The sequence below is a fragment of the Moschus berezovskii genome, chromosome 24, assembly GCF_049115385.1.
Source record: "Moschus berezovskii isolate FMDL1 chromosome 24, NW_MosBer_1.0, whole genome shotgun sequence".
Classification (NCBI taxonomy): domain Eukaryota; kingdom Metazoa; phylum Chordata; class Mammalia; order Artiodactyla; family Moschidae; genus Moschus; species Moschus berezovskii.
This window is the reverse complement of record NC_142483.1, coordinates 8981192-9034067: the sequence shown is the minus strand read 5'-3', so window position 1 is coordinate 9034067 and position 52876 is coordinate 8981192. Positions and strand designations below refer to the sequence as shown.

Sequence of the window (52876 nt, the reverse complement as noted above, 5' to 3'; positions counted from 1 at the left end):
CTCCTGAAATTGCCCCTGACCAATTCTCCCTGGCTGTGCCCTCCTGGGTCCCCTCCTCCCTGGTGTCTCCTGCTGACTCTCCTCCAAGGACTCTCCTCTTAGGAGGCAGGGCTGGCTCAGGAGAATTCGGGCTGCTTCTCCTCCCAGTCCTCAAATGTTCCTGGGACGGCCCTTCTGAAGAAACCAGTTCTCATGCACACACATCACTGCTCTGTGTCTCTGGGTTCACGGCTCCCATGAACGCCCTGGTTGTCCGCACTGGGCTGTTGGCTGGGTGCTGCCGCAGGAGCCCTGAGCTGGAAGCCTGGGAGCCCCACCTGCTCCTTCTTCCTCCTGAGGACACTGCCCTGACCTCCCACCACCCCTGCCCTGAGCCTGCCCCATCTTCTCTCCTCTCAGTGAAGCCACAACCTCCAGACTCTACCTTCCCCAAAAGCCAGCTTCTCCCTGACCACTGTCCACCCTCCACGCTATTTTCTATGGCTCTAACACACCGCCCATTTGACCATTTCACCCCCTGCTTCCTGAGCCTACAATCCCCCGCCCTGGCATCAGGGCCTAGACAGTTGCTATTCTTAGTTTTCCTCACCCCAGACTTGCAGGCCTCGGGTGTCAGGCTGCCCGGTCCACCCAAATCCCTCAGGCCACTCAGAGCCTCCTGCTCCTCCCCCATCTCTGCCCCTGATATCTCTGCTTGCCCTGCTTTTTTTCCTTGGGAAGCCTTCAGGGATCTTCAGCACAGAAGGCACCTCCCCTTCTTTTCTGACATAGGACATCAGTCTTCAGGACATCCTTTCTAATTTGACCCCTAAGTTACTCCATGTCCAGTCATCTGGATGAGTCACCAAGCAGAGTGGCCATTGCTGGGGTGTGGAGGGAGTGCAACTGGGAAAGATAAATATTAAAGCCAAAATATTAAAGGGGCCCAGAGGCCATGAGGCAAATTCTCATCCAGTTTCTCTTGGGACGGCCACGTGACTGCAATCCGGAGGTAACTCTTGGCCTCTGTTGGCCTGTGAGACCCGGTACAATTGTCTGGGACACCACAGGAGTTGATAACTGGATGGATGGTGGTGGTTACACACTCAGCCTTGGAGAGGAACGAAAGGTGGGCTTCTGTGCACTCTGGTTTCCTTGTCCAGGTTTGACACTGGACTATGGTCAAGTTGTATGCTTTTCCCAAATCAAAGGCTGAAAGCGACTTGATTACAATAGAGCATAATTAGCAATACACGTAGTGACTGGTTCTGGTAACCCTGAAATCCTCTCTGTGCTTTCCTGCCTCTGGGCCTTTCACTCTTATACTCTTCAGACTGAAGTCCTCTTCCCCCATCCTTCCCTGATCCTTAGGAGGGTCCATATCTGGGTCCTCAGGCTACACTTCCCGTGATGCGAAAGGTGAAAGCATCCAGCTTTCCTAGTTTAGTCCTCACAGCCTGTTGGAACTGAGGTCTGCTCAGGAAAGACATCACAGTCCTCATCTTAGAGTGTTTGCCCCCGCCTCCACACCTGGTCGTTGGAAGTCTGCATGCACCTTTTCCCCAATCAAACTCAGGTATGAGCCCTGATCCTGCATCACCCCCTCCTCTGCTCCTCCCAGCCAGCATCACGTCCATGAGACTCATGGGCATTGCAACTGCTGGCTCAGCCCTGAGACTCAACTGCGTCTCCCTGAGTACTTCACAAGGTGAGAAGCATGGCCCCTCGTGGACTGTCAGTTCCATGTGAGCAGGAGCAGCATTCCCATCAGCACTGCACCCATGGCAGTTCTCCTTAGGTCCCACTGCGTGTTGGAGGAGGCGAGCAGAGGCAGGTGAAGGGCTTGGGAGGGGCCTGAGCCGGGAGACGCAGTCCTGGAGCTCCTGGGGCTGCTGCCTCCCCTGTGCCCTCCTGGAAGGAACAGGGGCCTCACCCTTCTCTGTGTTCACAGGAGTGATCACACACACATACACTCATGGGACACACACAGACACATAGACACACACATACACACACGGATACACACACATGAGACATGGAATAGTTAAAAGATTCTTTCTTGGTAACTGTGAGGAGAGGAGACATTGAAATTGAGGCCTGGAGGATATTCAGATCACAAGAATTTATTTTTCAGATCCAGTATCTTGAGGCAGAGTAAGAAAACCCTTGGGACTCTTTTCTGGCTATGATGGAAATCTATGAGAGCTGATTATCTACAAACCCTTATCACTACAATGTGACATAATCGGGCTGCCTGTGGTGGTGCCCATGGTTGCTTAGTAATCCTGATGCTCTGGTGGTGTGAAACAGAAAAAAAAACAGGTTGCTTGTTGGTACTGCATCACCATCAAACCAAGATCCCTCCCCACCTGGCCCTTCCGTTTCCAGGGTCATACCAGGCTCCTCGGGGAACCAGTTCAACTCTGGCTGTGATATTTGGAGCATGAAGTGGAATCCCCACACTCACAGATAGATGAAGAAACTGAGGAAAGACAAGGGCTTCCCAGAGGCACAAGCCCATCCCAGCAAAGCTGGAAGGGAGCAGGGGTTGAGGGCTCGTGACTCTCAAAACTTTAGCATGGTCAGAATCCCTGGAAGTCCAGGGAAAAGACAAATGGTCAGACCCCACCCCAGAGTCCAACTCAGGTGGTCTGAGTGGGACTGAGAATCTGCCTCTCTGACAGGTTCTCTGGGTGGGGACCCCAGTAGAGAACCACTGCTCTAAGGGACACAGAGCCAGGACTGGAGACCTGGGGCTCAGGGAGGGAGGGGGCAGGGTAGGACGGCCTTTCTCTGCCCTGATTGGAACAGCGAGTCATTAGCCCAAAGGAAGTTCCACCACCCACCCCCACAGCAGTTCCCACAGTACAGAAGGGGCCACTTACATTATTACAGGTGATGTCGAAGTTACCCCTGACCTGGTCCAGGGTGACTGTCCCCTCACACTGTTTCAGGCTCTGGAAGGGGAGGCTCAAGGTCAAAGTGGAACCACCCACCCCCAGGCCATAAGCTCCCAGCCTCACACCAGGGGCTGGGAATCTTGCTCGAAGCGCCCTGTTCAGCAGTCTGGGAAGCATCCTCCTGTGGCCCCAACCCCAGGCTCACCCCATCCTCCTTGAAGTCACACTGCTATGGGGGCTGCTGGGTGGTCCTGGAGCACACGGTCTCCTTCACCTGAAACTCACCCACTTCGGGCTTTCTGGGTCTTCATCCTGGTCGAGGATCAGAGTGGGGAGACTGGGCTCGGGCTCAGGCTTCCTTCTCTGCTCTATGTCCCTGCTCCCCCACCTAGAGGGTCCCTTCCCTAGCCCCCTCCCTGACTCAAATCATGAGGAGGCTGGTCCAGTTCAAGAAGACAGTAAATATTAGATTCTGAGGACCGCTCATTGAGCTGATCCACAGCACGAAGCACGGCGTCCCTGTAGCTGAGGGCCTGGGCACTGGCTGAGGGCAGCACTAGTCCCAGCAGCAGTAGCCACAGTGACCACCCTCCCAGCGAGAGGCTGGCCCTCTGGGTCTCCATGGTCCCCAATCTGCCCCTCCAAGCCCAAGGGACCCTCCTTTTATGCTCGGCCTGGGCCTGATGCAAAGGCTCAACCTGTCCCGCCCATCCCTGCCCTCCTCCCATGGCGTGAGGTGGACTTGCCTCAGCCCCTGCTGTTGCTTCATGGGATTTCTGTGCAGTGGGCGGGGAGGCCCCTGTGCAAGGTGAAGAAAGGGTTTCTCCATCTCCCTGACACTATCTCGGCCTCTCCTGGGGTCCATGGGAAGTGTCACAGGCAGGATTGCTCAAAGGGGTTGAGTCCTCCAGGAGAGGGTTGGGCCAGGCACTGTCTACATCCCCTCTGAGTGCACACCATGGCCTCCTCAGGATGCGGGTTAAAGGAATATATTCATCAGTCAGACCCCACCTCTTGGCACTGCCTGGCACCAAGTGGAGAGTCACTTAACATTTGGTGAGTGGATGACAGTACCGCATCTAAAGATGTACACACCAGCCAGTCCCTAGGTAGACACAAGGCCCACACCAGCCTCTAGTGCCCATGCCTAGACAGTGAGCTCCATTTGTCTCCTCTCCTGGATTCCTCTGCACTGCTTTTCTCAGTCTAAAAATGGCCTGTCCCCAGAACCCACCGAACCTGGCCTGTTACTTTGGCTGCCTCTCATCTGGCCTGAGAAACGGTCATCTGCACCCTTCTTTGCTCTGTTTCACACTCAGGCCATCACAGGTTGGACAGCCCTCCCTAAGGACAGGGGCCGCACTCAAGCCTTATCTTTATCTTCACAGGCTGCAGAGTCCATCTGTCCTCCAAAGACCTATTCTCCCCTGTCGCTGCTCTCCTGGGCCCCTCCTTTTCCATGGGTTCTCCTGCTGAGTCTCCTCCAGGGAGTCTCCTCTTAGGAGGCAGGGCTGGCTCGGGTGCATCTGGGCTGCTTTTCTTCCCAGTCCTCACATGTTCCAGGGGCTGTCTCTTCCCTTTTCAAGACACCAGTTCTCATGCACACACGTCACTGCTCTGTCTCTGGGTTCAAGAGTCCCATGAACACCCTGGCTTTCCGCACTGGACTGTTGGCTGGGTGCTGCTGCAGGAGTCCTGAGCTGGAAGCCTGGGATCCCACCTGCTCCTTCTTCTTCCTGAGGACACTCCCCTGACCTCCCACCACCCTTACCCTGGCCCTACCCCGTCTTCTCTCCTCTAACGGGGAGCCGGAATGCACAAAGTCCTCCTCTGTGTTCCTGGCTCTGCCCTGACCACTGTCTGCCCTCCACACCATTGTCTAGGGGGCTCCTGCAAATCACTGATTTGGGCATTTCAGCCGCTTCCTTGAGCCAGGGGCATTAGGACCTGGATGGTTGGGTTTCCTTATTCTCCTCACTACCCACCCTATAGGCCTCAGGTATCAGGACCCAGGCCACCCCAATCACTCAGGCCCATAGGACCCTCCAGCTCATCTCTCATCTCTGCCACGATCCCTCAGCTTGCCCTGGCCTTCCTCCTTGGAAAGGCGTCCCTGACATCTAAGAATACCCAGCATCTCCTCCTCTTGGCTCTCACAGCCCTCAGAAAGTTTCTTCTTATTTGATTCCATGTCCAGACCTGTGGGTGGGACAACAGGCTTGAGGGCGGGTGCTGGGTGGTAGAGAGAGCACAGATGGGAGACATAAGCAGCCAAAGTGTTAGAGGGGCTCAGAGACCATGAAGCTCATTCCAATACGGCATCCGTTGGGATGGCCATGTGACTGGAGGCCAGGGGTAGCTCTTGGCTTGTGTTGGCCTGTGGGACTCTGGGCAGTTGGCTGGGGCCCCTCGGAAAGGGGCAGCTGGATGGATGGTGCTGGTTACACATCAGCCTTGGAGAGAGAAGGAGAGGTGGGCCCCTGTGCAACCTGGTTTCACAGCCCAGGTCTTGCCCTAGTGGCCTCTTGGTCAAGCTGTCTCCTTTTCCCAAGACAAAGAAGGAAAGGGAGGTGATTACAATAGAAAATAACTAGCAATACACTTGGTTACTGGCTATTAGGTAAGCCTGAACCCTTCCCTGTTCTTTCTTGCCTCTGGGCCTTTGCATTGGCTCACACTTCAGACTGAAGTCCCCTCCCCCTTCCTCCAAATTCTGTGTAGGTCCTCAGCGAGGTCCTTGATGGCACCTCCCATGGTAAGGGGCATGCCTTCCATGCCCTGAGCAACCAGCTTTTCTGGTTTAGTCCTCACAGCCTGTTAGGGCTGAGGTCTTCTCAGGAAAGACAGCACAGCCCTTGTCCCCAGCTAGCGTGTCCCCAACTCTGCATCTGATCCTTGAGAAACCCGCGTGCACCTTTCACACCAACAAACTCAGGTAGGAGCCCTGATCCCGCACAGCTCCCTCCTTTGCTCCTCCCAGCCATCCTTCCTGTCCCTGAGACACGGGGGTAAGGAGAACCAGAATCCAGTCCCAAACAGTGCCCCCCAGACATCTGGGAACACCCACCAGCGCTCTCTGTGGGTCAGCTGATGAGGAAAATGAGACCCACAGGTCAACCATTCAATCAAGGACCCCCTCACTAGGAAATGGCAGACTCAGATGGGTGACCCAAACTCTCCCTCAGGGAGGTGCTCTACTCTGAGACGAGCTTAAACCTCACCCACAAAAGCCCTGGAACTGGCGTTGCACCCCTGCTTTAAGACTCACTGAGGAGGGAGCTGGGCTTTCAAGTCCCTTCACAGGCAGTCACTTACACAGGCCAAGCGCAGAGGAGACATGATACCCCAGCCATCTCCTGGGGAGGGGGAGGCTGTGAAGGCAGCTGTGAAGGGGGACCTGTGAGCCATTACCATCCACCTCCCACAGTCCCAACAGCTGGGGGTCCTAACGGTAGCCGCCCAGTGACAGGTTCTGAGCAGGACACTAAGAATGCCTACTGCCCAGCACCCCGCCCAGAGACCAGCATCCGTCTGGCCCCCCCAAACTAAAGGGGTCAAACCTGAACTGTCTTCTCCCCCTACACACATCTCATACCTACAGCCAGACGCCTAGCAGCCCGGGACCCTGCTCTTGCAACCATGGGGCACGGTCCAGCCTGTCAGGGAACCAACCGGCCTCATTTGGTCTTCAGGACCTCATCCCAGGCAGCCCCACACTCTCTCAGCCTCTCGAGAGGCTCTTCCCTCCTCTCGTGGCCACTGCCCTGGCCTGATGCTCAAAGACATTAATGGAGGGATCTGGCATTTGTTCTTCGGGATTAAGAGGTCCAGGGATCGAACAGCAGACACTCAGAAGCCAATCCCCTTAGAAGGCATGGGAAGGCCTGCAGACCTCCCTGCCAGGGACCACTTCAGCTCCCTGCTCTAGGGTTCAGAGGGAACCAACGTAAGCATCTACCCCTTTCTGCAATCAGCGCTTACCTGCGCATGCTGAAGCCTCCTCCACACAAGGACCGCCTGGTCAACGCCAGTGTAGAATGTGAAGGACGAGACTGGCCTGAGGCAATAGGTGGGTGGCCATGGAAGCAGGATGGGCACTCACGGGGAACAACTGAAAACAGATGTGGCCTGCACAGATGCCATGTCATCCTGATGAGTGGTCCCTCTCTCCGGTGGGGCTGGGATGTGCCAGCAGTGACGGGCCTAATGTGGAGCATTTGCCAATTTCCATGGTATAAATATTTCCACCATGGCTGATTTCAAGCTACCAAGAGTGTAACAGCCAGCTCAAAAAGGAAAAAAACCTGACCACTTAACACTTGGCTCTGCCAAGCCTGGGTCCTCGGGCACAGTCACATCACAGCTCTGAGTCCCCGTTGTAGGGTTTCCCCCCACAGCAGACGACGGTGTAGAGAAGGTTCCTCCAGCCTGTCTGCTATGAACCCACCTGCTCACCAAGACGAGACAAGCCTGACAGGTAACAAGCAAGTGCTCTGAGAGATCCTACCCTCTGTTCTTCTCAGCAGGGGAATATGTCTTGGTTCACATTGGCCAGAAAGAGACTGAAGGCAAGCGTTTAGGGGAAGGAGTTTGTTTGCGAGGTAATTCCAGAAAAAGCCAGCAAAAGTATAGACAGAGGAGTCAGGGCAGGACTTGAGTGAGAAGAAGAGGTGTCAATAACAGGTACTAAAGTGGATGACAGGAGCTCAGCCCAGCTGGGGACCTCAGGCAGAGGTGTGATGGTCTGGAGGTGGGCCCCCGAGGCAGTGAGGAAGAGATGTTTTTACAGCAAGTTCCCCCAATGGTCAGTTGAAGCTGCTCCCTGATACAAACTCCCTAGTGCTTCCTGTCTGCCTCAGAGCAAAGGTCAGCTAGAGAATGGGGAAAGGGCAGGACTTGGACCGTGTCTGAAGCACACAGGCAAATAGACGTGTGACCTCTGTGCCACTCTGCCTCTCACACCCTCGTGGAGAAATCTTCCCCCCGATGAGCAGGATACTTCTTTAAATGGTGCAAATTTTTATACTATGTGGTCGCTAAGCACACACCCACCACTGACATCTGAGACCCAGCTGAAGAAAGTGTTGAGTCTCAGTGCCACAGGGAAAGCCAGGAGGCATGGGCTATTCCAGAATTAACCCTGTCGAGGGCAAGAGGCATGTCCTGGGCGTTGCACCTGCAGGCTTATCCCTGAGACTGAACTTCGTCTCTGTGAGAGTTTCACAAGGTGGGAAGCCGGGCCCCTCACGGACTGTCAGCCCCACGTGAACAGGAGCAGCATTCCCACCAGCACTGCACCCACGGCAGGTCTCCTTACACCCTACTGGGTGTTGGAGGAGGAGGGCAGGGGCGGGACAAGGGCTCGGGAGGGACCCGAGGCAGGAGACGCTGTCCTGGAGCTCCTGGGGCTGCTGCCTCCCCTGTGCCCTCCTGGAAGGAACAGAGGCCTCAAGCTTCTCTGTGTTCACAGGAGTCATCTCACACACACACATAGACACATACACACAGACGCACACACACATACACACACACACACATAGACACACACACTCATACAAACACACAGACACACACACACACATAGATACACACACACACATAGACACACACACATATAGACACACACACATAGGCTCACACATAGACATACACACACACAGAGACACACACACTCATAGACACACACACTCATAGACACACACACTCATAGACACACACATAGACACACACACATATAGAAACACACACTCATAGACACACACACTCATAGACACACACATAGACACACACACATGGAAGCACACATACATGCACACACACACACATACGTGGGAGGCCTCCCAGAGTTAGGGATATGGCCCTGATAAGTGGGACAAGGGGAGACAAGTGAAGTTAAAGCCTGGAGGAAGCTGTTTTCACAAGATTTTATTTTCACTGTCATGAAGCCTGAATCAGAACAAATCAGACACTTAGGACTCTTCCCCCAGGCTCAAGATCCGACAGTCCTTCTGCATCAACCTCGGAATCTGGGCCAGAAAGGCCAAAATCGCCGTGGCCAGCGTATCCTGACACTCTGGAGCTGTGAAACAAGAAGACACAGGCTTCTTGTGGGGCTGACTCAAGATTAACACTTGACACCCACCCAGAACACATACCTCGGCCTTCCCAGGTTGCCCAAGGAGCCTTGGCACCCCAGGTCACACTCTGGCTGTGACCCGTGGAGCATGTGGTTGAATCTCCACACCACAGACAGAGAAGAAACTGAGGCCCACAGATGGCATGGGGCTTCCCAGGGTCACAAGCACATTCCAGCGAAGCTGGATGAGAGCAGAGGCTGAAAACCCATGACTGCGGTCAGTGTGTCAAAGCTGAGCTCAGTCACAATTCCCTGGAGGTCTTGTGAAAATCCAAATGGCTGGGCCCTACCCCAGTGTCAGATTCAGGAAGTCTGAGTGGGACCTGAGAATTCATCTCATGTCAAATCCCAGATGGGAAGCTCATTAGAGAAGCACTGCTCTAAGGGAGGCAGCCCCAGGGCTGGAGACCTGGGGCTTAGGGAACGAGGGGTGAGGGCAGGAGGGCCTCTCTCTGCCCTGGATGGGGCAGCGGGTCATTGGTACAAAGGATGTTCCACACACTACCTTCCCTAGAAACCCCCCAGTCCAGAAGGAACCACTCACCTCATTACAGTTTAGGTCAAACTGGTCATTGGACGGGTTCAGGGTGACTGTCCCCACACACTGTTTCACCAGCTGGAAGGAGAGCCTCAAGGTCAAACTGGAATCCCCTTGGCCATACCCTCCCAGCCACACCCCAGGCACAGGAAACCTTCCCAGCACCCCCCTGTTCAGCTTCCTGGGAAACATTGCCCCAAACCCCAGCCTCACCCCTTTCTCCTTGAAGTCACACTGCTCCGGGGACTGCTGAGTCGTCCTGGGGCACACAGTCTCCTTCACCGTGAAGCTCACAGGCTTTCGAGTCCCCAGACCTTCATCCTGGTGACGGATTAAAGTGGGGAGGGAAACTGGGTTCAGGCTCATTCTTCCTTCTCTGATCTCTCTCCCTGCCCCTCACCTAGAAAACCTCCTCCCCAACTCACATCCTTGGGAGGCGGGTCTAGCTCCAGGAGGCGGTAGAGATAAGCTTCTGAGGACCGCTCATTGAGCTGATCCACAGCACGAAGCACGGCGTCCCTGTAGCTGAGGGCCTGGGCGCTGGCCGAGGGCAGCACTAGTCCCAGCAGCAGTAGCCACAGTGACCACCGCCCCAGCGAGAGGCTGGCCCTCTGGGTCTCCATGGTCCCCAGTCTGCTCCTCACAGCCCAAGGGACCCTCCTTTTATGCTCGGCCTGGGCCCTGATGCAAAGGCTCAACCTGGAGTCTTCCTGACCCGCCCCATCCCTGCCCTCCTCCCATGGCGTGAGGTGGACTTGCCTCAGCCCCTGCTGTTGCTTCATGGGATTTCTGCATAGTGGCCAGGGAGGCCCCTGTGCAAGGTGAAGAAAGGGTTTCTCCATCTCCCTGACACTATCTCGGCCTCTCCTGGGGTCCATTGGGAAGTGTCACAGGCAGGATTGCTCAAAGGGGTTGAGTCCTCCAGGAGAGGGTTGGGCCAGGCACTGTCTACATCCCCTCTGAGTCCACACCATGGCCTCCTCAGGATGCGGGTTAAAGGAATATATTCATCAGTCAGACCCCACCTCTTGGCACTGCCTGGAACCAAGTGGAGAGTCACTTAACATTTGGTGAGTGGATGACAGTACCGCATCTAAAGATGTACACACCAGCCAGTCCCTAGGTAGACACAAGGCCCACACCAGCCTCTAGTGCCCATGCCTAGACAGTGAGCTCCATTTGTCTCCTCTCCTGGATTCCTCTGCACTGCTTTTCTCAGTCTAAAAATGGCCTGTCCCCAGAACCCACCGAACCTGGCCTGTTACTTTGGCTGAAACGGTCATCTGCACACTTCTTTGCTGTGTTTCACACTCAGGCCATCGCAGGTTGCACAGCCCTCCCTAAGGACAGGGGCCGCACTCAAGCCTTATCTTTATCTTCACAGGCTGCAGAGTCCATCTGTCCTCCAAAGACCGATTCTCCCCTGTCGCTGCTCTCCTGGGTCCCTGCTCCTCCATCAGTTCTCCTGCTGAGTCTCCTCCAGGGAGTCTCCTCTTAGGAGGCAGGGCTGGCTCGGGTGCATCTGGGCTGCTTTTCTTCCCAGTCCTCACATGTTCCAGGGGCTGTCCCTTCTCTTTTCAAGACACTGCTTCTCATGCACACACGTCACTGCTCTGTCTCTGGGTTCAAGAGTTCCATGAACACCCTGGTTGTCCACATTGGACTGTTGGCTGGCTGCTGCCACAGGAGCCCTGAGCTGGAAGCCTGGGAACTCCACCTGCTCCTTCTTCTTCCTGAGGACACTCTGACTTCCCACCGCCCCTGCCCTGGCCCTACCCCGTCTTCTCTCCTCTAACAGGGAGCAGGAATGCACAAAGTCCTCCTCTGTGTTCCTGGCTCTGCCCTGACCACTGTCTGCCCTCCACACCATTGTCTAGGGGGCTCCTGCAAATCACTGATTTGGGCATTTCAGCCGCTTCCTTGAGCCAGGGGCATTAGGGCCTGGATGGTTGGGTCTCCTTATTCTCCTCACTCCCCACCCTATAGGCCTCAGGTATCAGGACCCAGGCCACCCCAATCACTCAGGCCCATAGGACCCTCCAGCTCGTCTCCCATCTCTGCCCCTGATCCCTCAGCTTGCCCTGGCCTTTCTCCTTGGAAAGGCATCCCTGACATCTAAGAATACTCAGCATCTCCTCCTCTTGGCTCTCATAGCCCTCAGAATGTTTCTTCTTATTTGACTCCATGTCCAGTCCTGTGGGTGAGACTCCACGCTTGAGGGCTGGTGCTGGGTGGCAGAGAGAGCACAGATGGGAGACATAAGCAGCCAAAGTGTTAGAGGGGCTCAGAGACCATGAAGCTTATTCTAATACGGCTTCCGTTGGGATGGCCATGTGACTGGAGGCCAGGGGTAGCTCTTGGCTTGTGTTGGCCTGTGGGACTCTGGGCAGTTGGCTGGGGCCCCTCGGAAAGTGGCAGCTGGATGGATGGTGCTGGTTACACATCAGCCTTGGAGAGAGAAGGAGAGGTGGGCCCAGGTGCAACCTGGTTTCACAGCCCGGGTCTTGCCCTAGTGGCCTCTTGGTCAAGCTGTCTCCTTTTCCCAAGTCAAAGAAGGAAAGGGAGGTGATTACAATAGAAAATTACCAGCAATATACATGGTTACTGGCTATTGGGTAAGCCTGAAACCCTCCCTGTGCTTTCTTGCCTCTGGGCCTTTGCATTGGCTCACACTTCAGACTGAAGTCCCCTCCCCCATCCTCCAGAATTCTGTGTAGGGTCCTCAGCGAGGTCCTTGATGGCACCTCCCATGGTAAGAAGCATGCTTTCTATGCCCTGAGCAACCAGCTTTTCTGGTTTAGTCCTCACAGCCTGTTAGGGCTGAGGTCTTCTCAGGAAAGACAACACAGCCCTTGTCCACAGCCAGCATGTCCCCGACTCTGCATCTGATCCTTGAGAAACCCGCGTGCACCTTTCACACCAACAAACTCAGATAGGAGCCCTGATCCCGCACAGCTCCCTCCTTTGCTCCTCCCAGCCATCCTTCCTGTCCCTGAGACACGGGGGTAAGGAGAACCAGAATCCAGTCCCAAACAGTGCCCCCCAGACATCTGGGAACACCCACCAGCGCTCTCTGTGGGTCAGCTGATGAGGAAAATGAGACCCACAGGTCAACCATTCAACCAAGGACCCCCTCACTAGGAAATGGCAGACTCAGCTGGGTGACCCAAACTCTCCCTCAGGGAGGCGCTCTACCCTGAGACGAGCTTAAACCTCACCCACAAAAGCCCTGGAACTGGCGTTGCACCCCTGCTTTAGGGCTCACTGAGGAGGGAGCTGGGCTTTCAAGTCCCTTCACAGGCAATCACTTACACAGGCGAAGCGCAGAGGAGACATAATACCCCAGCCATCTCCTGGGGAGGGGGAGGCTGTGAAGACAGCTGTGAAGGGGGACCTGTGAGCCATTACCATCCACCTCCCACAGTCCCAACAGCTGGGGGTCCTCACGGCAGCAGCCCAGTGACAGGATCTGAGCAGGACACTAAGAATGCCTACTGCCCAGCACCCCGCCCAGAGACCAGCATCCGTCTGGCCCCCCCAAACTAAAGGGGTCAAACCTGAACTGTCTTCTCCCCCTACACACATCTCATACCTACAGCCAGACGCTTAGCAGCCCGGGACCTTGCTCTCATAACCACGGTGCACGGTCCAGCCTGTCAGGGAACCAACCGGCCTCATTTGGTCTTCAGGACCTCATCCCAGGCAGCCCCACACTCTCTCAGCCTCTCGAGAGGCTCTTCCCTCCTCTCGTGGCCACTGCCCTGGCCTGATGCTCAAAGACATTAATGGAGGGATCTGGCATTTGTTCTTCGGGATTAAGAGGTCCAGGGATCGAACAGCAGACACTCAGAAGCCAATCCCCTTAGAAGGCATGGGAAGGCCTGCAGACCTCCCTGCCAGGGACCACTTCAGCTCCCTGCTCTAGGGTTCAGAGGGAACCAACGTAAGCATCTACCCCTTTCTGCAATCAGCGCTTACCTGCGCACGCTGAAGCCTCCTCCACAGCAAGGAACATCTGGTCAACGCCAGTGTAGAATGTGAAGGACGAGAGTGGCCCGAGGAGATAGGTGGGTGGCCATGGAAGCAGGATGGGCACTCACGGGGAACAACTGAAAACAGATGTGGCCTGCACAGATGCCATGTCATCCTGATGAGTGGTCCCTCTCTCCGGTGGGGCTGGGATGTGCCAGCAGTGACGGGCCTAATGTGGAGCATTTGCCAATTTCCATGGTATAAATATTTCCACCATGGCTGATTTCAAGCTACCAAGAGTGTAACAGCCAGCTCAAAAAGGAAAAAAACCTGACCACTTAACACTTGGCTCTGCCAAGCCTGGGTCCTCGGGCACAGTCACATCACAGCTCTGAGTCCCCGTTGTAGGGTTTCCCCCCACAGCAGACGACGGTGTAGAGAAGGTTCCTCCAGCCTGTCTGCTATGAACCCACCTGCTCACCAAGACGAGACAAGCCTGACAGGTAACAAGCAAGTGCTCTGAGAGATCCTACCCTCTGTTCTTCTCAGCAGGGGAATATGTCTTGGTTCACATTGGCCAGAAGGAGACTGAAGGCAAGCGTTTAGGGGAAGGAGTTTGTTTGCGAGGTAATTCCAGAAAAAGCCAGCAAAAGTATAGACAGAGGAGTCAGGGCAGGACTTGAGTGAGAAGAAGAGGTGTCAATAACAGGTACTAAAGTGGATGACAGGAGCTCAGCCCAGCTGGGGACCTCAGGCAGAGGTGTGATGGTCTGGAGGTGGGCCCCCGAGGCAGTGAGGAAGAGGAGATGTTTTTACAGCAAGTTCCCCCAATGGTCAGTTGAAGCTGCTCCCTGATACAAACTCCCTAGTGCTTCCTGTCTGCCTCAGAGCAAAGGTCAGCTAGAGAATGGGGAAAGGGCAGGACTTGGACCGTGTCTGAAGCACACAGGCAAATAGACGTGTGACCTCTGTGCCACTCTGCCTCTCACACCCTCGTGGAGAAATCTTCCCCCCGATGAGCAGGATACTTCTTTAAATGGTGCAAATTTTTATACTATGTGGTCGCTAAGCACACACCCACCACTGACATCTGAGACCCAGCTGAAGAAAGTGTTGAGTCTCAGTGCCACAGGGAAAGCCAGGAGGCATGGGCTATTCCAGAATTAACCCTGTCGAGGGCAAGAGGCATGTCCTGGGCGTTGCACCTGCAGGCTTATCCCTGAGACTGAACTTCGTCTCTGTGAGAGTTTCACAAGGTGGGAAGCCGGGCCCCTCACGGACTGTCAGCCCCACGTGAACAGGAGCAGCATTCCCACCAGCACTGCACCCACGGCAGGTCTCCTTACACCCTACTGGGTGTTGGAGGAGGAGGGCAGGGGCGGGACAAGGGCTCGGGAGGGACCCGAGGCAGGAGACGCTGTCCTGGAGCTCCTGGGGCTGCTGCCTCCCCTGTGCCCTCCTGGAAGGAACAGAGGCCTCAAGCTTCTCTGTGTTCACAGGAGTCATCTCACACACACACATAGACACATACACACAGACGCACACACACATACACACACACACACATAGACACACACACTCATACAAACACACAGACACACACACACACATAGATACACACACACACATAGACACACACACATATAGACACACACACATAGGCTCACACATAGACATACACACACACAGAGACACACACACTCATAGACACACACTCATAGACACACACACTCATAGACACACACATAGACACACACACATATAGAAACACACACTCATAGACACACACACTCATAGACACACACATAGACACACACACATGGAAGCACACATACATGCACACACACACACATACGTGGGAGGCCTCCCAGAGTTAGGGATATGGCCCTGATAAGTGGGACAAGGGGAGACAAGTGAAGTTAAAGCCTGGAGGAAGCTGTTTTCACAAGATTTTATTTTCACTGTCATGAAGCCTGAATCAGAACAAATCAGACACTTAGGACTCTTCCCCCAGGCTCAAGATCCGACAGTCCTTCTGCATCAACCTCGGAATCTGGGCCAGAAAGGCCAAAATCGCCGTGGCCAGCGTATCCTGACACTCTGGAGCTGTGAAACAAGAAGACACAGGCTTCTTGTGGGGCTGACTCAAGATTAACACTTGACACCCACCCAGAACACATACCTCGGCCTTCCCAGGTTGCCCAAGGAGCCTTGGCACCCCAGGTCACACTCTGGCTGTGACCCGTGGAGCATGTGGTTGAATCTCCACACCACAGACAGAGAAGAAACTGAGGCCCACAGATGGCATGGGGCTTCCCAGGGTCACAAGCACATTCCAGCGAAGCTGGATGAGAGCAGAGGCTGAAAACCCATGACTGCGGTCAGTGTGTCAAAGCTGAGCTCAGTCACAATTCCCTGGAGGTCTTGTGAAAATCCAAATGGCTGGGCCCTACCCCAGTGTCAGATTCAGGAAGTCTGAGTGGGACCTGAGAATTCATCTCATGTCAAATCCCAGATGGGAAGCTCATTAGAGAAGCACTGCTCTAAGGGAGGCAGCCCCAGGGCTGGAGACCTGGGGCTTAGGGAACGAGGGGTGAGGGCAGGAGGGCCTCTCTCTGCCCTGGATGGGGCAGCGGGTCATTGGTACAAAGGATGTTCCACACACTACCTTCCCTAGAAACCCCCCAGTCCAGAAGGAACCACTCACCTCATTACAGTTTAGGTCAAACTGGTCATTGGACGGGTTCAGGGTGACTGTCCCCACACACTGTTTCACCAGCTGGAAGGAGAGCCTCAAGGTCAAACTGGAATCCCCTTGGCCATACCCTCCCAGCCACACCCCAGGCACAGGAAACCTTCCCAGCACCCCCCTGTTCAGCTTCCTGGGAAACATTGCCCCAAACCCCAGCCTCACCCCTTTCTCCTTGAAGTCACACTGCTCCGGGGACTGCTGAGTCGTCCTGGGGCACACAGTCTCCTTCACCGTGAAGCTCACAGGCTTTCGAGTCCCCAGACCTTCATCCTGGTGACGGATTAAAGTGGGGAGGGAAACTGGGTTCAGGCTCATTCTTCCTTCTCTGATCTCTCTCCCTGCCCCTCACCTAGAAAACCTCCTCCCCAACTCACATCCTTGGGAGGCGGGTCTAGCTCCAGGAGGCGGTAGAGATAAGCTTCTGAGGACCGCTCATTGAGCTGATCCACAGCACGAAGCACGGCGTCCCTGTAGCTGAGGGCCTGGGCGCTGGCCGAGGGCAGCACTAGTCCCAGCAGCAGTAGCCACAGTGACCACCGCCCCAGCGAGAGGCTGGCCCTCTGGGTCTCCATGGTCCCCAGTCTGCTCCTCACAGCCCAAGGGACCCTCCTTTTATGCTCGGCCTGGGCCCTGATGCAAAGGCTCAACCTGGAGTCTTCCTGACCCGCCCCATCCCTGCCCTCCTCCCATGGCGTGAGGTGGACTTGCCTCAGCCCCTGCTGTTGCTTCATGGGATTTCTGCATAGTGGCCAGGGAGGCCCCTGTGCAAGGTGAAGAAAGGGTTTCTCCATCTCCCTGACACTATCTCGGCCTCTCCTGGGGTCCATTGGGAAGTGTCACAGGCAGGATTGCTCAAAGGGGTTGAGTCCTCCAGGAGAGGGTTGGGCCAGGCACTGTCTACATCCCCTCTGAGTCCACACCATGGCCTCCTCAGGATGCGGGTTAAAGGAATATATTCATCAGTCAGACCCCACCTCTTGGCACTGCCTGGAACCAAGTGGAGAGTCACTTAACATTTGGTGAGTGGATGACAGTACCGCATCTAAAGATGTACACACCAGCCAGTCCCTAGGTAGACACAAGGCCCACACCAGCCTCTAGTGCCCATGCCTAGACAGTGAGCTCCATTTGTCTCCTCTCCTGGATTCCTCTGCACTGCTTTTCTCAGTCTAAAAATGGCCTGTCCCCAGAACCCACCGAACCTGGCCTGTTACTTTGGCTGAAACGGTCATCTGCACACTTCTTTGCTGTGTTTCACACTCAGGCCATCGCAGGTTGCACAGCCCTCCCTAAGGACAGGGGCCGCACTCAAGCCTTATCTTTATCTTCACAGGCTGCAGAGTCCATCTGTCCTCCAAAGACCGATTCTCCCCTGTCGCTGCTCTCCTGGGTCCCTGCTCCTCCATCAGTTCTCCTGCTGAGTCTCCTCCAGGGAGTCTCCTCTTAGGAGGCAGGGCTGGCTCGGGTGCATCTGGGCTGCTTTTCTTCCCAGTCCTCACATGTTCCAGGGGCTGTCCCTTCTCTTTTCAAGACACTGCTTCTCATGCACACACGTCACTGCTCTGTCTCTGGGTTCAAGAGTTCCATGAACACCCTGGTTGTCCACATTGGACTGTTGGCTGGCTGCTGCCACAGGAGCCCTGAGCTGGAAGCCTGGGAACTCCACCTGCTCCTTCTTCCTGAGGACACTCTGACTTCCCACCGCCCCTGCCCTGGCCCTACCCCGTCTTCTCTCCTCTAACGGGGAGCAGGAATGCACAAAGTCCTCCTCTGTGTTCCTGGCTCTGCCCTGACCACTGTCTGCCCTCCACACCATTGTCTAGGGGGCTCCTGCAAATCACTGATTTGGGCATTTCAGCCGCTTCCTTGAGCCAGGGGCATTAGGGCCTGGATGGTTGGGTCTCCTTATTCTCCTCACTCCCCACCCTATAGGCCTCAGGTATCAGGACCCAGGCCACCCCAATCACTCAGGCCCATAGGACCCTCCAGCTCGTCTCCCATCTCTGCCCCTGATCCCTCAGCTTGCCCTGGCCTTTCTCCTTGGAAAGGCATCCCTGACATCTAAGAATACTCAGCATCTCCTCCTCTTGGCTCTCATAGCCCTCAGAATGTTTCTTCTTATTTGACTCCATGTCCAGTCCTGTGGGTGAGACTCCACGCTTGAGGGCTGGTGCTGGGTGGCAGAGAGAGCACAGATGGGAGACATAAGCAGCCAAAGTGTTAGAGGGGCTCAGAGACCATGAAGCTTATTCTAATACGGCTTCCGTTGGGATGGCCATGTGACTGGAGGCCAGGGGTAGCTCTTGGCTTGTGTTGGCCTGTGGGACTCTGGGCAGTTGGCTGGGGCCCCTCGGAAAGTGGCAGCTGGATGGATGGTGCTGGTTACACATCAGCCTTGGAGAGAGAAGGAGAGGTGGGCCCAGGTGCAACCTGGTTTCACAGCCCGGGTCTTGCCCTAGTGGCCTCTTGGTCAAGCTGTCTCCTTTTCCCAAGTCAAAGAAGGAAAGGGAGGTGATTACAATAGAAAATTACCAGCAATATACATGGTTACTGGCTATTGGGTAAGCCTGAAACCCTCCCTGTGCTTTCTTGCCTCTGGGCCTTTGCATTGGCTCACACTTCAGACTGAAGTCCCCTCCCCCATCCTCCAGAATTCTGTGTAGGGTCCTCAGCGAGGTCCTTGATGGCACCTCCCATGGTAAGAAGCATGCTTTCTATGCCCTGAGCAACCAGCTTTTCTGGTTTAGTCCTCACAGCCTGTTAGGGCTGAGGTCTTCTCAGGAAAGACAACACAGCCCTTGTCCACAGCCAGCATGTCCCCGACTCTGCATCTGATCCTTGAGAAACCCGCGTGCACCTTTCACACCAACAAACTCAGATAGGAGCCCTGATCCCGCACAGCTCCCTCCTTTGCTCCTCCCAGCCATCCTTCCTGTCCCTGAGACACGGGGGTAAGGAGAACCAGAATCCAGTCCCAAACAGTGCCCCCCAGACATCTGGGAACACCCACCAGCGCTCTCTGTGGGTCAGCTGATGAGGAAAATGAGACCCACAGGTCAACCATTCAATCAAGGACCCCCTCACTAGGAAATGGCAGACTCAGCTGGGTGACCCAAACTCTCCCTCAGGGAGGCGCTCTACCCTGAGACGAGCTTAAACCTCACCCACAAAAGCCCTGGAACTGGCGTTGCACCCCTGCTTTAGGGCTCACTGAGGAGGGAGCTGGGCTTTCAAGTCCCTTCACAGGCAATCACTTACACAGGCGAAGCGCAGAGGAGACATAATACCCCAGCCATCTCCTGGGGAGGGGGAGGCTGTGAAGACAGCTGTGAAGGGGGACCTGTGAGCCATTACCATCCACCTCCCACAGTCCCAACAGCTGGGGGTCCTCACGGCAGCAGCCCAGTGACAGGATCTGAGCAGGACACTAAGAATGCCTACTGCCCAGCACCCCGCCCAGAGACCAGCATCCGTCTGGCCCCCCCAAACTAAAGGGGTCAAACCTGAACTGTCTTCTCCCCCTACACACATCTCATACCTACAGCCAGACGCTTAGCAGCCCGGGACCTTGCTCTCATAACCACGGTGCACGGTCCAGCCTGTCAGGGAACCAACCGGCCTCATTTGGTCTTCAGGACCTCATCCCAGGCAGCCCCACACTCTCTCAGCCTCTCGAGAGGCTCTTCCCTCCTCTCGTGGCCACTGCCCTGGCCTGATGCTCAAAGACATTAATGGAGGGATCTGGCATTTGTTCTTCGGGATTAAGAGGTCCAGGGATCGAACAGCAGACACTCAGAAGCCAATCCCCTTAGAAGGCATGGGAAGGCCTGCAGACCTCCCTGCCAGGGACCACTTCAGCTCCCTGCTCTAGGGTTCAGAGGGAACCAACGTAAGCATCTACCCCTTTCTGCAATCAGCGCTTACCTGCGCACGCTGAAGCCTCCTCCACAGCAAGGAACATCTGGTCAACGCCAGTGTAGAATGTGAAGGACGAGAGTGGCCCGAGGAGATAGGTGGGTGGCCATGGAAGCAGGATGGGCACTCACGGGGAACAACTGAAAACAGATGTGGCCTGCACAGATGCCATGTCATCCTGATGAGTGGTCCCTCTCTCCGGTGGGGCTGGGATGTGCCAGCAGTGACGGGCCTAATGTGGAGCATTTGCCAATTTCCATGGTATAAATATTTCCACCATGGCTGATTTCAAGCTACCAAGAGTGTAACAGCCAGCTCAAAAAGGAAAAAAACCTGACCACTTAACACTTGGCTCTGCCAAGCCTGGGTCCTCGGGCACAGTCACATCACAGCTCTGAGTCCCCGTTGTAGGGTTTCCCCCCACAGCAGACGACGGTGTAGAGAAGGTTCCTCCAGCCTGTCTGCTATGAACCCACCTGCTCACCAAGACGAGACAAGCCTGACAGGTAACAAGCAAGTGCTCTGAGAGATCCTACCCTCTGTTCTTCTCAGCAGGGGAATATGTCTTGGTTCACATTGGCCAGAAGGAGACTGAAGGCAAGCGTTTAGGGGAAGGAGTTTGTTTGCGAGGTAATTCCAGAAAAAGCCAGCAAAAGTATAGACAGAGGAGTCAGGGCAGGACTTGAGTGAGAAGAAGAGGTGTCAATAACAGGTACTAAAGTGGATGACAGGAGCTCAGCCCAGCTGGGGACCTCAGGCAGAGGTGTGATGGTCTGGAGGTGGGCCCCCGAGGCAGTGAGGAAGAGGAGATGTTTTTACAGCAAGTTCCCCCAATGGTCAGTTGAAGCTGCTCCCTGATACAAACTCCCTAGTGCTTCCTGTCTGCCTCAGAGCAAAGGTCAGCTAGAGAATGGGGAAAGGGCAGGACTTGGACCGTGTCTGAAGCACACAGGCAAATAGACGTGTGACCTCTGTGCCACTCTGCCTCTCACACCCTCGTGGAGAAATCTTCCCCCCGATGAGCAGGATACTTCTTTAAATGGTGCAAATTTTTATACTATGTGGTCGCTAAGCACACACCCACCACTGACATCTGAGACCCAGCTGAAGAAAGTGTTGAGTCTCAGTGCCACAGGGAAAGCCAGGAGGCATGGGCTATTCCAGAATTAACCCTGTCGAGGGCAAGAGGCATGTCCTGGGCGTTGCACCTGCAGGCTTATCCCTGAGACTGAACTTCGTCTCTGTGAGAGTTTCACAAGGTGGGAAGCCGGGCCCCTCACGGACTGTCAGCCCCACGTGAACAGGAGCAGCATTCCCACCAGCACTGCACCCACGGCAGGTCTCCTTACACCCTACTGGGTGTTGGAGGAGGAGGGCAGGGGCGGGACAAGGGCTCGGGAGGGACCCGAGGCAGGAGACGCTGTCCTGGAGCTCCTGGGGCTGCTGCCTCCCCTGTGCCCTCCTGGAAGGAACAGAGGCCTCAAGCTTCTCTGTGTTCACAGGAGTCATCTCACACACACACATAGACACATACACACAGACGCACACACACATACACACACACACACATAGACACACACACTCATACAAACACACAGACACACACACACACATAGATACACACACACACATAGACACACACACATATAGACACACACACATAGGCTCACACATAGACATACACACACACAGAGACACACACACTCATAGACACACACACTCATAGACACACACACTCATAGACACACACATAGACACACACACATATAGAAACACACACTCATAGACACACACACTCATAGACACACACATAGACACACACACATGGAAGCACACATACATGCACACACACACACATACGTGGGAGGCCTCCCAGAGTTAGGGATATGGCCCTGATAAGTGGGACAAGGGGAGACAAGTGAAGTTAAAGCCTGGAGGAAGCTGTTTTCACAAGATTTTATTTTCACTGTCATGAAGCCTGAATCAGAACAAATCAGACACTTAGGACTCTTCCCCCAGGCTCAAGATCCGACAGTCCTTCTGCATCAACCTCGGAATCTGGGCCAGAAAGGCCAAAATCGCCGTGGCCAGCGTATCCTGACACTCTGGAGCTGTGAAACAAGAAGACACAGGCTTCTTGTGGGGCTGACTCAAGATTAACACTTGACACCCACCCAGAACACATACCTCGGCCTTCCCAGGTTGCCCAAGGAGCCTTGGCACCCCAGGTCACACTCTGGCTGTGACCCGTGGAGCATGTGGTTGAATCTCCACACCACAGACAGAGAAGAAACTGAGGCCCACAGATGGCATGGGGCTTCCCAGGGTCACAAGCACATTCCAGCGAAGCTGGATGAGAGCAGAGGCTGAAAACCCATGACTGCGGTCAGTGTGTCAAAGCTGAGCTCAGTCACAATTCCCTGGAGGTCTTGTGAAAATCCAAATGGCTGGGCCCTACCCCAGTGTCAGATTCAGGAAGTCTGAGTGGGACCTGAGAATTCATCTCATGTCAAATCCCAGATGGGAAGCTCATTAGAGAAGCACTGCTCTAAGGGAGGCAGCCCCAGGGCTGGAGACCTGGGGCTTAGGGAACGAGGGGTGAGGGCAGGAGGGCCTCTCTCTGCCCTGGATGGGGCAGCGGGTCATTGGTACAAAGGATGTTCCACACACTACCTTCCCTAGAAACCCCCCAGTCCAGAAGGAACCACTCACCTCATTACAGTTTAGGTCAAACTGGTCATTGGACGGGTTCAGGGTGACTGTCCCCACACACTGTTTCACCAGCTGGAAGGAGAGCCTCAAGGTCAAACTGGAATCCCCTTGGCCATACCCTCCCAGCCACACCCCAGGCACAGGAAACCTTCCCAGCACCCCCCTGTTCAGCTTCCTGGGAAACATTGCCCCAAACCCCAGCCTCACCCCTTTCTCCTTGAAGTCACACTGCTCCGGGGACTGCTGAGTCGTCCTGGGGCACACAGTCTCCTTCACCGTGAAGCTCACAGGCTTTCGAGTCCCCAGACCTTCATCCTGGTGACGGATTAAAGTGGGGAGGGAAACTGGGTTCAGGCTCATTCTTCCTTCTCTGATCTCTCTCCCTGCCCCTCACCTAGAAAACCTCCTCCCCAACTCACATCCTTGGGAGGCGGGTCTAGCTCCAGGAGGCGGTAGAGATAAGCTTCTGAGGACCGCTCATTGAGCTGATCCACAGCACGAAGCACGGCGTCCCTGTAGCTGAGGGCCTGGGCGCTGGCCGAGGGCAGCACTAGTCCCAGCAGCAGTAGCCACAGTGACCACCGCCCCAGCGAGAGGCTGGCCCTCTGGGTCTCCATGGTCCCCAGTCTGCTCCTCACAGCCCAAGGGACCCTCCTTTTATGCTCGGCCTGGGCCCTGATGCAAAGGCTCAACCTGGAGTCTTCCTGACCCGCCCCATCCCTGCCCTCCTCCCATGGCGTGAGGTGGACTTGCCTCAGCCCCTGCTGTTGCTTCATGGGATTTCTGCATAGTGGCCAGGGAGGCCCCTGTGCAAGGTGAAGAAAGGGTTTCTCCATCTCCCTGACACTATCTCGGCCTCTCCTGGGGTCCATTGGGAAGTGTCACAGGCAGGATTGCTCAAAGGGGTTGAGTCCTCCAGGAGAGGGTTGGGCCAGGCACTGTCTACATCCCCTCTGAGTCCACACCATGGCCTCCTCAGGATGCGGGTTAAAGGAATATATTCATCAGTCAGACCCCACCTCTTGGCACTGCCTGGAACCAAGTGGAGAGTCACTTAACATTTGGTGAGTGGATGACAGTACCGCATCTAAAGATGTACACACCAGCCAGTCCCTAGGTAGACACAAGGCCCACACCAGCCTCTAGTGCCCATGCCTAGACAGTGAGCTCCATTTGTCTCCTCTCCTGGATTCCTCTGCACTGCTTTTCTCAGTCTAAAAATGGCCTGTCCCCAGAACCCACCGAACCTGGCCTGTTACTTTGGCTGAAACGGTCATCTGCACACTTCTTTGCTGTGTTTCACACTCAGGCCATCGCAGGTTGCACAGCCCTCCCTAAGGACAGGGGCCGCACTCAAGCCTTATCTTTATCTTCACAGGCTGCAGAGTCCATCTGTCCTCCAAAGACCGATTCTCCCCTGTCGCTGCTCTCCTGGGTCCCTGCTCCTCCATCAGTTCTCCTGCTGAGTCTCCTCCAGGGAGTCTCCTCTTAGGAGGCAGGGCTGGCTCGGGTGCATCTGGGCTGCTTTTCTTCCCAGTCCTCACATGTTCCAGGGGCTGTCCCTTCTCTTTTCAAGACACTGCTTCTCATGCACACACGTCACTGCTCTGTCTCTGGGTTCAAGAGTTCCATGAACACCCTGGTTGTCCACATTGGACTGTTGGCTGGCTGCTGCCACAGGAGCCCTGAGCTGGAAGCCTGGGAACTCCACCTGCTCCTTCTTCCTGAGGACACTCTGACTTCCCACCGCCCCTGCCCTGGCCCTACCCCGTCTTCTCTCCTCTAATGGGGAGCAGGAATGCACAAAGTCCTCCTCTGTGTTCCTGGCTCTGCCCTGACCACTGTCTGCCCTCCACACCATTGTCTAGGGGGCTCCTGCAAATCACTGATTTGGGCATTTCAGCCGCTTCCTTGAGCCAGGGGCATTAGGGCCTGGATGGTTGGGTCTCCTTATTCTCCTCACTCCCCACCCTATAGGCCTCAGGTATCAGGACCCAGGCCACCCCAATCACTCAGGCCCATAGGACCCTCCAGCTCGTCTCCCATCTCTGCCCCTGATCCCTCAGCTTGCCCTGGCCTTTCTCCTTGGAAAGGCATCCCTGACATCTAAGAATACTCAGCATCTCCTCCTCTTGGCTCTCATAGCCCTCAGAATGTTTCTTCTTATTTGACTCCATGTCCAGTCCTGTGGGTGAGACTCCACGCTTGAGGGCTGGTGCTGGGTGGCAGAGAGAGCACAGATGGGAGACATAAGCAGCCAAAGTGTTAGAGGGGCTCAGAGACCATGAAGCTTATTCTAATACGGCTTCCGTTGGGATGGCCATGTGACTGGAGGCCAGGGGTAGCTCTTGGCTTGTGTTGGCCTGTGGGACTCTGGGCAGTTGGCTGGGGCCCCTCGGAAAGTGGCAGCTGGATGGATGGTGCTGGTTACACATCAGCCTTGGAGAGAGAAGGAGAGGTGGGCCCAGGTGCAACCTGGTTTCACAGCCCGGGTCTTGCCCTAGTGGCCTCTTGGTCAAGCTGTCTCCTTTTCCCAAGTCAAAGAAGGAAAGGGAGGTGATTACAATAGAAAATTACCAGCAATATACATGGTTACTGGCTATTGGGTAAGCCTGAAACCCTCCCTGTGCTTTCTTGACTCTGGGCCTTTGCATTGGCTCACACTTCAGACTGAAGTCCCCTCCCCCATCCTCCAGAATTCTGTGTAGGGTCCTCAGCGAGGTCCTTGATGGCACCTCCCATGGTAAGAAGCATGCTTTCTATGCCCTGAGCAACCAGCTTTTCTGGTTTAGTCCTCACAGCCTGTTAGGGCTGAGGTCTTCTCAGGAAAGACAACACAGCCCTTGTCCACAGCCAGCATGTCCCCGACTCTGCATCTGATCCTTGAGAAACCCGCGTGCACCTTTCACACCAACAAACTCAGATAGGAGCCCTGATCCCGCACAGCTCCCTCCTTTGCTCCTCCCAGCCATCCTTCCTGTCCCTGAGACACGGGGGTAAGGAGAACCAGAATCCAGTCCCAAACAGTGCCCCCCAGACATCTGGGAACACCCACCAGCGCTCTCTGTGGGTCAGCTGATGAGGAAAATGAGACCCACAGGTCAACCATTCAATCAAGGACCCCCTCACTAGGAAATGGCAGACTCAGCTGGGTGACCCAAACTCTCCCTCAGGGAGGCGCTCTACCCTGAGACGAGCTTAAACCTCACCCACAAAAGCCCTGGAACTGGCGTTGCACCCCTGCTTTAGGGCTCACTGAGGAGGGAGCTGGGCTTTCAAGTCCCTTCACAGGCAATCACTTACACAGGCGAAGCGCAGAGGAGACATAATACCCCAGCCATCTCCTGGGGAGGGGGAGGCTGTGAAGACAGCTGTGAAGGGGGACCTGTGAGCCATTACCATCCACCTCCCACAGTCCCAACAGCTGGGGGTCCTCACGGCAGCAGCCCAGTGACAGGATCTGAGCAGGACACTAAGAATGCCTACTGCCCAGCACCCCGCCCAGAGACCAGCATCCGTCTGGCCCCCCCAAACTAAAGGGGTCAAACCTGAACTGTCTTCTCCCCCTACACACATCTCATACCTACAGCCAGACGCTTAGCAGCCCGGGACCTTGCTCTCATAACCACGGTGCACGGTCCAGCCTGTCAGGGAACCAACCGGCCTCATTTGGTCTTCAGGACCTCATCCCAGGCAGCCCCACACTCTCTCAGCCTCTCGAGAGGCTCTTCCCTCCTCTCGTGGCCACTGCCCTGGCCTGATGCTCAAAGACATTAATGGAGGGATCTGGCATTTGTTCTTCGGGATTAAGAGGTCCAGGGATCGAACAGCAGACACTCAGAAGCCAATCCCCTTAGAAGGCATGGGAAGGCCTGCAGACCTCCCTGCCAGGGACCACTTCAGCTCCCTGCTCTAGGGTTCAGAGGGAACCAACGTAAGCATCTACCCCTTTCTGCAATCAGCGCTTACCTGCGCACGCTGAAGCCTCCTCCACAGCAAGGAACATCTGGTCAACGCCAGTGTAGAATGTGAAGGACGAGAGTGGCCCGAGGAGATAGGTGGGTGGCCATGGAAGCAGGATGGGCACTCACGGGGAACAACTGAAAACAGATGTGGCCTGCACAGATGCTATGTCATCCTGATGAGTGGTCCCTCTCTCCGGTGGGGCTGGGATGTGCCAGCAGTGACGGGCCTAATGTGGAGCATTTGCCAATTTCCATGGTATAAATATTTCCACCATGGCTGATTTCAAGCTACCAAGAGTGTAACAGCCAGCTCAAAAAGGAAAAAAACCTGACCACTTAACACTTGGCTCTGCCAAGCCTGGGTCCTCGGGCACAGTCACATCACAGCTCTGAGTCCCCGTTGTAGGGTTTCCCCCCACAGCAGACGACGGTGTAGAGAAGGTTCCTCCAGCCTGTCTGCTATGAACCCACCTGCTCACCAAGACGAGACAAGCCTGACAGGTAACAAGCAAGTGCTCTGAGAGATCCTACCCTCTGTTCTTCTCAGCAGGGGAATATGTCTTGGTTCACATTGGCCAGAAGGAGACTGAAGGCAAGCGTTTAGGGGAAGGAGTTTGTTTGCGAGGTAATTCCAGAAAAAGCCAGCCAAAGTATAGACAGAGGAGTCAGGGCAGGACTTGAGTGAGAAGAAGAGGTGTCAATAACAGGTACTAAAGTGGATGACAGGAGCTCAGCCCAGCTGGGGACCTCAGGCAGAGGTGTGATGGTCTGGAGGTGGGCCCCCGAGGCAGTGAGGAAGAGATGTTTTTACAGCAAGTTCCCCCAATGGTCAGTTGAAGCTGCTCCCTGATACAAACTCCCTAGTGCTTCCTGTCTGCCTCAGAGCAAAGGTCAGCTAGAGAATGGGGAAAGGGCAGGACTTGGACCGTGTCTGAAGCACACAGGCAAATAGACGTGTGACCTCTGTGCCACTCTGCCTCTCACACCCTCGTGGAGAAATCTTCCCCCCGATGAGCAGGATACTTCTTTAAATGGTGCAAATTTTTATACTATGTGATCGCTAAGCACACACCCACCACTGACATCTGAGACCCAGCTGAAGAAAGTGTTGAGTCTCAGTGCCACAGGGAAAGCCAGGAGGCATGGGCTATTCCAGAATTAACCCTGTCGAGGGCAAGAGGCATGTCCTGGGCGTTGCACCTGCAGGCTTATCCCTGAGACTGAACTTCGTCTCTGTGAGAGTTTCACAAGGTGGGAAGCCGGGCCCCTCACGGACTGTCAGCCCCACGTGAACAGGAGCAGCATTCCCACCAGCACTGCACCCACGGCAGGTCTCCTTACACCCTACTGGGTGTTGGAGGAGGAGGGCAGGGGCGGGACAAGGGCTCGGGAGGGACCCGAGGCAGGAGACGCTGTCCTGGAGCTCCTGGGGCTGCTGCCTCCCCTGTGCCCTCCTGGAAGGAACAGAGGCCTCAAGCTTCTCTGTGTTCACAGGAGTCATCTCACACACACACATAGACACATACACACAGACGCACACACACATACACACACACACACATAGACACACACATTCATACATACACACATAGACACACACACATAGACACACACACTCATAGATACACACACATACACACACACTCTTAGACACACACACTCAGAGACACACACACTCATAGATGCACACACACATACACACACACACACACATACACACATATGTGGGAGGCCTCCCAGTGTTAGGGAAATGGCCCTAATAAGTGGGACAAGAGGAGACAAGTGAAGTTAAAGCCTGGAGGAAGCTGTTTTCACAAGATTTTATTTTGACTGTCATGAAGCCTGAATCAGAACAAATCAGACACTTAGGACTCTTCCCCCAGGCTCAAGATCCGACAGTCCTTCTGCATCAACCTCGGAATCTGGGCCAGAAAGGCCACAATCGCCATGGCCAGCGTATCCTGACACTCTGGAGCTGTGAAACAAGAAGACACAGGCTTCTTGTGGGGCTGACTCAAGATTAACACTTGACATCCACCCAGAACACACACCTCGGCCTTCCCAGGTTGCCCAAGGAGCCTTGGCACCCCAGGTCACACTCTGGCTGTGACCCGTGGAGCATGTGGTTGAATCTCCACACCACAGACAGAGAAGAAACTGAGGCCCACAGATGGCATGGGGCTTCCCAGGGTCACAAGCACATTCCAGCGAAGCTGGATGAGATCAGAGGCTGAAAGCCCATGACTGCGGTCAGTGTGTCAAAGCTGAGCTCAGTCACAATTCCCTGGAGGTCTTGTGAAAATCCAAATGGCTGGGCCCCACCCCAGTGTCAGATTCAGGAAGTCTGAGTGGGACCTGAGAATTCATCTCATGTCAAATCCCAGATGGGAAGCTCATTAGAGAAGCACTGCTCTAAGGGAGGCAGCCCCAGGGCTGGAGACCTGGGGCTTAGGGAACGAGGGGTGAGGGCAGGAGGGCCTCTCTCTGCCCTGGATGGGGCAGCGGGTCATTGGTACAAAGGATGTTCCACACACTACCTTCCCTAGAAACCCCCCAGTCCAGAAGGAACCACTCACCTCATTACAGTTTAGGTCAAACTGGTCATTGGACGGGTTCAGGGTGACTGTCCCCACACACTGTTTCACCAGCTGGAAGGAGAGCCTCAAGGTCAAACTGGAATCCCCTTGGCCATACCCTCCCAGCCACACCCCAGGCACAGGAAACCTTCCCAGCACCCCCCTGTTCAGCTTCCTGGGAAACATTGCCCCAAACCCCAGCCTCACCCCTTTCTCCTTGAAGTCACACTGCTCCGGGGACTGCTGAGTCGTCCTGGGGCACACAGTCTCCTTCACCGTGAAGCTCACAGGCTTTCGAGTCCCCAGACCTTCATCCTGGTGACGGATTAAAGTGGGGAGGGAAACTGGGTTCAGGCTCATTCTTCCTTCTCTGATCTCTCTCCCTGCCCCTCACCTAGAAAACCTCCTCCCCAACTCACATCCTTGGGAGGCGGGTCTAGCTCCAGGAGGCGGTAGAGATAAGCTTCTGAGGACCGCTCATTGAGCTGATCCACAGCACGAAGCACGGCGTCCCTGTAGCTGAGGGCCTGGGCGCTGGCCGAGGGCAGCACTAGTCCCAGCAGCAGTAGCCACAGTGACCACCGCCCCAGCGAGAGGCTGGCCCTCTGGGTCTCCATGGTCCCCAGTCTGCTCCTCACAGCCCAAGGGACCCTCCTTTTATGCTCGGCCTGGGCCCTGATGCAAAGGCTCAACCTGGAGTCTTCCTGACCCGCCCCATCCCTGCCCTCCTCCCATGGCGTGAGGTGGACTTGCCTCAGCCCCTGCTGTTGCTTCATGGGATTTCTGTGCAGTGGGCAGGGAGGCCCCTGTGCAAGGTGAAGAAAGGGTTTCTCTATCTCCCTGACCTCTTCTTGGTCTCTTCTGGACACCATCATGAGTGTCATCGGCTGGTTTGCTCAAAATCGTTGAGTCCTTAGGAGAAGGAGGAGTCCGAACTCTGTCTTACACCTGCACACCTGACAGAAATTTAAAGGACTTTGCATGTGTGTGTGCTAAGTCACTTCAACATGTCCAACTCTTTGTGACCCCATGGACTGTAGCCCACCAGGATCCTCTTTCCATGAGATTCTCCAAGCAGGAACTGGAGTGGGTTGCCGTGCCCTTCTCCAGGGAATCTTGCCCATCCAGGGATCAAACGCATACATCTTACATCTTCTAAACTGGCAGGCGTGTTCTTTACCACAAGCTTCACATCAGTTCAGTTCAGTTCAGTTCAGTTGCTCAGTCGTGTCCGACTCTCCGCGACCCCATGAATCACAGCACGCCAGGCCTCCCTGTCCATCACCAACTCCCGGAGTATACTCAAACTCATGTCCACAGAGTCGGTGATGCCACCCAGTCATCTCATTCTCCGCCGTCCCCTTCTCCTCCCGCCCCCAACCTTTCCCAGCATCAGAGTCTTTTCCAGTGAGTCAACTCGTCGCATGAGGTGGCCAAAGTATTGCAGTTTCAGCTTTAGCATCAGTCCCTCCAATGAACATCCAGGATTGATCTCCTTTAGAATGGACTGGTTGGATCTCCTTGCAGTATAAGGGACTCTCAAGAGTCTTCTCCAACACCACAGTTCAAAAGCATCGATTCTTCGGCGATCAGCTTTCTTCACAGTCCAACTCTCACATCCATACATGACCACGGGAAAAACCATTGCCTTGACTAGACGGACTTTTTTTGGCAAAGTAATGTCTCTGCTTTTTAATATACTATCTAGGTTGGTCATAACTTTCCTTCCAAGGAGCAAGCGTCTTTTATTCAATAATAAATCTCCAGCTCAAGGCTCTTGGCCAGTAGGCACTCAACAACTTTCATGAATGATTGACAGTGTCATCATGTCTAGAGTCTAACTCCCCCCCCAAGCCAGTACCAAGGCAGGCATCAAGGCCACACCATCCTGTCCTCTGGGCTCAGTTCTCAGCCAGTCAGGAGCTTGGCTCCATCTGTCTCCTCTTCTGGATTCTTCTGATTACTTTCTCAGTCATATATTTCCTATGGCCAGATGCCTGGGCAGTTACCATGGTACCTCCCCAACTAAGTATGAAGAAGCGTCATCTGTATCATGACCACAGTTCTTTGTTCTCTCTCACAGTGAAGGCAACCACAGGATGGAGAGTCCTCACTAAATACTTAGGTTAAAAGAAAAGTGAAAGTGACATCGCTCACTCATGTCCGAGTCTTAGTGACACCATGGACTGCAGCCTACCAGGCTCCTCCGTCCATGGGATTTTCCAGGCAAGAGTACTGGAGTGGGGTGCCATTGCCTTCTCCCATACTTAGGTTAGGTTAAGCCTTTTCTTTATGCAGTTTCTAGGGAGCATGTTCCCAGCTCTCCCCTGACCACTGTCCACCCTCCACACCACTATCTAGGGATCCTGCAAACCACTGATTTGACCATTTCACCTGCTGCCTTGAGTCAGGGGCAGCAAGGTTTGGAGCTTGATGCTCGGTGTTGTCCATTCCCCCTGCCTGCAGGCCTTGGGTGTCCCAAACACTCAGGCACCTCAGAGCCACCTGCTCGTCTCCCATCTCTTCCCCTGATTCTTCTGCTTGCCCTGACCTTCTTCCTTAGGAAGCCTTCACCGATGTCCAAGGAGACTCAGCACCTCCTCATCTTGGGTCCCGCAGCCTTCAGGAAGTCTTTTCTGATTTGACCTCAAGTGACTTCCTGTCCCATGCCCTGGTAGGGACACCAAGCTGGGGTGGCCAGTGTGTGGGGTTTTGAGAACACAGCTGGCTGAGAGGATAATGGACCAAAGAAATAGACAGGCCACAAGCCAAGAAGGAAATTCTTGTACAAGTTTCAGGAGGAAAGATCATGTAGTTGTGAGTTCTGGGGTTGCTATTGGTCTCAGTTTTCCTATGGGACCCTTGGGAACTTGGCCAGGGCCCCTCGGAAGGTGTACTGGTTACACATCAACCTTGGAGAAGGAAGGAGAGGTGGGCCTCTGTGTAACTGGTTTCGCAGTCCAGGTATTGCCCTAGTGGCCTCTTGGTCAAACTGTATCCTTTTCCCAACGCAAATGAGGAAAAGGAGATGTTCACAGTAGAAAATAATTGGCAATACACCTGATTACTGGCTTCTAGGTAAGCCTGAAACCCTCCCTGTGCCTTCTTGCCTCTGAAACTTTATATTTGCTTACACTTCAGACTGAAGTCCCATCTTCCATCTTTGCAAACCCTCAGGATCTCAGGGTGAGCCTCCTGGGAGACCACGACATTTGAGCAGGAAGTGAGCTGAGCCCATCCAGACATCAATTTCCGGGAGGATGGAGGAAGACAGGCCCTTCACACGAGGCCCACACACTCCTCCCCCTTTCCTCGGTGCCTCTGTGTTCCCTCCCCACTGACTGGCTTGTCCTAGCAGAGGTATTCCATCTGCCCACAGGTGCCCTGGGAAGGTAGAAACAGCCCTTCCAGCAGCTCCTCCAAGGTTTTGACTTGTATGTGCTTTGGGAAGTAAAGACAGATGCTACTCAGTTTTATCACCAACAGCGGACTCCGGCTGTGTGTTCAGGCAGCAGCTCTCCTCCCTGCAGTTCTCATTGCCTCAGCAGCACAGACAGGACGGGGCAGCACAGAGCATGGGAGGCATCAATACTCTGGCAGGAACGTCTACTGATTTGAAGCTACCAAGAGTTTCAAATGAAAATGCAAGTCGTTTAGTCGTGTCTTTTTGCAACACTATAGACTGTACAGTCCATGGAATTCTCCAGGCCAGAATACTGGAGTGAGTAGCCATTCCCTTCTCCAAGGGATCTTCCCAACCCAGGGATTGAACCCAGATCAACCACATTGCAGGTGGAGCCACAAGAAAAGCCAAAGAATACTGCAGTGGGTAGCATATCCCTTCTCCAGAGGATCTTCCCAACCCAGGAATCGAACCGGGATCTCCTGCATTGCAGGAAGATTCTTTACCAATTGAGCTTCCAGGGAACCCACCAAGAGCTTAACAAGCACCTAAAAAAAAAAATCCTGACCATTGAACAATTGGCTCTGGCAAGCCTGTATTACTGACACAAACACAGAAGAGCCCTCAGTTTCCCTGTAGGGTTTCCTCCTACAGTGAGGAGTGATGTAGAGTGAGATGCATGAGGTTCCTTTCAGTTTAGTCAGTTCAGCCGCTCAGTCATGTTCAGCTCTTTGCAACCCCATGGACTGCAGCACGCAGGCTTTTCTGTCCATCACCAACTCCCAAAGCTTGCTCAAACTCATGTCCATTGAGTCAGTGATGACATCCAACCATCTCATCCTCTGTCGTCCCCTTCTCCTGCCTTCCATCTTTCCCAGCATCAGAGTCTTTTCCAGTGACTCAGTTCTTCGTTTCAGGTGGCCAAAGTATTTGAGCTTCAACTTTAGCATCAGTCCTTCCAGTGAATATGCAGGACTGATTTTCTTTAGGATTGACTGGTAGGATCTCCTTGCAGTCCAAGGGTCTCTCAAGAGTCTTCTCCAACACCACATTTCAAAAGCATCAATTCTTTGGGGCTCAGTTTTCTTTATGATCCAATCTCAAATTCATACATAGCTACTGGAAAAAGCATAGCTTTAAGTAGACGGACCTTTGTTGGAAAAGTAATGTCTCTGCTTTTTAATATGTTGTCAAGGTTTGTCATATCATCTCTTCCAAGGAGCAAGCATCTTTTAATTTCATGGCTGCAGTCACCATCTGCAGTGATTTTGGAGCCCAAGAAAATAAAGTCTGTCACCATTTCCATTATTTCCCCAATTATTTGCCAGGAAGTGATGGAACTGGTTGCCATGACCTCAGTTTTTTAAATGTTGAGCTTTAAGCCAGCTTTTTCACTCTCCTCTTTCACTTTCATCATGAGGCTCTTTAGTTCTGCTTCGCTTTCTGCCATAAGAGTGGTGCCATCTGCATATCTGAGGTTATTGATATTTCTCCCAGCAATCTTGATTCCAGTTTGTGCTTCATCCAGCATTGAATCCAGCATTTCTCATGAAGTACTATGCATATAAGTTAAATAAGCAGGGTGACAATATACAGCCTTGATGCACTCCTTTCCCAGTTTGGAACCAGTCTATCGTTCCATGTCCAGTTCTAACTGTTGCTTCTTGACCTGCATATAGATTTCTCAGGAAGCAGGTAAGGTGGTCTGGTATTCCCATCTCTTTAAGAATTTTCCAGTTTGTTGTGGTCCACACAGTCAAAGGCTTTGGCATAGTCAATAAAGCAGAAGTAAATGTTTTTCTGGAACTCTCCTGCTTTTTCTATGATCCAACAGATGTTGACAATTTGAGCTCTGGTTCCTCTGCCTTTTCTAAATCCAGCTCAAACATCTGGAAGTTCTCGGTTCACATACTGTTGAAGCCTCACTTGGAGAATTTTGAACATTACTTTACTAGTGTGTGAGATGAGGGCAATTGTGTGGTAGTTTGAACATTCTTTGACATTGCCTTTCTTTGAGATTGGAATGAAAACCAACCTTTTCCAGTCCTGAGGCCACTGCTGAGTTTCCCAAATTTGCTGGCATATTGAGTGCAACATGTTAACAGCATCATATTTTACAATTCGAAATAGCTCAACTGGAATTCCATCACCTCCACTAGCTTTGTTCTTAGTGATTTTCCCTAAGGCCCACTTGACTTCACATTCCAAGATGTCTGGCTCTAGGTGAGTGATCACACCATCTTGATCATCTGGGTCATAAAGATCTTTTTTGTATAGTTCTGTGTATTCTTGCCACCTCTTCTTAATATCTTCTGTTTGTTAGGTCCATACCATTTCTGTCCTTTATCGAGCCCATCTTTGCATGAAATGGTCCCTTGGTATCTCTAATTTTCTTGAGATCTCTAGTCTTTCCCATTCTATTGTTTTCCTCTAATCTTCCTGATTCAGCCTCACCTGTTCACCAAGAGGAGACAAGCCTAACAGGTGACAGAGTACATGCTCTGTGAGATCCTACCCTCTGTCCCTCTCAGAGAAAGGAATCTGTGTCTTGGTTCAGGTTTACCCAGAAGCAGACCTAAGACAATCATTTAGCAGAAGTGGTTTGTCTGGGAGGCAATTCCAGAAAGCTGAAGCAGGGATGTAGAGACGTGAGACAGGGCAGGACCTGAGTCAGAAGAGTACATTCAACGAAGAGGTCACTGAAGTGCATGGCTGAGACTAAAGCCAGCTGGGGACATCAGACAGAGGTGACACACCTGGGAGTGGGCCACCCAAGGAGGGAGGAAGAGGAAGTGTTTTTCCATCTAGTTCCTCCAATGGTTAGTTGAAGCTGCTCCCTGGATTCAAATTCCCCAGGGCTTCCATCTGCCCCAGAGCAAAGGTCAGATAGAAAATGGGGAGTGGGCAGGACATGGGCAGTGTCTGAACATTGAAGCAAACAGTGATGTGATCTGTGTGGCACTCTGTGTGTCTCACACACTCATGGAGAAATCTTCAACCCCAATGAGCAGGATGCTCATGTTTAATGGTGCAAATTTTTATACCATGTGATCCGTAAGCACAAACCCACCACTGAAATCTGGGACCAGGTACAGAAACAGAGATGTGTCTCAATGCAACAGGAAAAGGCAAATATTGTGGGATTCTCTAGTTATGTTTGTCAAGAGCAGGTGGAATAGTCTGGGCGTTGAAACTGCAGGCTTAACCCTGAGACTGAACTGCGTCTCTGTGACTGTTTAACAAGGCGGGAAGCCTGGCCCCTTGTGGACTGTCAGCTCCACGTGAGCAGGAACAGATTTCCCACCAACACTGCACACACAGCAGGTCTCCGTTCATCCTGCTGGGTGTTGGAAGAGGAGGGCAGAGGCGGGTGAAGGGCTCGGGAGGGACCTGAGCAGGGAGATGCTGTCCTGGAGCTTCTGGGCCTGCTGCCTCCCCCCATGCCCTCCTGGAAGGAATAGGGGCCTCAAACTTCTCTATGTTCACACATACATACGTATACACATAGACAAACACACAGACACACACATACACATAGACACACATGTACATAGACACACAGAGGCACACACACACAGAGTAGGCCTCTGAGAGTTAAGGACTCAGTCTCAATAAGTTGGAAGAGGTGAGAAAGTAGAAACTGAAGCCTGGAGGAAGTTGTTTTCACAAGAATTTATTTTTCACGGTCCAGAAGTCTAAGCCAAAACAAATCAGACCCTTATGACTCTTTTGTGGACTCAGGATTCATCAAAATTCTTTAATGGGTGTGATAGAAGCCAATCCTTCACCATTTTCCAGGAAACCTTGGAATAAGAGATGTCAGCAGGAATGCACGTGGACTTGGCATTGGTCTTGGCCACAGTGCTAAACTTGACCTTGGCCTTCACAATGATTATCACAATGGTTTTGGCCATGCCCTTGGCCCTGGCCTTGGCAATGGTAATGGCAATGGTTTTGGCCATGGCCTTGGCCCTGGCCTTGGCAGTGGTAATGGCAATGGCTTTGGCCATGGCCTTTCCCTTGGGAAACGTTGACTCCGGGGATGAAGTCTCCTGACACTCTGAAGCTGCAAAACAGATTTGTTGTGGGACTAGGCAAGGGTCAAGACAAGATCCCTCACTTCACACCTGAACAGCCCTCTAACTGAAACTGGGATACCACGAGTGTTGGACCCTGTTCACCCTCTGGCTGTTATCTTTGAAGCATATAATTGAATCCCTATATACAGAGACTCATGGAGAAATTGAGGTCCATAGACAACATGGGGCTTCACAGCGCCACAAGCCCATCCTAGCAAAGCTGAATTACAGCAGGGGATGAAAGATCATTCCTTACTTAAGTCAATGCCTCTCAACTTCAGCATAGTCAGAATTCCCTGGAAGCCTTGAGAAAATACAATGGCTGGACCCCACCCCAGAGTCTGATTCAGGAGCTCTCAGTGGGACCTGAGACCCTGTCTCATGTCAGTTCCCGGATGGGGACCGCATTAGAGAACCACTGCTTTAAGGGATGCAGAGCCAGGGGTGGAGACCTGGGGCCTGGGGGAGGGAGGGGCCCGGGTAGAAGGGCCTTTCTCTGCCCTGAATGGGGCAGCAGGTCATCGGTCCAAAGCATGCTCCACAACCCACCTTGTTAGCATCTGCACAACACAGAAAGGGCCACTCACCTCATTACAGTTTAGATTAAACTGGTCATCAGACTGGTATAGGCTGACTGTCGCCACACACTGTTTTACCAGCTGTAAGGGGAGCTAAAGGTCAGACTGGAACCCCGGGGCCATAATCTCCCAGGCTCACCTCACCCCTAGATGCTGGAAACCTTCCTGAAGTTCCCTGTTCAGTTCACGCTGAGAAGCATTTATCCCAGCTCTCAGCCTCTAGCTCCCAGGCTCACCCCATTCTCCTTGAAGTCACACTGTTCCAGGGGCTGCTGGCTCATCCTGGGGCACGCGGTCTCCTTCACCCTGAAGCTCACAGGCTTTCGAGTTCCCCGGTCCTCAACCTGGTCAATGATCAAAGTGGGGAGACTGGGTTTGGGCTCATGTTTCCTTCTCTGGTCTGTCTCCCTGCCCCCCACCCAGACGGCAGCCTCTCCAGCCCCCTGTGTGTCCGGCCCTGGGCTTGGTGCTGGGAGCGCAGGGGAGGGGACAGAGCCCGTCCCCGGCCTCACGGGCACACAGAGAGCAGGAGTGGACCTCACACCAGTGCTGATGGCAGCGCCTCCCCTCGGAGGGGCTGAGGGGCGTCAGGGCTGCCTGCAGGGAGAGCCCTGTCAGTGGAACCTCCAGGCTGACAGAGGCCTCCCTGGTAGGGAGACACCGAGGTGCAGAGGGGACATTAGCAGGGAAGTCACCTCACAGAGCCAGTGACCCTTCCATTTCTGGAGCTCCCAGAAGGCCAGGGAGCCTGAGCCAGGTGTGCAGGGCGTCTGTTCCCACAGCAGAGATGCTAAGGTAGGAAGCCTGGTGCTGGGAGGGGACCCAGGTCTGGGAAGGTTTCCTGGAAGAGGTGAGAGCCCACCTAGAAGGAAAAGTGCCTTCCTGACAGGAGATACAGCCAGAGCAAAGGGAGGGACAGTGTGGCCAAGGCTGGGGGCAGATGGCCCAGCCCCCTCCCCAACTCACATCCTTGGGAGGTGGGTCTAGCTCCAGGAGGCGGTAGAGATTAGCTTCTGAGGACTTCTCATTGAGCTGATCCACAGCACGAAGCACGGCCTCCCTGTAGCTGAGGGCCTGGGCGCTGGCCGAGGGCAGCACTAGTCCCAGCAGCAGTAGCCACAGCGACCACTGTCCCAGGGAGAGGCTGGCCCTCTGGGTCTCCATGGTCCCCAGTCGGCCTCCTCCACTGAGCAACACTTCTTTTAGGCTCAACCTGGGCCTGAGGCAAGGGTTCAACCAGGAACCTTCCCCATCCCTGATTTCCTCCTGGGGTGTGAGCTGGTCTTGCCATAGTACTTGCTGTTGCCTCATGGGATTGCTAGGCGGTGGGCAGGGAGGCCCTTGTACAAGATGAAGAAATGGTTTCTCCATCTCTCTTAATACCTTGGCCTCTCTGGGGCACATGGGAAGTGTCACAGGAAAGGCCCGCTCAAGTGGGTTGTGCCCTCCAAGAGGAAAGGAGTAGACAGTGTCTACATCCCCTCTGACCTCCCTCCACTCCTGCTCAGCTCCTCCCCCCATCTCCTTTCCTCTCAGTGAAGCCACAAGCCCCAGAATTCAACTTCTTTGTGTTCCAAGTTCTTCCCAAACTACTGTCCACCCTCCACACCATCGTCTGGGGCTCCTGCCAGCCACTGATGTGGCCACTGACCAGCTGCCTTGAGGCAGGGGCACCACGGTCTGGATATTGACCCTCATCATTGTCCACACCCCAGCCCTGCGGTTCTCAGGTGTCAGGGTGCCCCGTCCACCCCAACCATAAGCCACCGCAGAGCCTCCTGCTTTCCTCCCATCTCTGCACCTGATCCCTCTGCTTGACCTGTCTTCCACCTTGAGAAACCTTCCCTGACCTGCAACCACACAAGGAAACTCCTCTTGGCTCACAGAGATTTCAGGACATCCCTTCTGATTTGACCTCAGTGACTCCCTGCCCAGTGCTCTGGTTGAACACTGGTGGGGGTGGGGGAGCAGGGCCCACTAGGAGGACAAGGGAGCACAGCAGGGAGAAACAATGTGCCCAAGGGACAGAGGAGTCCTGAGACCATGAAGCCCATTCTAATGCATCACCAGCAGGGAATCACCATGTGCCCGTGAGGCCCGGGGTGGCTCGTGGACTCAGTTGCCCTGGGGGACCCTTGGGGGTTGGCCACGCCACCTTGGAAGGTGGCAGCCTGGATAGACAGTGCTGGTTGCCCACTCAGTCTTAGAGAAGGAAAGAAAGTTGGGCTTTGTGAAACCTGGTTACACAGCCCAGATATTGCCCCAGAGGCATCTTGGTCAAGCTGTCTCCTTTTCCCAAGTCAAAGGAGGAAAGGGAGATGATTACAATAGAAACTAACTAGCAATACACATGGTTACTGGATGACTGGTAACCCTGACACCCACCCTTGCTTTCCTTCCTCTGCGCCTTTGCCTTTGCTCAGACTTCAGACTGAAGTCCCCTCGTCCATCCTCTCTGGATGCAGTGTCATGTCCTCTTACAGGTTCAGGCTGTGCCTCCTGTGATGCCAAGTGTGAGTCTTCCATGCCTTCAGGATCCTGCTTTAATCCTCATAGCCTGTTAGAACAGAGCTCTTCTCAGGAAAGACACCACGCCCTTGTGCCCAGCCAGGTTGCCCCCAACTCCACATCCGGTCTTTGGGAAATCCACATACACTTTTCACTCACAACAAACTCAGGTAGGAGCCCTGATCCTGCATCACCCCCTCTTTTTCTCCTCCCAGCCAGTGGGGCCAGTGGAACGGAAGCCCAGTTCTAAACAGTGCCCCAGATCTGTGGGAACACCCACCAGCTCTCTGTGTAGATCAGTTGTCAAGGAAAATGAGACCCACAGGCAAATCTTTCAATCAAGAACACCTCCACTCACTAGGAAATGGCAGACCCAGCGGGGGACCCAATCCCTCCACTCACCCAACACGCTGTCCACCTCTCGGGGACCAGTGGAGGGCATTCGGCCCTCCCTCCTGCCCTCTGCAGGGAGCAGGGAAGGAGGGATGAGCATCAGGACCCTCTCTCTGTTCAGGGTCTACTTCCTGCTTCCCACTGACCACTTCAGGTGAAGCAAGGAGATGGGGAGGCTAAGTCCTCCTGGAAACTCCTCAGCCAGGCTGGGGTTTCCCATGCACGGGGTTTGATGAAGCAGACCAGCTGGCAGGAGGGCAGCACCATCCCACCCCCAGGTGCTGGGGGGGACATAAAACCCACAGAGGCTGCACCAGCCACACCATAGCCAGAGTACTTGGAGGGCATCGGGGTGACTGCTCAGAGTCAGCCTTGAGCCCAGTGATTCCAAGGGCCTCGGCTGAGCCAAGCTTGGGCTCCAAATCTCACCACCACCAAGCACAGCAAACATCCTAGCAGCTCCTCTCCGCAGGATCTGGGGCTGTGTGACAAGGTGACCTAGGCCCGGGTCGGGGCTAAGCGGGAAGGTGCCTGAGCTTTGCAGAAGAGAACCAGGCTCAGGGCCAGCCCCAGGCAGTGAACAGACTGTGGGGCATGGGTGTAGAGAGGGGAGCTGGGGGCCCAGGCCAGACCTGTCAGCAGAGAGACTGAGGGGGTGCTCTCTCCCCAGACAGGACCCTGGTCTTGGGTACATCGGGAAAGCAAATCCTCTTTCATTCTTTTACCAGAACAAAGACTTGCAAACCCTCAGGATCTCAGTGTCAGCCTCCTGGAGACCATGACCTTCAAGCAGGAAGTGAGCTGAGCCCATCCAGACAAAACCACCTACAAGCAGGAAGTGCGCTGAGCCCATCTAGACATCAACTTTTGGGAGGATGGTGGAAGACAGGGCCCTTCACACAAAGCCCACACACTCCTCCCCCTTTCTTGGGTGCCTCTGTGTTCTCTTCCCACTGACTGGCTTGTCCTAGTGGATGTCTTCCACCTGTCCATGAGTGCCCTGGGAAGGTAGAAACACTCCTCCAGCAGCTCCTCCGAGGTTTTGCCATCTACTGTGAACTTTGGAAGGACAGAAGGGACCAACTCCTGGGGAAAATGATGTACTGAAAATCAGAATGTAATCTCCTCTGATTCCACTTCTCATGAATCCACCTTTCTCCTGATTCCCAGTCCAACCTCAATAGATCCAGGTGGCACTTGCTTTTCTTATTTCCAGAAAACAATTTGGAAGCCAGCAAAAATTAAACTATAAAAAAAGAAAGAAAAAGAAAGGAATTCCCTAGTGATGTAGTGGTAAAGAATCCACCCATCAATGCAGGAGACACAGGTTCGATCCCTGGTCCAGGGAGATCCCACATGCCGTGGGACAACTAAGCCTGTGGACCCCAACTTGTGATCCTATGCTCTAGAGCCCACAACCCACAACTACTGAGCCCACATGCTGCAGCTAGTGAAGCCTGCATGCCTAGAGCCTGTGCTCTGCAACAAGAGAAGCCACCGCAATGAGGAGTCTGCATACCACAACCAGAGTTTAGCCCCCGTTCACTGCAACTAGACAAAGCTGTAGCCCTTCACTGCAAAGCAGTGAGAGACCTGGCACAGCCAAAATAAATCAATAAATAGTTAAATTTTTTTAAAGGAAAGAAAAAGAAAAAAGAACAGAACAAAGTAATTTGGAGATTTTAAAAGCACTTTTTGGACTGCTCACCACAAGCAAAGAACCACTGTTCATGACTCCAACAGCAAACTGCCTCCTGAGGGGGATCCTCTTTTCAGATACTGACCTTGATTGAAAACAACGCACAAGGGAGAAGCTGGGCAGGAGGGATCGTGGATTGGATGGGGATGGAGGCTGGGAGGACTGATGAGCGGCAGGGACGGGGTGGGCTAGAACTGTGTTTGGTGAGAGCCATGCCGTGTTGGTGTGAAACCCAAGCTCTGCAGTGGGCACAGAACAGATCCCCCTGACTGTCCCTGAAGCTGCTGAAGCAGGGGGCTCCCTCCATGGCTCCTTGCCGCCATGGTCACCTGTCTACCCATGGGTGAGCTCATCGAAGTGAGTTTCCCTCCAGTGGCACCGGTTTCCTTCCAGTGAGTGAGGTGCCTGGGGTCCATCCTATCTCCAGTGCAACATCCCTAACATGAATCTCTGGGATGGTCATGGTGAAAATGCTGTGAGGGCAGAGTGGGGCCCCTGGTGTCCTGCCCCCCACTAGTCTCCAACAGCCATGTTGTCTATGGAACCTGGAGACCTGAGTCCACGGATGGAACCTGTGTGTGTGGTCCTTCAGGGTACAAAGGGCTCCTGTGAATCCACCTCCTCTAAGCTCACAGCACTCTTTTGTAAAAAATATAATTAATACTGTTGTGTGTGATATATGGGCTTTCCAGGTGGCTCAGTAGTAAAGAATCTGCCTGACAAACAGAAGATTCGGGTTTGATCCCTGGGTCAGGAAGATCCCCTGGAGGAGAAAATGGCAACCCACTCTAGTAGGCCTACCTGGAGAATCCCGTGGACAGAGGAACCTCGTGAACCACAGTCCATGGGGTCCTGAAAGAGTCGAACATGACATAGGGACTAAACAGCAGCAGCAGCGTTGACTACCTGAGTTGTTGTTTTTTTTTTTTTTTTGGTACACTGGGTCTTCATTGCTGAGCACGGGCTTTCTCTACTTGTGGCTAGTGGGGGCCACTCTAGTTGCGGTGTGCAGGCTTCTGATCTCAGTGGCTTTTCCTGTTGCAGACCACAGGCTCTAGGGCAGGTGGCTCAGTGGTTGTGGTACATGGACTTAGCTGCTCTGCGGCATGTGGAATCTTCCCGGACCAGAAATCGAACTGGTGTCCCCTGCATTGGCAACACCACTGGACCACCAGGGAAGTCCTCACTGCACTCTTGTCAGGAGGCAGGGCAGGGCTACCACCAACAGAACAGGGAGGAAACGGAAGCCCTGGGTGGGGTGGGGGTGGCCGTGGGAGGGAGGTCTTGGCCGGCGCTGATGGCAGCACTCAGAGCTCCAGCTCTTGAGTAAGTTCTTCCCGGTCCGATATGGGGCCTCCTATTTCTCTCTCAGATGACCCCCAGGCCGCCTCTGCCTGCCCTCTCACCACCCTGGTCAGCTCTGCATCGCTCCTGCAGCCCACTGCTCTAAGAGGCCTGGAGACTCAGCTTTTTGACTTGCAGCACGATGAGCATTGACAGGCTGCTCTGGGGGTCCCTTTCTGCGCTGTGCCAACTCCCACTCTCTTTCTTCCCTTCCTGAGCTGTCCCCTGTCCTCTGGATGGTGAAGACAACACGTAAAAGTTGGGTAAGTATGTGCTGTGGCCAGCACAGCGGGTAGGGATCGAAAGTGGGTAAACGCACAGTTTGGAAACAAGAAACTACAGACAGAACTAAAGTTTTAAAGATGGGACCGGGGAACTCAAGACCTCGAGGATCGAGAACCCCGCTAACTGATTCGATATCGCTTTCACTGAGCTCTTGGTATACAGAAAGTGTCTGATTTTTTAGAAAACATAGTTTCCCATGTTCCCAGTCACGTCCCCAGTTAATGATTTTCTTTGGAACTTCTATGTTATTTTCTGTACAAAGGGCTCCACTTGGCTGGAAGCAAAGGTCCCTGCAGGAACATCAGAGAAACCATCAGTGCATGTGAAAGCAGCGTTCTAACTTGTGGTGACCCGATGTTCCTAAGCCCTCACCTTTCACTTTCCCACTGCTCACGCAGGACTCACTGGCCTCAGCTAATCAGCCCATGTACTCTGATTATTTTTAACTATATTTCTTGTTGTATTCTCAAGGCTTCAAAAACACATCTGGATGTTTTCCCACAAGGATGGAATGAAACCAGTTGCTCTGAGAATGACTTCCAGGGTCTCCTTTAAGTGCTGTGGGAAGTGTGGAGACACCACTGGCCAGGGCCAGCTATGTAACTTGCAAGATGAAAATACATGTCCCTTGAATCAAAAATTATTAAGAAATTCAAGCTCTCAAAATTCAGAGAGATTAAGAGAAAGGGAAGGCCTCCACTGGCGATTGCTGCCTTTGAAGATGGAGAAAGGTGAGCAAAGGCCTTGTTACAGCCTCTAGGAACTGAGACCAACCCCAGCCAATAGCACGCAAGGGATTCATGGTCTTGGTCCTACAAACACAAAGGACCAGATTCTGTCACCAACCTGAAGGAGCTTGAAAGCCGTTCTTCCCTAGAGGCTATTGAAAGGAATTCAGCCTTATCTTTGACTGGCCCTGTGAACACAAAGCAGAGACACCCATCATAGCTCCTAGCATCTGACCTACAGAGTTTAGCCACCAGGGTGAAATTTATCTTCACGTGCCTAGGAGGAAATGCATGTTGGCTCAAGGAAACCTCTCAGAGCAATGATGACATCACAGAGTGGAGTGAGGTCAGGAAGAGGCGCAGTCACCAAACTCAGCCATAAAGACAGTGGGGAAGGACTGCTCCTGTCGCAAGACGCTGCTCAGTTTCATCGGCAAGAGCAGGCTCCAGCTGTATGTTCTAGTACCAGCTCTCCTCCCTGCAGCCTTCACTACCTCAGCAGCACAGGCAGGAGGGGGTGGCACGGAGCTTGGGAGGCATCAACCCGTCAGCAGAAATGGGCACCAACTTCAAGCTTCCAAGAGTTTAACAACTAGCTCACAAAAAGAAATCCTGATCATTTAACACGTAGCTCCGGCAAGCCTGAATCCTCAGGCACAGACACAGCACAGCCCCGAGTTTCCCTGTGGCATTCACCCCAGAATGCTGGATGAAGTACTGAGAAGTGTGAGGTTCCTCAAACCTGCCTGAAATCAGCCCCACCTGCTCACCAAAAGGAGCCAAGCCTAACAGGCAGCAAAGTAAGTGTTCTGTGAGATCCTGCCCTCTGTCCCTCTCAGAGAAGCGAATCTGTGTCTTGGTTCAGGTTGGCTCCGAGGCAGACCTAAGACAAGTGTTTAGTGGAAGTATTGTGTTAGCCAAAAAGTTGTTTGGGATTTTGGGTAAGATATTACTTTTTGGCTAACCCAGTATTTTATTTGGGAGATGATTCCAGAAAGAGCCTGCAGGAGTGTAAAGAGGGGAGACAGGGCAGGACCTGATTCAAAGAGGATGTGTTTCAGTGAAGAGGTTACAAAAATGGGAGACAGGGGCTCCATCCAGCTGTGGACATCAGGGAGTGGTGTGACATGCCTGGGGCCACTCAAGGCTTGAGGAAGTGGAGGTGTTTTTCCACCAAGTCCCCACAATGGTTGATTGAAGTTGCTTCCTGGATCCAACAGACCCCCAGCCCCAAACCAGTGCTTCCAGTCTGCCCCAGAGCAAAGATCGGCTGGAGAATGAGGAGTGGGCGGGGCGTGGACAGTGTCTGAAACACCCAGGCAAACAGGGATGTGACCTGCGTGTCACTCTGTGTGTGTGTCACCCTCACGCAGTGCTCTTCACCCCAGTGAGCAGGATGCTTGTATTTAATGGTGCAAATTTTTGTGTCATGTGATTCCTAAACACAAGCCCATCGCTGAAATCTGGGACCCAGCTGAAGAAATGGTGACTGAGTGAAGTTGCTCAGTCGTGTCCGACTCTTTGCGACCCCATGGACTGTAGCCTACCAGGCTCTTCTGTCCATGGGATTTTCCAGGCAAGAATACTGGAGTGGGTTGCCGTTTCCTTCTCCAGGAGATCTTCCTGACCCAGGGATTGAACCGAGATCTCCCACATTGTGGGCAGATACTTTACCGTCTGAGCCACCAGGGAAGAAATGGTAGTGTATCTCAAAACCACAGGAAAAGCCAGGAGGGGAGGGCTATTCCAGAATTAAGATTGTGAAGGGCAAGAGGAACGTTTAGGGCATTGTACTTGCAGGCTCAGCCCTGAGACTGAACTGTGACTCTGTGAGAGTTCAACAAGGTGGGAAGCCTGGCCCCTCGTGGACTGTCAGCTCCATATGAGCTGGAGCAGCATTCCCACCAGCACTGCACACATAGCAAGTCTCTGTACATCCTACTGGGTGTTGGAGGAAGAGGGCAGAGGGATCTGAAGGGCTCGGGAGGGGCCCGAGGGGGGAGATACTGTCCTGGAGCTCCTGAGGCTGCTGCCTCCCCTGTGCCCTCCTGGAAGGAACAGGGGCCTCAAGCTTCTCTGTGTTCACAGGAGTCATCTCACACACATAGACATAGATACACACACAGACACACACACAAATACACACACACATACACATAACCACACATATATACACACGTACACACAGAGGAGGCCTCTCAGAGTTAAGAACTCAGTCTCAGTATGTAGGAAAAAGGGAAATAATTGAAATTGAAGCCTGGAGGAAGCTGTTTTCACAAGAATTTATTTTTCACCATCCGGAAGTCTGAGCCAGAACAAATCAGATCTTTAAAACGCTTCCCCAGGCTTGGGATTCACCAACAACTGTTAACGTATGTGATAGCCAGTCCTTCACCGTTTTCCAGGGAACCTTGGCGGGAACCATGGCAGTGGCCTTGGCCTTGGCCTGTGAGGACGCCGAGGTTTGGGAGGCCGAGGTCGTTTAGCCCTGACACTCTGGAGCTGTGAACCACAATGGAAGCAATCACTTGTGGGACTGGGCAAGGATCAAGAGAAGACCACTCTCTCGCCACCTGAACAACCCCCAAACTGGGCCACCAAAGGAACTTTGGCCCCAGCTCATCCTCTGGCAGTGATCTTTGGAGCATGTGGTTGAATCCCTAAACCCACAACATATGGGGAAACTGATCCCAGAGATGACAAGGGGCTTCCAAGAGTCACAAGCCCATCCAGGCAAAGATGGACTGGAGCATGGCCTCAAGACCGTGACTTGAGTCAGGGTGTCACAACTTCAACACTGTCAGAATCCCCTGAAGACCTTGTGAAAATACAAATGCCTGGGCCACACCCCAAAGTCTGATTCAGGAGGTCTCAGTGGGGCTGAGAACCTGCCTTACTGTCAGTTCCTGGGTGGGGACCCCGTTAGACAGCCACTTCTCTAAAGGATGTAGAGCCAGGGCTGGAGACCTGGGGATTGAGGAAGGTGGGCCTGGGTAGGAGGGCCTTTTCTCTGCCCTAGATGGAGCAGCGGGTCATTGGTCCAAAGGATGTTCCTCAACCCACCCTGTTAGCATATGCCCAACACAGAAGGGGCCACTCACCTCATTACAGTTTATGTCAGATTGGTCATCGGACCGGTCCAGGCTGACTGTCCCCACACACTGCTTCACCAGCTGGAAGGGGAATTTCCAGGTCAAACTGGAAACTCCAGGCCATAACCTCCTAGGCTCAGCCCACCTCGCCCCTCAGGGGCTGGAAATCTTCCCCAAAGTTCCCTGTTCAGCTTGCACTGAGAAGCTTTTATTCCCAGCCCTCAGTCTCAGCCCACAGGCTTACCCCATTCTCCTTGAAGTCACATTGCTCTGGGGGCTGCTGGCTCGTCTTGGGGCACACAGTTTCCTTCACCGTGAAGCTTGCAGGTGTTCGAGCTCCCTGGTCTTCCACCTGGTCAAAGATAAAAGTGGGGAGACTGGGCCTGGGGTCTTCTTTCCTTCTCTGATCTGTTTCCGTGCCCCCACCCAGACAGCAGCCTCTCCAGCCCCTTGTGTGTCCGGCCCTGGGCTTGGTGCTGGGAGCGCAGGGGAGGGGACAGAGCCCGTCCCCGGCCTCACGGGCACGCAGAGAGCAGGAGCGGACCTCACACCAGCAATGATGGCAGCGCCTCCCCTCCGAGGGGCTGAGGGGCGTCAGGGCTGCCTGCAGGGAGAGCCCTGTCAGTGGAACCTTCAGGCTGACAGAGGCCTCCCTGGTAGGGAGACACCGAGGTGCAGAGGGGACATTAGCAGGGAAGTCACCTCACAGAGCCAGTGACCCCTCCATTCCTGGAGCTCCCAGAAGGCCAGGGAGCCTGAGCCAGGTGTGCAGGGCGTCTGTTCCCACAGCAGAGATGCTAAGGTAGGAAGCCTGGTGCTGGGAGGGGACCCAGGTCTGGGAAGGTTTCCTGGAAGAGGTGAGAGCCCACCTAGAAGGAAAAGTGCCTTCCTGACAGGAGATACAGCCAGAGCAAAGGGAGGGACAGTGTGGCCAAGGCTGGGGGCAGATGGCCCAGCCCCCTCCCCAACTCACATCCTTGGGAGGTGGGTCTAGCTCCAGGAGGCGGTAGAGATTAGCTTCTGAGGACTTCTCATTGAGCTGATCCACAGCACGAAGCACGGCCTCCCTGTAGCTGAGGGCCTGGGCGCTGGCCGAGGGCAGCACTAGTCCCAGCAGCAGTAGCCACAGCGACCACTGTCCCAGGGAGAGGCTGGCCCTCTGGGTCTCCATGGTCCCCAGTCGGCCTCCTCCACTGAGCAACACTTCTTTTATGCTCAACCTGGGCCTGAGGCAAGGGTTCAACCAGGAACCTTCCCATCCCTGATTTCCTCCTGGGGTGTGAGCTGGTCTTGCCATAGTGCTTGCCGTTGCCTCATGGGATTGCTAGGCGGTGGGCAGGGAGGCCCTTGTATAAGATGAAGAAATGGTTTCTCCATCTCTCTTAATACCTTGGCCTCTCTGGGGCACATGGGAAGTGTCACAGGAAAGGCCCGCTCAAGTGGGTTGTGCCCTCCAAGAGGAAAGGAGTAGACAGTGTCTACATCCCCTCTGACCTCCCTCCACTCCTGCTCAGCTCCTCCCCCCATCTCCTTTCCTCTCAGTGAAGCCACAAGCCCCAGAATTCAACTTCTTTGTGTTCCAAGTTCTTCCCAAACTACTGTCCACCCTCCACACCATCGTCTGGGGCTCCTGCCAGCCACTGATGTGGCCACTGACCAGCTGCCTTGAGGCAGGGGCACCACGGTCTGGATATTGACCCTCATCATTGTCCACACCCCAGCCCTGCGGTTCTCAGGTGTCAGGGTGCCCCGTCCACCCCAACCATAAGCCACCGCAGAGCCTCCTGCTTTCCTCCCATCTCTGCACCTGATCCCTCTGCTTGACCTGTCTTCCACCTTGAGAAACCTTCCCTGACCTGCAACCACACAAGGAAACTCCTCTTGGCTCACAGAGATTTCAGGACATCCCTTCTGATTTGACCTCAGTGACTCCCTGCCCAGTGCTCTGGTTGAACACTGGTGGGGGTGGGGGAGCAGGGCCCACTAGGAGGACAAGGGAGTACAGCAGGGAGAAACAATGTGCCCAAGGGACAGAGGAGTCCTGAGACCATGAAGCCCATTCTAATGCATCACCAGCAGGGAATCACCATGTGCCCGTGAGGCCCGGGGTGGCTCGTGGACTCAGTTGCCCTGGGGGACCCTTGGGGGTTGGCCACGCCACCTTGGAAGGTGGCAGCCTGGATAGACAGTGCTGGTTGCCCACTCAGTCTTAGAGAAGGAAAGAAAGTTGGGCTTTGTGAAACCTGGTTACACAGCCCAGATATTGCCCCAGAGGCATCTTGGTCAAGCTGTCTCCTTTTCCCAAGTCAAAGGAGGAAAGGGAGATGATTACAATAGAAACTAACTAGCAATACACATGGTTACTGGATGACTGGTAACCCTGACACCCACCCTTGCTTTCCTTCCTCTGCGCCTTTGCCTTTGCTCAGACTTCAGACTGAAGTCCCCTCGTCCATCCTCTCTGGATGCAGTGTCATGTCCTCTTACAGGTTCAGGCTGTGCCTCCTGTGATGCCAAGTGTGAGTCTTCCATGCCTTCAGGATCCTGCTTTAATCCTCATAGCCTGTTAGAACAGAGCTCTTCTCAGGAAAGACACCACGCCCTTGTGCCCAGCCAGGTTGCCCCCAACTCCACATCCGGTCTTTGGGAAATCCACATACACTTTTCACTCACAACAAACTCAGGTAGGAGCCCTGATCCTGCATCACCCCCTCTTTTTCTCCTCCCAGCCAGTGGGGCCAGTGGAACGGAAGCCCAGTTCTAAACAGTGCCCCAGATCTGTGGGAACACCCACCAGCTCTCTGTGTAGATCAGTTGTCAAGGAAAATGAGACCCACAGGCAAATCTTTCAATCAAGAACACCTCCACTCACTAGGAAATGGCAGACCCAGCGGGGGACCCAATCCCTCCACTCACCCAACACGCTGTCCACCTCTCGGGGACCAGTGGAGGGCATTCGGCCCTCCCTCCTGCCCTCTGCAGGGAGCAGGGAAGGAGGGATGAGCATCAGGACCCTCTCTCTGTTCAGGGTCTACTTCCTGCTTCCCACTGACCACTTCAGGTGAAGCAAGGAGATGGGGAGGCTAAGTCCTCCTGGAAACTCCTCAGCCAGGCTGGGGTTTCCCATGCACGGGGTTTGATGAAGCAGACCAGCTGGCAGGAGGGCAGCACCATCCCACCCCCAGGTGCTGGGGGGGACATAAAACCCACAGAGGCTGCACCAGCCACACCATAGCCAGAGTACTTGGAGGGCATCGGGGTGACTGCTCAGAGTCAGCCTTGAGCCCAGTGATTCCAAGGGCCTCGGCTGAGCCAAGCTTGGGCTCCAAATCTCACCACCACCAAGCACAGCAAACATCCTAGCAGCTCCTCTCCGCAGGATCTGGGGCTGTGTGACAAGGTGACCTAGGCCCGGGTCGGGGCTAAGCGGGAAGGTGCCTGAGCTTTGCAGAAGAGAACCAGGCTCAGGGCCAGCCCCAGGCAGTGAACAGACTGTGGGGCATGGGTGTAGAGAGGGGAGCTGGGGGCCCAGGCCAGACCTGTCAGCAGAGAGACTGAGGGGGTGCTCTCTCCCCAGACAGGACCCTGGTCTTGGGTACATCGGGAAAGCAAATCCTCTTTCATTCTTTTACCAGAACAAAGACTTGCAAACCCTCAGGATCTCAGTGTCAGCCTCCTGGAGACCATGACCTTCAAGCAGGAAGTGAGCTGAGCCCATCCAGACAAAACCACCTACAAGCAGGAAGTGCGCTGAGCCCATCTAGACATCAACTTTTGGGAGGATGGTGGAAGACAGGGCCCTTCACACAAAGCCCACACACTCCTCCCCCTTTCTTGGGTGCCTCTGTGTTCTCTTCCCACTGACTGGCTTGTCCTAGTGGATGTCTTCCACCTGTCCATGAGTGCCCTGGGAAGGTAGAAACACTCCTCCAGCAGCTCCTCCGAGGTTTTGCCATCTACTGTGAACTTTGGAAGGACAGAAGGGACCAACTCCTGGGGAAAATGATGTACTGAAAATCAGAATGTAATCTCCTCTGATTCCACTTCTCATGAATCCACCTTTCTCCTGATTCCCAGTCCAACCTCAATAGATCCAGGTGGCACTTGCTTTTCTTATTTCCAGAAAACAATTTGGAAGCCAGCAAAAATTAAACTATAAAAAAAGAAAGAAAAAGAAAGGAATTCCCTAGTGATGTAGTGGTAAAGAATCCACCCATCAATGCAGGAGACACAGGTTCGATCCCTGGTCCAGGGAGATCCCACATGCCGTGGGACAACTAAGCCTGTGGACCCCAACTTGTGATCCTATGCTCTAGAGCCCACAACCCACAACTACTGAGCCCACATGCTGCAGCTAGTGAAGCCTGCATGCCTAGAGCCTGTGCTCTGCAACAAGAGAAGCCACCGCAATGAGGAGTCTGCATACCACAACCAGAGTTTAGCCCCCGTTCACTGCAACTAGACAAAGCTGTAGCCCTTCACTGCAAAGCAGTGAGAGACCTGGCACAGCCAAAATAAATCAATAAATAGTTAAATTTTTTTAAAGGAAAGAAAAAGAAAAAAGAACAGAACAAAGTAATTTGGAGATTTTAAAAGCACTTTTTGGACTGCTCACCACAAGCAAAGAACCACTGTTCATGACTCCAACAGCAAACTGCCTCCTGAGGGGGATCCTCTTTTCAGATACTGACCTTGATTGAAAACAACGCACAAGGGAGAAGCTGGGCAGGAGGGATCGTGGATTGGATGGGGATGGAGGCTGGGAGGACTGATGAGCGGCAGGGACGGGGTGGGCTAGAACTGTGTTTGGTGAGAGCCATGCCGTGTTGGTGTGAAACCCAAGCTCTGCAGTGGGCACAGAACAGATCCCCCTGACTGTCCCTGAAGCTGCTGAAGCAGGGGGCTCCCTCCACGGCTCCTTGCCGCCATGGTCACCTGTCTACCCATGGGTGAGCTCATCGAAGTGAGTTTCCCTCCAGTGGCACCGGTTTCCTTCCAGTGAGTGAGGTGCCTGGGGTCCATCCTATCTCCAGTGCAACATCCCTAACATGAATCTCTGGGATGGTCATGGTGAAAATGCTGTGAGGGCAGAGTGGGGCCCCTGGTGTCCTGCCCCCCACTAGTCTCCAACAGCCATGTTGTCTATGGAACCTGGAGACCTAGTCCAAGGATGGAACCTGTGTGTGTGGTCCTTCAGGGTACAAAGGGCTCCTGTGAATCCACCTCCTCTAAGCTCACAGCACTCTTTTGTAAAAAATATAATTAATACTGTTGTGTGTGATATATGGGCTTTCCAGGTGGCTCAGTAGTAAAGAATCTACC

General features: G+C 53.9%; 6 protein-coding genes and 1 long non-coding RNA gene across 8 annotated transcripts; all 7 read right to left on the bottom strand.

Moving 5' to 3' along the window:
* Positions 1-8784: 8784 nt before the first annotated feature.
* Positions 8785-10335, bottom strand: LOC129547597 (cathelicidin-4-like). Its single transcript, XM_055413337.2, has 4 exons — positions 9979-10335; positions 9767-9874; positions 9560-9631; positions 8785-8958 (listed from the first exon to the last, which is right to left on the bottom strand). The coding sequence occupies exons 1-4, from the start codon at positions 10333-10335 to the stop codon at positions 8893-8895; spliced, it is 603 nt and encodes a 200-aa protein (XP_055269312.2). The 3' UTR covers positions 8785-8892.
* Positions 10336-15457: 5122 nt separating this feature from the next.
* On the bottom strand, positions 15458-17008 carry LOC129547596 (cathelicidin-4-like). The gene is made up of 4 exons (XM_055413336.2): positions 16652-17008; positions 16440-16547; positions 16233-16304; positions 15458-15631 (listed from the first exon to the last, which is right to left on the bottom strand). The coding sequence occupies exons 1-4, from the start codon at positions 17006-17008 to the stop codon at positions 15566-15568; spliced, it is 603 nt and encodes a 200-aa protein (XP_055269311.2). The 3' UTR covers positions 15458-15565.
* Positions 17009-22129: 5121 nt separating this feature from the next.
* On the bottom strand, positions 22130-23680 carry LOC129547595 (cathelicidin-4-like). Its single transcript, XM_088831535.1, has 4 exons — positions 23324-23680; positions 23112-23219; positions 22905-22976; positions 22130-22303 (listed from the first exon to the last, which is right to left on the bottom strand). Exons 1-4 carry the CDS (start codon positions 23678-23680, stop codon positions 22238-22240), a joined length of 603 nt encoding a protein of 200 aa, XP_088687661.1. The 3' UTR covers positions 22130-22237.
* A 4993-nt stretch (positions 23681-28673) lies between these two features.
* On the bottom strand, positions 28674-30221 carry LOC129547593 (cathelicidin-4-like). The gene is made up of 4 exons (XM_055413334.2): positions 29865-30221; positions 29653-29760; positions 29446-29517; positions 28674-28844 (listed from the first exon to the last, which is right to left on the bottom strand). The coding sequence occupies exons 1-4, from the start codon at positions 30219-30221 to the stop codon at positions 28779-28781; spliced, it is 603 nt and encodes a 200-aa protein (XP_055269309.2). The 3' UTR covers positions 28674-28778.
* A 6292-nt stretch (positions 30222-36513) lies between these two features.
* On the bottom strand, positions 36514-38816 carry LOC129547591 (cathelicidin-4-like). The gene is made up of 4 exons (XM_055413332.2): positions 38472-38816; positions 37742-37849; positions 37515-37586; positions 36514-36914 (listed from the first exon to the last, which is right to left on the bottom strand). The coding sequence occupies exons 1-4, from the start codon at positions 38814-38816 to the stop codon at positions 36744-36746; spliced, it is 696 nt and encodes a 231-aa protein (XP_055269307.2). The 3' UTR covers positions 36514-36743.
* A 1076-nt stretch (positions 38817-39892) lies between these two features.
* Positions 39893-46057, bottom strand: LOC129547592 (uncharacterized). 2 transcript variants are annotated; one of them, XR_008684107.2, is made up of 4 exons: positions 44740-46057; positions 44581-44650; positions 42907-42957; positions 39893-40062 (listed from the first exon to the last, which is right to left on the bottom strand). It is a non-coding gene; the product is annotated as an uncharacterized LOC129547592 (long non-coding RNA). The 2 variants fall into 2 exon arrangements; XR_016036231.1 differs by lacking the exon at positions 42907-42957.
* Positions 46058-46730: 673 nt separating this feature from the next.
* Positions 46731-48842, bottom strand: LOC129547590 (cathelicidin-4-like). The gene is made up of 4 exons (XM_088831528.1): positions 48528-48842; positions 47799-47906; positions 47564-47635; positions 46731-46964 (listed from the first exon to the last, which is right to left on the bottom strand). The coding sequence occupies exons 1-4, from the start codon at positions 48723-48725 to the stop codon at positions 46854-46856; spliced, it is 489 nt and encodes a 162-aa protein (XP_088687654.1). The 5' UTR covers positions 48726-48842; the 3' UTR covers positions 46731-46853.
* Positions 48843-52876: the final 4034 nt, after the last annotated feature.

What these genes read in the sequence shown, in the direction of transcription:
- LOC129547597 (XM_055413337.2), bottom strand. Translation starts at nt 10,335, where the DNA reads ATGAAGCAACAGCAGGGGCTGAGGCAAGTCCACCTCACGCCATGGGAG. An exon ending in TAGACCCGCCTCCCAAGGAT is followed by an intron (nt 9,875 to 9,978) that starts GTGAGTTGGGGA and finishes ATCCGTCACCAG; the next exon opens with GATGAAGGTCTGGGGACTCG. An exon ending in GTGACTTCAAGGAGAAAGGG is followed by an intron (nt 9,632 to 9,766) that starts GTGAGGCTGGGG and finishes CTCTCCTTCCAG; the next exon opens with CTGGTGAAACAGTGTGTGGG.
- LOC129547596 (XM_055413336.2), bottom strand. Translation starts at nt 17,008, where the DNA reads ATGAAGCAACAGCAGGGGCTGAGGCAAGTCCACCTCACGCCATGGGAG. An exon ending in TAGACCCGCCTCCCAAGGAT is followed by an intron (nt 16,548 to 16,651) that starts GTGAGTTGGGGA and finishes ATCCGTCACCAG; the next exon opens with GATGAAGGTCTGGGGACTCG. An exon ending in GTGACTTCAAGGAGAAAGGG is followed by an intron (nt 16,305 to 16,439) that starts GTGAGGCTGGGG and finishes CTCTCCTTCCAG; the next exon opens with CTGGTGAAACAGTGTGTGGG.
- LOC129547595 (XM_088831535.1), bottom strand. Translation starts at nt 23,680, where the DNA reads ATGAAGCAACAGCAGGGGCTGAGGCAAGTCCACCTCACGCCATGGGAG. An exon ending in GTGACTTCAAGGAGAAAGGG is followed by an intron (nt 22,977 to 23,111) that starts GTGAGGCTGGGG and finishes CTCTCCTTCCAG; the next exon opens with CTGGTGAAACAGTGTGTGGG. An exon ending in TTGACCTAAACTGTAATGAG is followed by an intron (nt 22,304 to 22,904) that starts GTGAGTGGTTCC and finishes CTTGTTTCACAG; the next exon opens with CTCCAGAGTGTCAGGATACG.
- LOC129547593 (XM_055413334.2), bottom strand. Translation starts at nt 30,221, where the DNA reads ATGAAGCAACAGCAGGGGCTGAGGCAAGTCCACCTCACGCCATGGGAG. An exon ending in GTGACTTCAAGGAGAAAGGG is followed by an intron (nt 29,518 to 29,652) that starts GTGAGGCTGGGG and finishes CTCTCCTTCCAG; the next exon opens with CTGGTGAAACAGTGTGTGGG. An exon ending in TTGACCTAAACTGTAATGAG is followed by an intron (nt 28,845 to 29,445) that starts GTGAGTGGTTCC and finishes CTTGTTTCACAG; the next exon opens with CTCCAGAGTGTCAGGATACG.
- LOC129547591 (XM_055413332.2), bottom strand. Translation starts at nt 38,816, where the DNA reads ATGAGGCAACAGCAAGTACTATGGCAAGACCAGCTCACACCCCAGGAG. An exon ending in GTGACTTCAAGGAGAATGGG is followed by an intron (nt 37,587 to 37,741) that starts GTGAGCCTGGGA and finishes CTCCCCTTACAG; the next exon opens with CTGGTAAAACAGTGTGTGGC. An exon ending in TTAATCTAAACTGTAATGAG is followed by an intron (nt 36,915 to 37,514) that starts GTGAGTGGCCCT and finishes TCTGTTTTGCAG; the next exon opens with CTTCAGAGTGTCAGGAGACT.
- LOC129547590 (XM_088831528.1), bottom strand. Translation starts at nt 48,725, where the DNA reads ATGGAGACCCAGAGGGCCAGCCTCTCCCTGGGACAGTGGTCGCTGTGG. An exon ending in GTGACTTCAAGGAGAATGGG is followed by an intron (nt 47,636 to 47,798) that starts GTAAGCCTGTGG and finishes TTCCCCTTCCAG; the next exon opens with CTGGTGAAGCAGTGTGTGGG. An exon ending in CTGACATAAACTGTAATGAG is followed by an intron (nt 46,965 to 47,563) that starts GTGAGTGGCCCC and finishes TGTGGTTCACAG; the next exon opens with CTCCAGAGTGTCAGGGCTAA.